Source organism: Cannabis sativa, chromosome 1 (genome assembly GCF_029168945.1).
Source record: "Cannabis sativa cultivar Pink pepper isolate KNU-18-1 chromosome 1, ASM2916894v1, whole genome shotgun sequence".
NCBI classification, from domain to species: domain Eukaryota; kingdom Viridiplantae; phylum Streptophyta; class Magnoliopsida; order Rosales; family Cannabaceae; genus Cannabis; species Cannabis sativa.
Genome location: NC_083601.1, coordinates 16,418,018 through 16,490,106, shown reverse-complemented (window position 1 = coordinate 16,490,106; position 72,089 = coordinate 16,418,018). Strand labels below are relative to the sequence as shown.

The 72,089-nt window shown below is 37.8% G+C and overlaps 4 protein-coding genes across 4 annotated transcripts; 3 read left to right on the top strand and 1 right to left on the bottom strand.

Moving 5' to 3' along the window:
* The first annotated feature begins 21,473 nt into the window (after positions 1-21,473).
* On the top strand, positions 21,474-23,423 carry LOC115706840 (uncharacterized). The gene has a single exon (XM_030634589.2). It carries the CDS (start codon positions 21,730-21,732, stop codon positions 23,206-23,208), a length of 1,479 nt encoding a protein of 492 aa, XP_030490449.2. The 5' UTR covers positions 21,474-21,729; the 3' UTR covers positions 23,209-23,423.
* An 858-nt stretch (positions 23,424-24,281) lies between these two features.
* Positions 24,282-26,804, top strand: LOC115705874 (thioredoxin-like 2, chloroplastic). Its single transcript, XM_030633321.2, has 4 exons — positions 24,282-24,863; positions 25,454-25,633; positions 25,971-26,135; positions 26,399-26,804. Exons 1-4 carry the CDS (start codon positions 24,660-24,662, stop codon positions 26,534-26,536), a joined length of 687 nt encoding a protein of 228 aa, XP_030489181.2. The 5' UTR covers positions 24,282-24,659; the 3' UTR covers positions 26,537-26,804.
* A 1,609-nt stretch (positions 26,805-28,413) lies between these two features.
* Positions 28,414-29,673, bottom strand: LOC115705713 (cytidine deaminase 1). The gene has a single exon (XM_030633126.2). The coding sequence runs from the start codon at positions 29,504-29,506 to the stop codon at positions 28,568-28,570; it is 939 nt and encodes a 312-aa protein (XP_030488986.2). The 5' UTR covers positions 29,507-29,673; the 3' UTR covers positions 28,414-28,567.
* Positions 29,674-42,830: 13,157 nt separating this feature from the next.
* On the top strand, positions 42,831-43,967 carry LOC133039470 (uncharacterized). Its single transcript, XM_061118401.1, has one exon. It carries the CDS (start codon positions 42,831-42,833, stop codon positions 43,965-43,967), a length of 1,137 nt encoding a protein of 378 aa, XP_060974384.1.
* The last annotated feature ends 28,122 nt before the right edge of the window (positions 43,968-72,089 follow it).

Below are 72,089 nucleotides of genomic sequence, written 5' to 3'. Positions count from 1 at the left end.
CCCTCTCTCTCCTTCTTCTTTATTTTTGAGCCTTATAGTGAAAGAGTACATGCCCACCCATAGCAAGTCAAGTATTCAATCATAGTGTGTAAGACTGTGAAGAATCCAACACTTGAAGGAGAATCAAGCTCAGATCTTGATAATACTCTACGACAGAAAGGAACAAGGGTTAGAGATCTGAGTGGAAGGAGACATATTATTCCGCTGCAACCAATGTAAGGTTTCCTTAACTTTATATTGTTGGAATTTATTTTACCAGGATCATAGATCTACTCACAAGTATGTTGTTTAACACCCTAAATATGAACTTTCTAAAACGATAATTAAACACATATAAAGTTAAGAAAACCTTACATTGGTTGCAGCGGAATAATGTCTCCTTCCACTCAGATCTCTAACCCTTGTATCCTTTTTGTCGCAGAGTATTATCAAGATCTGAGCTCGAATGTCCTTCTCTTTGTGTGTGATCTTTCACAGTCTTCCAATCTATGATTGAGGTACCACTTGTTGTGTGTGGGCACTACTCTATCACTAGAGGGTTCGAAATTGTGAAGAGGAAAAGAGAGAGAGGTAGGGTCGGCTATAGAGAGAAAAGGTGGAAGGCTCAGTTTTTCTGAAAAGGCAATATTAAGAAAACTTGTTGAAAACTTGTTGTTTTGACTGAGCCATCACTTTCTATTTATAGGCAACTACTAGGTTTAGGTTAGTAATTATTTGGCATTAAAATAATGAAAATATTAATTGGAAAAAGCTAACCAAGTGGCCGGCCATAGGTGTTAATGGGCCTTACTTGGATTTTGCAATTTTCACAATTTTTATTTCTATTTTCTCAAAAACGCCAATTTTCCAATTCTAACCATTTAAATGCCAAACTAATTATTTAATAACTAAAATAGATTATTAAATAATATTGTCATTTAATATAATTATTAATTAGACATATAGAGTCTATTAATTAATAAATAAACCTAGAATCTCTTTTCTTTACAATTTCACCCTTGCTTAGTGAAAATTCACAAATTAGACAAAGTCTAACTTTAGAATTATAATTGATTAATTGTAAATCAATTATTGAGTCTTACAAGCAGTATGGTCTCAACTAGAATGAGGACCATGGATCTATATGCTGAGCTTCCAATAAGTGAACCGAATTTACTAAGTAAATCCCTACTTATTAATTCCTCGTTGAATCCACTCTTAGAACTTGGAATTGCACTCTCAGACTTATATAGAGGATTCTATATGTTTCACGATATAGATATGCTATCTCATTTAACCATTGTTATAATCTTAATGTGATCAAAGATCCTCTATATAGATGATTTACATCGAGATGAGATAAATTTACCATTTCCACTCCTCAATGTATTTGGCCCCTTAAAACACTTAGCTACCTGTAAATGATGTTTGAGTGATCTAAGAAATAGTCACTGAAATAAGAGCTCATCCATTTACTTCTATTTAACTAAGCTCGAAGGGAATCATCACTTGACTTCTATACACCAGTAGAAGCTATAGATTCCATATTTATGTTCAACGCTCTCACTCAATCATACTATCATGTTTCCAAAATATACGTATCACCCTGACCCAAAAGTAAGCTTAACTAATAAATCAAAGAACATGAATAGCACTCCTGAGTTGAGCCTAAGCATATCAGGATTTAGATTCTTCTAATCTAAGATCAACTACTGATATTGTCTTGGAAAGATACAACGGTAAGTTTATAATATCTTAACTAAGTTCAATATCGGTCCAGTCTAATGTATACTCCATACATTCGAAACCAGTATACTCTACCAATATCCTGAAAAGAACATAACACTTACTCCAAGTGTAAGTACACATCATCGCTGATTATCACATCAGTGTAAATCCAAAACACTGATGAAACAGGGACTTAGTCTTTTGAATCATATAATCACAACCACATTCCAATGTGTTGACAATACTGTAATTGTGAATAAATATATGTTCTGGACTTAACAGATTTTGTGCATATATATAATAAACATATTAAACCATAAGCATGTAAAATTCATGCAAACATAAATCACTTCAAATTTCTTAAATTGATAACTAATCAGATTGTAATGGATTTTATTTAGGGCACAAAACCCAACATATATGTGTTTAATTCCATTATTTTAGAGAATTCATATTTAGAGTGTTAATCAACATGCATGTTAGTAAATCTAGATCCTGATAAAATATTTCCAATAAGGAGACTATCCATAAAAGCAAGAAGTATTACCTCGGGGAGCCCCTTTCTTCAACCACGGCGACTTTCCGAGTGGTTACATTTTTTAAATAATAGATGCAAGCGATGTAGTCACGGTCCTCTTCATCCTCGGGCACTGGAACTTGCTGCCATGTAGGGTACTTGGAGTCCTTATAGCCATGGTGCATTGATCTTTGCCGAGAAGGCTGCAGGACTTAAAGTTATTATCATGAAGCACGAAATCAGATGCTCGCAAGCCAAAACTCTATCACAGGATTAGGGCTTAGTAATTATGAGTGTAGTACAAATTCAATAAATTACTCAAATATGAGCAAGGTGAGACAAAACAAACACATTACAAAATTAAAGTTAAATATTCAACAAACAAATAAAATTAAAGTTTATGTTTTTTTAATAAAAAGTTAAGGTTAATTAAAGTTAATTACATTTACTTTAATATTAATTTATGTTTATTTTGCTAGAAAAAAAACCGCAATTTTTTATTTAATAGTATCACCAAATTATTAAGTATCCACTATTATGTAAAATTATATATGAGAAAGGAAGATATAAATTCAAATAAGAACAAATTTGTGTCTAAACAATTAATCCGGTGCTTAAAAATGACAAATATTAATACTATTTAATATTTTAATAAAAAAAGTACTATTCTCCAAAATTTTCAATAGGTTGCCTATTTTATACAAAAGTCTTACCCTTGAAACATTCTCAACCATTAGATCTAACTTTTTGCTTTTTTAAAAATAATTAATGGTTGAAAATACATAGAGGAATCACACACCACAAAATAAAGTGAAGTATTACATAATTAGCCTTTTATATATGGTTAGATTTCGATATTCATTATTCAATTTGATTTCCTAATTAATTGTTAAAATATTCTGACAATTAATATGACACAGATACTGTTGGAGTATCTCACCTATAAATATAGGGTCTCGGTCCTCAAGCTCTTCACTCATTCTGTGAAAACAATAAAATTCCATCTAAAGAGAATTGAGAGAGCGAGGAAGCCCGAATTCCCATACCAAAGCTATCGCAGGGATTGAAGCTTAAACATTAATGACTGGAGGTATTTCGGTCCTTTCATCGCATATACATTTTGATATGTCTGTAGTTATTCCGCATTACATATCATTTATATATGCTTTATTGTTCATATTATATTATAGTCTAACACGAGTCACTTGTACTTATAGTGGGAATGTTCGCTTGACCAGAAAATATTCAGGTTAAAGTATAAGAGCTCACTTTATGTGTGACTCTAAAGTCTTTTTTCATCACAGTTCCAAGTATTTATAAGAAAAATGAAGGTTAGAGGAGAGAAAGGACATCTCCTTCGGTCTCTAAGCACTACATATCTTCCGTGGTAAGAGTTTGGTGAGATAAGATTTGTCTCATGTGCGACTGACTGTGTAATGCACAACTGTCACTTTATTTGCTTAAGTATATGGGTTGTCAGAATAGTATGACTTCTTAATGATGTTATTCCTACGTTGAATTAGTCATCTATAGTAACTCACTTTAAAATTCGTGTTATGCAAATAGTTGAATTCTGGATGACCTTTGATCCAATAGATCATCGCCTCTCAGATGGCCAAAGAGCGATCTCTTAATTGCCTATCTTGACATTGCAAACCTGCTCCTTGACGAGTCTTACACTTTGCTAGTACAAATAAGAAGTTACTATGTAATGAGCGTTAATTTCTTCGTAAGTGGGGCCTCTTAGCCACATGGAGCCTCTTACACTTGCCACGTATTTTGGTAAGAAATAAGCTCAACAATAATAGTTTAGAATTTTTTTGAAGTAGATTCCTAAAGGGTTATTCTGGTTTACAATGCCGAAAAATATACGCGCATACAATAAAATATGTAGATGTTAAATTACTTAAAATTTTCTGAAAATTTACAAATAGTCTTAAATAACTATAATATACACGATTATAAAAAAAAAAAATAGACTAAATATTATGTTAAATATCTAATATATCTCATCAAAATTGAGTGAACTTGATTTCAATTGATAGTTCTACTACAATGTTAGTTAAATACTATAATATTTTAAATTATATTATTAATATTATAAATACAATTCTATAATAACTTTGCTATAAACATGAGTTGGACTTTTGACCCAACATGAATCTGACACTAGTCCGGAAGGCACGAGCATGACTAGGTACGCGAAAATACGAGCTTGGTCACGATACGTAAGTACGAATAGACTAGCTTGAAAGACACAATACGCAACAAGCCCGAAAAATACGATATAACATAATAAAAAATTCTAAAAATTATTATCAATAATAATTGATATGTATTTATCAATTATAAATAAGTTAAAATAATAAAATTTAAATATAATACTGAATACTATAATTGTATAATTAAAACTATTAAAACATGTAAAACTACAATTATATATCAATTTATTTGTAGAGTAGGATATAAAAATTTGAGTATTTATTAATAAATATTCAAATTCTAATAATGCTAATAATTTTTGTATATGATTATTTGTAAAATAAAATTACATAAGTATTAAATAATTTTATAATATATATAGTTTAATAATTGTAATATATATAAGTAAAACACGAATTCGAACTTGGATATGAAAACAGGATGTTCGGTTTAAAAAATACGACATTGTCAGAGCAAAACACGACGAAAAAATATTAGGTTTGCCCTTTAAAAATATTGATATAACACGACACGACCTATATTTTTTTATGACACCGAACGACATGACACAAATTTACAACACTAACAATTACTATGGATTAAAAAAAAACATTATTAAGGCAGACTTGGCTTAGATGTTTCCTTCTTTAATGAATTGGTTCCCTCTCAAAAAAAATATATATATCTATATTTATGGGTATGCTTTTAATGGGTATTACCCATGTATGGGTATTTTATTCTTAATCATTGGATCAAATATCTAATGGTTGATATTTATAATCATTAATTAAATATTAAAAAATTAATATTTCCTATTTTGTTATTCTCTATATTCCTAAAATGGATAAAACTATAAATAGAAATAAAAATTTTATACATGAAATTGTTATTTAAAAAATAAAACACACTAAAAAAACTAACAAATTATTTATTTTTTTAAATAAAAATCATTTCAAAGATTAAAAAGAAAAAAATGTGTATATTTATCTTTTTATTAAAATTTCTTCAAACTAGAATTCTAAATTACATTATTGAGAACCAAAAAAAAAAATTAAGCTTTAAGCTGTAATACATATAAAATGTATAAAAAAATTTCTAAACCTAAAATCTTTAATTTCATAATAATTAACAATAATTTATATCTTTTTATTTTTTAAAAAATACTTGAGCTTACCAAAACCTATAAGAACAAAACCAATGAAGAAAATTTTAACAAAAAAAAATGAACGAAGAAAAAAAGTGTCATAAACATTATTGAATAATGGCAATTGCCAACACAAGAATTTCAGCACAAAAAATTATACTTGACCCCAAGACAAGATTATCATCTTCCAATCCTAAGAATACAAATAATGAACAACACCTCATTAGTTATTCTAGGAGAATGATGCATGGTAATGTCAAAAAAATCATTAGATGATAATAATATTTCTCTAACAATGATACCCTAAGTAAGAACTAAGAAGTATTGTAGCGTTTTATTTTTAAGAGCATGAATAATATTAAGACAATTGGATTCCACAATGAAGCTCTTATTCTCCTAATAAAAAAAATACATTAATATACATGTAAATGATTCTTAGTTTTACAATAATAAATTATTAATAAACTTACAATTTCATAAAATTATAAAGTAGTAATTTAATTAATTTTTTAAAAATAATTTATAATTTTTTCAAAGTATTAGTTGTAATTATTATTTTTAATTTTATAAAAAATAAATATAATTTTTTTTTTTTAAAAATAATTATTAGAAACTTGCCATAAAATGTTATTAGATTGTTACCTTAGTAGTTTTTTTTAGTTCCCAAGTATTACCCATTTAGAAGTGTTCCATATATGTATATATATATATATATATACTTATTAGTTATTACCATTACATTACACAGCCATAATTAACCTATTAGTAATCATATGTTGATTTAAAACATATTAAAATATTACATTTAGTGATGCTACTAGTATAACTATGTATCAATATGAGAATAGATATAAATTAAATATATAATATACACAGTAGCATATCCTGCCTCATATTTTTGGATGGATTTCAATAATAGAGCATTCATATAATGTTGAACACTTTAAAATTTCAAATACCTAATTTAAACCATCTCCAATACTATACCTAAAATGTGTACTAAATATAACATTTGTACTAAGTTTTATCCCACTTTTTAAAAGAATATTAGTCTGTTAAAATATTGTAAGAGCATCTCTAATAAAAAAAATATAAATAAATGTAAATAAATGATAAAAATGTAAAATATAATTTATTTGGTTATGTTGCTCCTAAAATCGCCCAATATACGTGGACCAGTCAGGAAGGGACACGTGGATCAAATTACTTGAGAAGAACTGCTAAGTCTTTGTGTGACACCAGGAAGCGTTATTCACATGGGTCCCGGAAGATGCACCCGGAGTACAAGGTACTCCCGGAAGCGAGCATAGCTCAAAGGCACTCCGGGATGTGTCAGGTCTCTCCCGAGACATCAAGTCGCATTTAATGCTGCATGGGAGGAAGCGTGTTGGGACTGTACACGCAATAAAGTCTGACGGCACATCCCCCAAACAGCAGCGCTACAGTAATGATCACTTAAGTCTAGCGACGGCTACTCTGCGAAGAGTCACGTCAATCATAAGACAAAAAGGACATTCTCCATAAAAACCCTACAGCACCTAGGGATTTGACCATGCATCACCCATGGTATATTCATCGGAAATGCCCAACTTTATGGATACTTACAGACACATGTGTAAGTACAATTCTAGGGATTGCCCCACTAAAACACTATAAATACCCCCTCAAAGCTCATTTAATGGGGTCGGAGAATCTTGGCTGCTTAAGAGCAAACAGAGAAAAAACTCACCAAGAACATTCTTTGTATAACAGAGAGAAACATTCTCCCAAGTGTAAGATCTGTATTAAAGACATCCATAAATATCAGTGGCTCGTGGACTAAGGCTCATTAACGCCCCAACCACGTAAAAAGTCTTCATCTCGCTTTCTTACAGCTCATTATTATATTAATATTTTATTAGTTGCCGAAAACCTCGGTCAACATTTTGGTGCTTTCATTGAGAGCTGAGGAAAGCTGCTTCACAACAAGCATTTAACTTCACAACAATGGTGGAGACAAGAGCTACACGTCACCCTCGCCCTCTAGAAGACGCTCAAGATCCCAATGAAGAGGATGTAGCCTCAAGGGCAGCAGAGGAGTCCGAGGAAGAAGTTCCAGATGAAAACCACGAGGAACACCTCGACGAATACGCTTACGATGACGGAAGCTACCAAGAGCTGGTGCTCCTCAGACAGAAAGCCATCGATCACGAAGCCGAGATCGAAGCTCAGAAGGTGCAAAATCAAAAGATGCATGAGGTGATGCTAGCCATGCAAAAAGCCATGGAGGCAGCTGGCATTCACGTGCATCCCAAGGCAATAGCCGCTGGACTCGATGGGGAGCCAGCTACGTCTTCGCCCAATTCCCAGCAGCCAAGGCCTAGGGAACCTAGCCCTATAAGGCACCCTGCTGAGGAAAACCCGACAAAAAACCCTACTTCTGCCCCTGGTCGAAAGAAAAAGGCGCAGGATCCGCGTAAGGTCCGCTCAGATTTCCCTAAAGGGAAAGGTCCGCAGAGGGGCAAGCCCCAAAGAGGGAGTCTTGGCCCTCAGGATCGAGGGGACCGAAAGAGCGTTTCCGTGCACCAGGAACCGGGGGGTAGAGGAAGAAGAGGACAGAGATGTCCACCCATTGATTTGAGAAATCAAATCAACGGGAATCAAGGTGACCTTCGGGATCACCTTGACCAAAAAAGATACAGACCCGAAGTCTCCTCGGGTACTGTAAACGAAGGGATTATGGCAGAGCTTGCCATCCTTCGAAAAGATATTGCCCGAGTCTCCCGGAGGCAAAAGGGAGATGACTCCGACTCGGACAGTGAGGACCGGGAGCCCTGCGCCAAGCATATCCTGGAGGCGGAGCTCCCTAAAAACTTCAAAATGCCCGAAATGGCGGCATATACTGGGAACTCCGACCCCAGTGATCACCTGTCACGATTCAACCGAGTCATGACAGTCATGCGGGTCAGCAATGACGCCAAGTGCCTATGCTTCCCCCTCACTCTGAGCGGTTCGGCGGAGGAGTGGTTCAAGAAACTAGAACCAGGATCGGTGGGATGTTGGAACAAACTCCAAACCAATTTCCGGAGACAATTTGTCGCCGCCAGAAAGGTCAATTTGGAAGTTAGTGCCTTGACTAACATCAAGCAACTACCCACCGAGACTTTGAAAAATTACATCAAGAGGTTCCGAGAGGAAGCCTCGAAGACCAAGAAGGTTGACGACGGACAACAGCTTGCGCTTCTCCAAGCAGGAATCCGTACTGGGACTCCCTTCTGGAACGAATTACAGCAAGAAGGCGCTGCTAGCCTTCAAGACTTCCAGAAGCGAGTCCAAAAATATATTAACCTCGAAGAAGCCCAGATCGTGGCTTACGGAGGCTATTATCCAACCGGAATAGCAGGATACATGCCAGGAGTATCGCCCTCGGGTACTGTCCCGACCGCGACCCCTCCGGTTAGTGGCATACAGTTTTCTGCCACTCCCGGGTACAACCAAGGGCAAGCTCTGCCCCCGGCATCTTCCCATTACGGCAATCCGTCCGGGGTGAATGGACGGGCTCCTTCACAGGCTGCCCCAACCGCTAGCTTAACAGGCCCTACTCAAGGGTCTAGAAGCAAGAGGTCTTCCAAGGGCAGCACCCGAACGGGAGAGAAGCGCCAAAAGAAGGGGTACGCACCCCAATACACCCAGTACACAGAGCTCACGGACTCTCAGGAACGTGTCTATTTTGCCACAAGGCAGAATACGCATTACCGGAGACCCCAGCCATTGTACAGGGACAGCTCCCGGAGAGATCCGAGCAAGAGGTGCGAATATCATAACGACATTGGCCACAGCACCAACGAGTGTAAAAATCTCAAAGATGAGATTGAGAATCTGATCCGGTTGGGCCACCTCTATGAGTGGATCAAGAATAGGTTACCCCACCTTAACCCGGGGCAGGTGGCCGGGGGCATGCCTTCGGGAACACCAGGGGGTACGGCAGAGTATTGCCTCCACCGCTCCCGCAGTGACACCCGGCATATACCGGACTACCGCCTCGGCCTAATGGACGGGTAGCCATGATCTCCGGAGGTCCCCATATCGGAGGAAACACTCGAAAGGAGCGAAAGAGATATGCCGAGGCCGCAAGGCACAGTGAAGTGTGGGAGGTCACTCAACTCCCAGCACAAAGGCCTCGGCTAATGGACCAGCCCATAACGTTCACGGAAGAAGACGCAAAGACGGTGCGTTTTCCTCATCACGACCCGCTGGTCATAGAGACCCCCATTGCAAATAAAGTGGTGGCCAGGGTCCTGATTGATAATGGAAGCTCCGTGAACTTGCTCTTCAAAGAGGCCTTCACTGCGATAGGATTGACCGACCGGGACCTCTCTCCTAGCGGATCGCAGCTCACAGGGTTTAACGGGACAACTCTAATCCCGATGGGAAAAGTCAGGCTCCCAGTTACCCTGTGCCCGGACACTCCACAGAGCACGTTTAAGTATTGCACCTTCGTGGTGGTAGACTGTCCAACAGCCTACAACGCAATCTTAGGCCGACCGGCCCTCGTCGACTTTGGGGCAATAACTTCTATCCGACACCTATGCCTAAAATTTCCTACCCAGGAAGCCGGAGTCGGAACGGTGAGGGGAAACCAAGGAGAGGCCAGGCAATGTTACAACGTTGCCACCCACTTGCCTGTGCTCATGGTCCGGGGGCCCCCTGAAGTAGAGAAGGCTGAAGAAGACGAGTTGGATCCTCGTATAGGATCCGAAAGGGTCGTAGAACCAATGGAGGACGTCGAAGAGATACCAGTGTGCGACGACGACTCCACCAAAGTACTCCGGATAGGGAGAGCCCTAGATCCGGAGGAAAAGGATAAAATAATAAAAACACTGAAGGGCGCCATTGATGTTTTTGCATGGTGCCAAGAGGACATGACCGGCATCAGCCCTCATGTCATCACCCATGTCCTCAACGTCAACCCGGACATGCCTCCTATACAACAAAAGAGACGCCCGCTCGACTCGGCGAAAGCCGAGGCCTTAGAGAAAGAGGTGGATAAACTTTTGTCCAACACCATGATCCGCGACGTATACTATCCGGAATGGCTAGCCAATCCGGTCCTGGTGCCCAAGCCGAACGGGACTTGGCGGGTTTGCATAGATTTCACAGATCTAAACAAAGCCTGCCCAAAGGACTGCTTTCCGCTGCCCAGGATTGACCAGATGGTGGACGCCACCTCCGGATTTAAACTGCTATCTTTCATGGATGCCTATGCTGGGTACAATCAAATAAAGATGCATACGGCGGACGAGAGTGCACTAGCTTCGGGGACCGATAAGTGGGGTATACTGTTACCTAGTCATGCCTTTCGGACTGAAAAACGCCGGAGCAACCTATCAAAGAATGGTTAACCGGATGTTTAAAAGCCTCCTGGGACGAAACATGGAAGTATATGTAGACGACATGCTCGTCAAATCCAAAGCATGCAATAGCCATGCAGACGACTTAGAAGAATGTTTCGAAGTCGTCCGGAGATACGGCATGAAGCTCAATCCGAAGAAGTGTACCTTCGGAGTCAAGTCGGGAAAATTCCTGGGCTTCATAGTCAGCCAAAGGGGGATCGAGGCGAACCCGGAGAAAATCCAAGCTCTCTTGGACATGCCGTCCCCCAAGAAACATAAGGACGTGCAAAGTTTGACCGGAAAGGTGGCCGCGTTGAGCCGTTTTATCTCACGATCCACGGACAAGTGCATACCCTTCTTCAATATACTGAAGAAATGCCAAAAGTTCGAATGGACGGACGAATGCGAAGAGGCATTCAAAAGGTTAAAAGACCATATGGCCAAACCTCCTATCCTATCAAAGCCCGTCCTTGGAGAAGACCTGTTCCTTTACTTGGCCGTCTCCGAACATGCGGTCAGTGCTGCATTGGTCCGGGAGGAAGAAAAGATCCAGCATCCCGTGTACTATGTTAGTAAACGCATGATAGGGGCCGAGACAAGGTACCCGGTCATTGAAAAGCTAGTATTCTGCCTCCTGATGGCATCGCGGAAGTTGAGACCATACTTCCAAGCCCATCCGATCAGAATTCTGACCAATCATCCACTCCGGCAAGTTCTTCAGAAACCTGAAGCCTCCGGAAGACTCCTCAAATGGGCAATGGAACTGAGTCAATTTGACTTGCATTACGTGCCCCGGATTTCAGTAAAAGGCCAAGCCTTGGCGGACTTCATCACCGAATGCAATGAAGCCGAGGCGACAGCCAATACTCCGGAGCCGCCCATCCCCACTTGGAGAGTATTTGTGGATGGAGCCTCAAATGAAAACGGTTCGGGAGCCGGAGTGGCTATGATATCACCCACTGGGTTGCGGCTCCAGGCAGCACTCCGATTCAACTTCACAGCTTCGAATAATGAAGCCGAGTATGAGGCCCTGATAGCAGGACTAAAACTGGCAAAAGCTGTAGGAGCCAAGAGGGTGGAAATCTACAGTGATTCCCAGCTGGTCGTAAACCAAGTATCCGGAGAATACCAAACCCGCGGCGAAAGGATGGCCGCGTATGTAACAATAGTCCGAGAACTGCTCCACGAGTTCACGGACTATAAAATAGAAAGGATCCCCCGAGAAAAAAACGCTCATGCGGACTGTCTGGCTAAGTTAGCCTCAGATAGTGAGATCGAAGAGCTGGGGGTAGTACCCGTGGAACGCTTGGCAGAGCCAAGCATCAAAATAAAAGAGACCACACAAACGGTTGGGCAAGAACCCAGCTGGATGGTCCCCATCATAAAATACATAACCACAGGTGAGTTGCCCCAAGAGAGGGCACTGTCTCGAAAGATTCCGCATCGGGCTCATCGTTATGTAATGATGGATCAAATTCTCTACCGGAGAGGACTCAGCATGCCTTATTTAAGGTGTGTATCGGACCCTGAAGCTAGACAAATCATGCTGGAGGTCCACGAAGGGTTCTGTGGAGATCATACGGGAGGACCTAGCCTCTCAAAGAAAATATTGAGGCAGGGATACTTCTGGCCAACAATGAAAAAAAGATTGTATAGACTATGTCCAAAAGTGTGACTCGTGCCAAAGGTACGCGAACATACCGAGAGCTCCTCCAAATGAGATCACGCTGATGACAAGCCCCTGGCCCTTCGCGGTCTGGGGCATAGATCTCATCGGGTCTCTACCTACGGGAAAAGGAGGAGTAAAGTATGCAATAGTAGCAGTAGACTACTTCACCAAATGGACAGAGGCTGAGCCTATGAAGACAATAACCGCTAAGAAGGCGTTGGACTTTGTTGTCAAAAACATAGTGTGTCGATACGGCTTACCTCACAAAATAGTCTCAGACAATGGAAAGCAATTTGATTGCGAGGAATTTACTGACTTCTGCAACCGACACGGAATAGTGAAAAGCTTCTCCGCGGTAGCCCGGCCTCAAACAAACGGCCAGGCGGAGGCAGTCAATAAAATCCTAAAGGTCACCTTGAAAAAGAAGCTGCTGGCTTGTAAAAATAACTGGCCTGAAGAATTGCCAAGGGTATTGTGGGCCTACCGGACGACCCCCAGAACCACAACCGGTCACTCGCCGTTCTCAATGGCATACGGTTGTGAAGCAATGGTCCCGGTGGAAACATTATTCCCATCCCACAGGAGAACGACTTATGATCCGGCCACCAATCGTGCCCCGCTCCAAGAAGCTCGGATCAAGTCGAAGAACTCCGGGATGAGTCCCAAATACGGATGGCCGCTTATCAAAAGAAGGTGACCAAGTATTTTAACTCCAAGGTTAAAAACAGAAAATTCGCTATCGGTGACATGGTCCTAAGAAGGGTCTTCCCAGCCACCCAAGAACCCGGAGTGGGGGTACTTGGACCAAATTGGGAAGGACCATATGAAATCGAGGACGAAATCGGCTCTGGCACTTACAAACTGAAAAGAATGGACGGAACTACTGTCCCAAGAGCCTGGAACGCCGATCACCTCAGAAAATACTACCGATAGCGAATTAAACTTAGCTTTTGTTCAAAGTGGTTTGTACCGTCCAAATGTATGCCTCCTCTATATTAAATAAAACTGAGTGCCTTAAAAACAAAGTTTCTATGCCACTCAGGGGGGTACTAGGGTATACCGCACGGACAAACAAAAACAAGCTAAGTAAAATATCCTGACCCAAAGGGCAGGTCAAGCTAAGTAAAACATCCTGACCCAAAGGGCAGGTTAAGCTAAGTAAAATATCCTGACCCAAAGGGCAGGTCAAAAACATGCGCAAAAATAAAAGGCGTAAGTATGAAATCCTGAGCCAAAGGACAGGTTAAAATATATAAAGTGTGGAAAAAGATCGCACATATATATAAATAAAAAAAATATCCTAACCCGAAGGTTAGGTCATACACATATAAATGGCCCGGGGACAGGCCTTAAATTGTCTCCCCTTTAAATAAAGGCTGCCGCCTGAACTGTTCTAAGGCAGCAGCGAGTATGTACAAAGGAAAAAAAAGAGAGTTATGAAAAGAACGGGTATAATCTGGGTCAATAATAGGGCGGCCTGGGGCCAGCCTCGCGGCGAAGACGAGGTCCGATCCGTGCCTCGAAGCTCGCGCATCAAGTCTCTTCTTCTTCTCCCGAAATTTGGCAATCATGTCCTCGGGTTTGGGATAGAAAGAAAGCTTGATACTCTGATCGTTGGTGGCCCAAGCCATGTAGACACCATCATCAAAGCGCTTCGGGCACCGGGCACAGGAGACGGGAGAAAGGAGCTCGGCCCTCTTGGCCTTCCTAATAGACTGATCTTTATAGTCCCGAAGCTCCTTCAACTCCGCAGCCAGAGCGGCCTTGGATTCAATATCCGACTGGTGAATCTCCTCTAGAGACCTCACCTTGGCGGCCATTTCGTCCAAAGCCTCCCTGGCCTCCCGAAGGTCCCGCCTAGCCTTCTCGGCAGCCTCGGTTTGAGCCCTTAACTCCTCCTGATGATGGGCCTCCATCCTGCCTCTCCGCTGGGCCTCGGCCTGGATCATGTCCTCCGCCTGAGCCTCCCTCCGGATGGCCTCCTCCTCCCTGGCCTTGGCCCTCTCTTCCTTAGCCTTGGCCGCCGCTTCCTGGCGCTCGGCGGCCTCCTGGTAGATCTGCCTCTCCGCAGTAAGGTCTTGGAGGACCTTCTTGACGTCGTTCATGTCCCCAAAATCGGACAGAGCGAAGCCATGGCTTATGATGTTCTTGGAGAGGCGACCAGCCTCAGCCGCAAGCTGAACCATAACGGGATGTAAGGAAAAATTTCTCAAAGGAAGAAAACAAAATACAAACACCAAAAAGGAAACGCAAAAAGTTGCGAAGTACTTACCACTGTGAGAGAATGGCTGAGGTCCTGGACTTGGAAGATGGAGTTCAGGGAAGCGCAAGTGGCGAACCGCTTGGGCGCACAGCGTGTAAGCTGAGAGGCGAACTCACCGGTCATTTCCGCGGCGAAGGGAGCCAGAGTGGGCCCTAGGAGGGGACGGAACCAGTCTGCCAAAGGATCCAGGTTGAGGTTCCACGGATCATGATAGTCCGGATGGTTAATGCTCGCCTCAACCTCCGCTCGCAGAATCCTCCTAAGGGCCTCCACATCGGCATATCCCCGGGAGTACTCGTCCATAGCGTAGTTGTGTTTGGCTATGCGAAGCTCCTGCCTTGCCTCATCCCCCGGAATCGGGGTAAGCTCAATGCGAGGAGGAGCAGGATTTTCCTCCATCGGAGACACCCCGCCGTCCAGGCCATGAGCGGGAGTGTCGGCCCTCCGAGGCCTCTTCGGCTCGTCTTGGGCAATCATCTTGCCCTTACGCTTGCGGATCAGAGCCACTCGTACTCCTCCTCGTCCTCCTCTGCTACCACTGGAAGGGCTTGAGGGTCTCCAGCACCCTCGGCGGCTTCCTCCGAGAAGTCCCACCCTTTCCCCTGGCCTTCTCCCGGAAGCACCTCCTCGTCATCCACCAAGTCGATGGTTTCGGGAGGAGCACCGGAGGAAACCTTCAAGGAAGGGGCCGGGGGAGAGGGGGTGAAGGCCGGAGGAGCCACCGGAGTATGGACCCCAGCCAGCCGTTCCAGGATGGCATCCATGGAGGTACCTGTTCCAATAAAGCAAGCAAGTGTTAAAAGTCCGTGAGAAACTACTTACAAAAAGGCGCAGTAAATAAACTACTCCTACCCGGACTCCCTAGTTCGGCCCTAGCAAAGTCCCGAACTTTAATGCTGGCAGCATCGTCTCCAAGATAACTGTCCGAGGGCCGAAACCAGCTGGACGCGATGTAAGCCGACGGACCTAAGGGAATAAGTTCCGGAGGGCCGGGGCCCATCCGGGACCGACCTAGGTAATCTCCTAAGTTTGTAAAATAAAACTCCTTCAAATGATCCCCCCACCGGGTCGACGGCATCTTAAACCTACGGAGACGCTCGTCGAACCCTATGGGCCTACGACTGGTATATTCATCAACTGAAGGGACATATTGAATTATCAAAGGAGACTTACCACCAGCACCAGAAGTGCTAGCACCGGGAGCGCCCGAGTTTGGTTCGGGGACTGAAGGCTGAGGCCGGGAAGTCTGGTTCTCGGAAGAACCTTCAAGACGAAGGGGTCCCCCGGCGGAAGGACCTCCAATCTCTTCTTGAAGAATCTTGTCAAAAAATTTTGCCTCGGACTTCCCGCCGATGGCTTGGCTCCTCCGCACCACCGGGCTCCCCACGCGAAGCCCTCTCCCAGAGGCAGCCTGGGCACTGGAATACGCCTTCTCCTGGGCCTTCCGGTAGAGATAATCTTGGTACTTCTTCTCTGCCGTAGCAATAAGCTCATCCCGGAAGGCCTTCTCCGCGACTGGCGCCCTCACGTTAGGGCAGATAACCTTGGAAAGGTTGGAGTCATCCACGGATTGGTGAGAAAGGATAAGTTTGGCCTTTCTACAATTCTCCGTGGTGACCAGGCCCCCGACGTCAAGATCGGCATGGTCGTAAGAGGCGAAGGCTTGGGCCCTTCGAAGGAACGCCTGAGTGGTGAGCGTCCGCTGGTAAGGTGGGATCCGCACCCACTCCGTGAGAAGCTCCGGATGGTCCACGGCCCTAAAACCGGAGGAGAAGAAAAATCGGTGGCGGTACTCCTTAACGTGAGTCTGCCTATTGTACGGAACCACCCCTTCGTTAGCAGGGTGGATCCGGAACCCGTAAAAACCATCCTTAAGTTTGTCCCCTTTCTTGGGGACGGATACAAGTTCGTAAAAATATAAAATCTCCGCCGGGCTGGGAGACCCCCAGCCGCGTGCGGCATAAAAAATAAATAAGCCTGAGAGCAGGCGGTATGCTTGAGGAATAAGTTGGTATGGCGCAAGGCCGACAAATACAAGAAAATCAACAAAATAGTCCTGGAGCGGGAGCATTGCACCAGCCATCAGATGGGTCTGACTCCAAGCCCCGAAGCCATCGTAGTTGAGGTTGGGTGTCTCCGAGTCACGGGGAGGCCGGTGGAAGGTCCCTGAGGTAGAGGGTTTGATTCCAGCCACGTTAATGATGTTCTCCAGCTGGTGAGGGCAGGTCAGGGTCGATCGAAGCTCGGCCGCCTCCCAGCCAGTGGCGCGGGACTTGTACCCTTCCTGGGCAACAGGTCCCAGAGAAACCTCCTCCAGGGTGGCAATACTCTTCCCCTTCTTCTTCGAGGACTTCGAGCCAGAAGCAGACATGTTATGCTCTGAGAAAAACGAAAAGAAAAAGCCCAGCAGTTAGGCCCCGTATCAAACCCTAAAACCAGAAAAAAGGGAGTGGGGGTCCCCTAACCGCTGGAAAGAGGCCCCCTCCGGACACGTGTCACCTGGGAAACTCGAAAGAGAATCCCTGAACAAGTGTCGGGTGCAGTAAAATCACAGTAAAAGTGGTTTTGCAAAAAGGAAAAGAAAAGTCTTCCTATGCCCTAAGCAAATGCTAAACGAAGGATACACGACCTTCTTCAAACAAAACTGTATGCCTACAACTAATACAGTAAAACGTAAGAGCAGAACTCAAAGAGCTCAAACACTCACACTCCAGAAATCTCTGAGTACGAACCCAGAAAACAAACAAAATAAATGTAAGCGTGCTAAAGGTTCAAAGATGCGAAAAACTTACAGTTGATTGTTGAACTGGGGGTACTGGGTATGGTTGAGCGAGAGTTGAGAAGCACTGGCGAAATCGAACACTGGAAGATTACAGAAAATGTTCAAGTGTTAAGACGGTTTGTGCTACTTTGAGGAAATTTTCTCTCTGAGAAATTCAAGCAAAAATGGTAAGGAATGGAAAGTAACCGAAATGAAGGAAAGGTGGTGGCTTTTATAGGCAAAAATGCATGAGGAACAGGCGTCTTCACCTACCAATCGTACGGTAGGGGAAACGCACGATTCGAATTCCCAACCGATCAACGGGCCAGATCAATCCGCCATTAAGGCGGTGCAAACGTTTGAGTATCCGCCTGACACCATCAATGCGCCGCATCAATCATGGGGCGCGAAACGAATCGACCTCTGCAAAAGTGAATCACTGCATTTAATGCCGTTATTAGACACACCTTCACGCGCCCCACGTCGTATCGTAAGACCGAGGAGGCGGCTGGAAACATTCCTACGAACAAACGTATTGTCGCATTAAATAACATCATTTAATGTGCCCCCCACGCGCTCGAGACTCGAGCTGGGGAAACGAGGAGTCAACTGGAGACACTTGGACAAGCCTTGGTTTATTTTTACTAAGTAAACAAGGCTTGGGGGGTAAATGTTGCTCCTAAAATCGCCCAATATACGTGGACCAGTCAGGAAGGGACACGTGGATCAAATTACTTGAGAAGAACTGCTAAGTCTTTGTGTGACACCAGGAAGCGTTATTCACATGGGTCCCGGAAGATGCACCCGGAGTACAAGGTACTCCCGGAAGCGAGCATAGCTCAAAGGCACTCCGGGATGTGTCAGGTCTCTCCCGAGACATCAAGTCGCATTTAATGCTGCATGGGAGGAAGCGTGTTGGGACTGTACACGCAATAAAGTCTGACGGCACATCCCCCAAACAGCAGCGCTACAGTAATGATCATTTAAGTCTAGCGACGGCTACTCTGCGAAGAGTCACGTCAATCATAAGACAAAAAGGACATTCTCCATAAAAACCCTACAGCACCTAGGGATTTGACCATGCATCACCCATGGTATATTCATCGGAAATGCCCAACTTTATGGATACTTACAGACACATGTGTAAGTACAATTCTAGGGATTGCCCCACTAAAACACTATAAATACCCCCTCAAAGCTCATTTAATGGGGTCGGAGAATCTTGGCTGCTTAAGAGCAAACAGAGAAAAAACTCACCAAGAACATTCTTTGTATAACAGAGAGAAACATTCTCCCAAGTGTAAGATCTGTATTAAAGACATCCATAAATATCAGTGGCTCGTGGACTAAGGCTCATTAACGCCCCAACCACGTAAAAAGTCTTCATCTCGCTTTCTTACAGCTCATTATTATATTAATATTTTATTAGTTGCCGAAAACCTCGGTCAACAGGTTAAAAGTCTATACTCTAATGGTTTGTTAAAATATGATATAAAAATCTCATATAATTATAATTAAAAGTAATTCAAATTTGCATCACAATATAACATGATGTAAAATTTACATTACAATTATGCTTTTATATATTATATATTATTTGTTATAATATAATATAAATTAGAATATTTAAATGTGACGTATTATATATTAATATGAGATTAATATAGGCTAATTAGTAATTTTTTTCCCTGAACTTTGATATGTACCAAATCGTGCCCCCTGAATTTTTTTGGCCGTTAAAAATTCCCCCCGAACTATTGAGATTGTTAAATTTAAGGACTTTTGTCTAATTTCATTCAATTTTACTGTTTTAGTAATTGTTTATGTACTAAAACATACTCCCCAGACTTTGATATCTACCAAATCATGCCCTCAAACTTTGATATGTACTAAATCATGCCCCTTGAACTTTCATCCATGTTATAATTTTTCTACTAAAATTAGACAAAAGTCCTTAAATCTAACAATCTCAATAGTTCAGGGGGAATTTTTAACGACCAAAAAAAATTCAGGAGGCATGATTTGGTACATGTCAAAGTTCAGGTGGAAAAATTACTAATTAGCCTAATATATATTATGTATTGGAGGTTTTATTATATCACATATAGTATAATAATACACATAAAAGTTGTAACACATGAGGAGTTACAAATCTAAAAATAGATTGTAACTTAAGGATCACATGTAATTAAGTAAGTTATTATATATGGAAGTTATGGAATCAATGGGATAAGTTTCTTGCTATTAGAAACTATTACAATACTCAATTATATCATTTAAATGAGTATTGGGACGTTGGGGAAATATTTAACTTGGAGAGGAGTTACAAAAACTAAATTTTGAGTTTTCTGGAAACAGTTTTTTAATGGTTATTTTTATGTTGTTTTATGGTTATTTTATGAACACTTGGAGCCAATTTTTGAAAACATCCATAAACGTACATGAATTGATTGAGCATGTTTTCAGCTCTCTTGTCCAACGTTTTTATTCTATTAAACACCAATTAATATGCTGGTAACAACCATGTGGTGAAAGACTTTGATTTTCATATGTGATCCTCAAAACACTATAAATAGAGGTCTTGTGTTCACTTTGGGAGTGAACAATTTTCTATCAAGAGAGCACATTGCTAAAAACACTATAGGCTTGATAAATCCAGAAAACTATTTCTATTTTTTTTCTTTTCCCTAAGTGCTTGTGGTAGGGGAAATAAGTTTTTGGACAAAGGTGTAAGACCTTGTTCAAGTTTTGTGATTCTCCTATTATACACTTGTGGTGTATGTGGTGTTGAGATTGCTCTCACATCTCTTTTATATTTATGCTATTTATATATTGTGTTTTATGTGTAGCTTATTGCTTTGAGTTGTAATTCTTCTCCTCTCTCCATATTCTCTATTTTATGTGTATATTTTGTTTAGTGTTGTAATATTATTTAATCTATATTTTTGTCCTTTGTATTATTTGTCATAGAGTTGTAATCTTGTTGATTTGATATTTCTATTGGAGAACAACAATTTTTCAACATTATATTTATAATTATCTCATTTTTAATATTTTATTATTAAATTTTCACTAGTATACTCCTTGTATTATTATTATTATTATTTAATTATTAAATTTTATATTTAACTTTACATTATTATTTTATACTTTTAAATAAATTATTAACTAAATATTAAATAATATAGGGAAATTCTATAATGTACCCCCTTAAAAAAGATGCATTGATACATCTCTATATGTTTTAGTATCCGAAATAATTTTTTACTCAATTTTTTTCTTATAGTCATGTAAATTATAGTTATTTAAGATATCTTGCAAAATTTTAAGAAATTCAAAAAAGTTTAAAACGTTGAAAACTGCGTTCAAATAGTGTGTTGCACGCGTGACTATTTTATTTTATACGAGTGTAAAATAGACTGTTTGAACATTATTTTCCATATTGTAAATTATTCCGAATTTTTTAAAATTTTGTAAGATATCTTAAATAACTATAACGTATATGAATATGAAAAAAAAAATAGACTAAATTTTCTTTTCTATATGTCGAAACAAGTAAAAGGTGTATCAGTGTATCCATTTTAAGAGAGTGCATTATAGAATTATCTAATAACATATTAAAATTTACATTAAATTAATGTTAAAATTATTACAAAATTATTATTTTTTTTACAAAATATAACTCAATTTTTACATTTACATTACTTTTGTGCTAAATATTGGAGATGTCTTCTATATGTTGCCATGGTGTAGAGTACTACAGCTTAGCAAATCATGCTTGTCCACGCCAAGACGTTGGTCCCCTTCTTAATTATTACATGCGGACGGTTTCAGATATGTAAAATGAGCTCCACAATACTACCGTAACGAAGCAATTTCTTCAATTAATCCTGACCGTCCATCCAGATTTGCAGCCAAAACAACTCGTCCCCTCTGTCTACCAAACTCTTACTTTGATTGACTTCCTCCATTGCTGTTCCTCAAATCCATCTTCATCTTCCACTAAACTCTTCCATTCCACTTCAAACATCAAACCCAGCATTTTCTCACATTTGTGATCCAAACCCATAACTCAAAACCCCAACTTTCATAGTATGGGTTCTGATTCACCCTCCATTTTAGCCCCAATTAAACCACTTCAGACCCAAGAAGATGACCCACCAAACCCAACGGAGGCTCTTCTCTCTTTCAGCACAGATTCTCCTTCTTCCAAGGATCCTTCTCGTAAATTCACGACTACGACCATTGTTTTCATCTCCCTACTCCTCGTCACCTGCGTTGCCCTTGCCGTCGCCGGAGCTTTCGCATTCCTCTACTTCTCGGCTCCAAACACGACGATCCGAACGAAGTCCGCTGCGGATTCTGAAAAATTGGCTCGCCCTCTCAAGAAACTCGATCATCCGGTGGTTCTGCTCATCTCCTCAGATGGGTTTCGATTCGGATACCAATTCAAGACCCCAACTCCAAATATAGGCCGCCTCATTGCTAATGGGACTGAAGCCGAATTGGGTTTGATTCCGGTTTTTCCAACTCTAACTTTTCCTAATCATTACTCTATTGTCACTGGTCTTTACCCTGCTTATCATGGTATAATCAATAACCATTTTGCGGATCCAAATAGCGGGGACTACTTCACCATGGCCAGCCACGAGCCCAAGTGGTGGTTAGGCGAGCCGTTGTGGGAGACTGTGGCCAATCACGGTTTAAAGGCTGCTCTCTACTTCTGGCCTGGTTCTGAGGTAATTAAAGGTTCTTGGACTTGCCCAAAAAAGTTTTGTCAACAATATAATGGTTCTGTTCCATTTGAGGAACGAGTTGATACTATTTCGAATTATTTTGATCTTCCCACTAGTGAAATTCCTGTATTTATGACCCTTTATTTTGAGGATCCTGATCATCAGGGTCATCAAGTTGGGCCTGATGATCCTCTGATCACTGAAGCTGTTTCTAAAATTGATAGCTTGATTGGAAAGTTGATTACTGGTCTAGAGAAAAGAGGTGTTTTTGAAGATGTTAATATAATCTTAGTTGGTGATCATGGAATGGTTGGAACATGTGATAAAAAATTGCTATTTCTCGATGATTTGGCTCCTTGGATTGAAATCCCTGGGGATTGGGTGCAGTCATACACTCCATTACTTGCAATTCGTCCACCTCAAGGCGTTGATCCATCTGATGTAGTCAAGAAAATGAATGAAGGGTTGAAATCTGGGAGGGTAGGGAATGGTGAGCATTTAAGAGTTTATCTTAAGGAGGAGCTTCCCAGTAGGCTTCATTATGTTGCTAGTGATCGAATTCCACCTATAATTGGATTACTCGATGAAGGGTTTAAGGTAGAACAAAAGAGAACCAACGAGAAAGAGTGTGGTGGAGCTCATGGTTATGACAATGCTATATTTTCCATGAGAACCATATTTGTTGGCCATGGTCCTCGGTTTCCAAGAGGGAAGAAGATTCCATCTTTCGAAAATGTTCAGATTTACAACTTGGTGACTTCAATTCTCAACATACACGGTGCTCCCAATAATGGGTCTGTATCGTTTCCCAATTCTGTTCTTTTGCCTACTCCATAAAATGTATCTTCATTGATGTTCTTCGTGAAGTAATCGAAGTAGTGAAAATGACAATGATAATGCCATTGCAGATAGGTAAATCTGTCATTATGGTATTGGGAACCCATGCCTTTTATCAGTGTATCATGATTATCATCGATATAGATACATCACTGGTAATGTATAATGTAATATGTGCTCAAGTAAATGCCAAAGAAATTTTTGCTTGTTAAAAATCTCGTGAAGCAGGACTAGTAGTGCTGTTTCTAGTAACTTTACATCACTTATTTTATTTATGACAACTGTTTATTATTAAATCGACATGTTTTGTGCTTTAATTTTCTTCATCTAGGCTCTAATTGTAAGGTCAAACCTCAAATGTTCTACAACTAGATCATGCATTGTACTCGTGTGTATGATTCTTCCCCTTACAAAAGTTATCCCCTTTCCCACGTTTTGGGAGAAAGGGCTTTCATAGCAGCTTTCACTTTTTTCTAAATATGTCCTTTCATTTGATTACTTTTACTATAAATAGACATAAATAGACATCTGAAAATTCTTACTGAAATGAAATAAATTGTTATACATAAAATAAATTCCTTCCATTGTCTATGGAACTCCATTTATCTTAATCTCTTTCATTTCAAATTCTAATAAAAAATTTGTGAGTAAATGAATAACCTCCATCTCAGAATAATATTATTCTGAATATAAGTTTACGAGAATTAATGTATACTTAAAAATGTACTGAAGCTTCGTACTACACTTAGTATCAAATAACATTCAAGTTTTGTTTTTCTTACCATGAAAGGTGCTTAAATAAATATATTGGAACCAGTTTTTTTTTTCTTATTAGGTGTTGATTATCATATTAAAAAAAAAGTTGATGCATGTATAATAAGATTTTCTTAGGAACCATTTCAGTGCCTTAATTGATTGAAGAGGAAGAAAACAACAAAAGCTTGAAAAGAAGGAAAGAATATTTAAAATTTGTATCAATTCTAAAAAAGTATGTTATTACATCCATTAATAGAAAAATATTGTAAAACAAACAGAAATATTATTAAAAAAGTTAGTTCAGTCACTAAAAAGTTTGATGGGAGAGAACAAGGCCGTACTTTGGTTCGGTAACCGGTAAAGGTTGCCACAAACTAAAAAAGATCAGCTAAAAAAAACCATTATATATATAACCAAAAAAAAAAAAAACACCCTCCATATTCTTCCATCCGTACGATCTGGTTCCAGGTTGATTGGCTCACAGTCACACTAGCGAGGCCACGAGAAACTACTGCTCCTCCTGGACCTCCTCTCTCCTCCTACGGCCTTCGTTTTTCATGGCCTCTCGCATGTGCTTCTGTTGACCCTTTTTTCCTACCTTACTTTCCTCATCTTTATAATATATATACATTTATATAAAGATCTTTACACAAGAACACACCATATCTGTTCTTTTCGATTTTTTATCTTTCTAAATGGCAGATGTTTTTCGAGTAGCACCACCACACCATTCACTTCGTTTCTCTTCCTCTGTTATCACCTCCTTCGCATCCTCCTTGAATTCCCTCCAACCGGGTCTCATTCCAATTTCCTACTCGGATAAGAGAGCTTATCCTCTTTCCTCTTCCTCTGTTACGCGCCTCGCTTTCAGACGTAGGGGCTCCTTGTCCTCGTTCAAGGTAATCCTTTTAGATTCCCCCCATCTACGAATTTCGCCTTATTTGCTTTGAATTTGATTTGGGCTTCGGTTAAATTCAGGTGAATTTACGACGACCCTTTTGCTTGTTAGGGTATTTGGTTAAATTCAGGTGAATTTTGATTTGGGTATTTACTTTTATTTGGAAAAAGAGAAATAAGAAAGGCTTTGAATTTTTCTGGAAAGGGGTAACGTTACACATTATTGTTTCGTATTGAATGATAACTACTGCTCATGCTCATGCTCATGATGAATGATAGATGTGATATTTTTGGTCAATTTTCCTTTTTGATGTACTATTTATAATTTGATTTGAGCTGACTTTGGTTTCTTTGATATTTTTGTCTCCATGTTGTTAATCTGATTAAAGAGTGTGTTTGCCTGTTAAGTTGGAAAGTGTCAAATGCTCATGTTGGTTTAGCATATACATAATTCCTCAGCTTCAGTTCACTTTGTTTTAGTGTTAATGGATATCTTTTGTTTTCGAAAAATCATTGGAAGAATGGTTTCGGTTTACTTTTGAATTATTGTGTCAAACTTTCCTGATGTGGTGCTATTGTTTGCTTTGTGCAGGTGCAGGCTGCTGTTGCTGAAACGGAGCAGCCAAAATGGTGGGAAAGGAATGCACCAAATATGGTTGACATTCATTCTACACAAGAATTCTTGAGTACTTTAGGTGAAGCTGGAGATAGATTAGTTATTGTAGAATTCTATGGAACTTGGTGTGCTTCTTGCAGGGCCTTATTCCCCAAGGTAACTACTTTTTGTTACTTAAAGTACTCTCTATAATTATCAATCTACCACTCCAGAAGTTTCCAGTTCTAAAAACTAACTTAAAGAGTTCTATGAAAAATCATATTCAGGGTATACTTTTTAGATAGATTCTTGATAAGTGGCCTCCGCACTTGTGAATCATTCGATATATTTTTTTAAGGCAGTAAGCCATGTCTTGTATTTGTATGTAATATCTGGAACTATTTCACTTCAGTGAAGAGTTCTACGATTCAACTCTTTTCCAATGTACCTTTGTTTATGGATGTGTTAATCTGTTCTGAGATGTATATATTTTTTTTGATTGCTTACATATCAGCTCTGTAGAACAGCTGAAGACCACCCTGAGATTTTATTCCTTAAAGTCAATTTTGATGAGAACAAACCTATGTGCAAAAGTTTGAATGTGAAGGTCCTTCCTTATTTCCACTTTTATCGTGGAGCTGATGGACAGTTGGAATCCTTTTCGTGCTCTCTTGCTAAGGTAAGTAACTTCAACCTTTTGTTTTTCTTCGTCTCATCATGGACATGTATACAATCAGCATCTTCCTCCTATGTAAAACGAGTTATTCTCTCTTAAAAGGTGACATTGAAGAACTTCTTACTCCATTAGCACACTAGCATATTCTAAACTTCATAATTTTTCCCATAGTTTGGACCAAAGGGTTTTTTCATTTATTTTTTAATCTCTCAAGAAGCTACACAATTTATATTTTGACATCTGATTCTTCTCAAAATCTTATGCAGTTCCAAAAAATAAAGGACGCTATTGCAACACATAACACAGCTCGTTGCAGCATCGGACCACCTAAAGGTGTTGGAGATATTCTACTGCCTGCAGTAGTAGCTCCTAAGGACAAGTCAACAGAATCACCTTCAGCATAGTGCGTTTCAATTCAAACACAACCATTGTACTAAAATGTCTATTCTTGCTAAAATTCAGCAAACAAACCCCAAAGTGAACTTGCATAGTTAGCTATCTAGTACCTTCAGTACATGTGAATTTCTCTGTGTAGAAGAATGTTTTGTCTGCATTCTTTGCTAATTTTTTTCTTACTTTTATATCTTTATAATGTGTAGTTAAAACTCTTGAACAAGAAAATCACATATTCCTGTTATATATTAAATTAAATAATGTGTTTTTTTGGGCTCATCTCATTCTTTTTGTTTTCTTATAATAATGTCCCAAAATGAATCTGAATCTGTATAAACTGCATGCAATAGTCAATTTCTAATTGGCCTAGTGGAATAAGAATTAAAAGGATTATTTATTATTATTATTATTATTTTTGAGTAAAATTCCACTTGCTGATTTTTCTCATGGTCAGGTGTTGGAACTAGTAATAAATATAATAAAATTTTGGACTCCTGCTACATACTACAAACAGAGTTCTCTTATCATATTCATGTCGTTTTTATGAACTAATGAACTACTTTAACTGTTGTAATTCCTTTTCTTGATGTCGTTTTTGTTTTTGTTTAGGTTGCTTGTATGTTGGTTTATATAGTCAATTATTCTTTGCCTCCCCTGCAAAAATTGGTCTCTATATACAGACCATATTCTAATACATAATATTGTTATAGCTATATGAAGAACCCCTTTCGATAAGTACTGTTATTGAAGTTGTTCTTTATTTTTAAGAGAACAATCAAAGTACTGTTATATGATGTAACTAAAATTAATAACAAAAGGTTTAAGAAACACAATCATTATTCATACACTCAAACATCACCCAATGATGAGAGAGAAGATTAATTAATATTCGATATGGCTGATTGAAATTTGATTATTCGAATACCACACACGTGGATATAATATCCAAAATTAATATCTAAGTATGCAAAATTGTATGTGTGTGGTACAAATAGCCACTAAACTATATTACTCTAATCGAAATAATGGTCTTTAGATCAAATGTTGTATACAGTCAAATATCACACATCGAAATGTATTACTATATATGAATGAAGCTTCCTACCTGCAATATTCTATTATACTTGTGCATTCAGCTACTTTTGATGTGTAATAGACTAATAGCCACGAAACTAAGTGGTGGAAGGAACTTATACAATAATATTATATGTTAAAAACTGACTGTGGATAGCTGGATTTTTGTGATTATTGCTTGCTCTTAGGGCCACATTCAATCTCTTTCATTAAATACTAATCCAATACTCAATAATGTTAATTTATTTTCCTTTTTGTTAACACTTGATAACCCCAAAAGTTCATTTGATGGAGACACATGTGAAATAATCTCTGGTTTATGAGTCAACTAAGAACAGAGCAAGTAGAGTAACTTTGGCTAGCACCTTTTTAGTTTTCACCTTAAAATTTCATCATAGATATTGTAGTTGTAGTGGCTTAAAAAGAAAGTGGCAGGAGTCTACTATTGTTTTGTAGGCAATTCTTTATGTACAAGTGCTGAAATTTATGAATAAAAACGTTGAAAGTGAAAATAAAGATGACGCAATATAAGAACACCAGTACCACTCAATTTGGCAATTATGAGTGGTCCAAAGCCCAACCCAATGAAATTCAATAATACGACTTAAACCAGTGATTGTACTTGTATGTCACAGTATTGTAAAGTAAACCAATAAATCAATTTAAAGAATAGTTTTGGGATATCACTGTTTTTTCATCTTTACAATAATCTAAGGCTTCATGAGGTTATTTTTTCTGTTCTAATGAAATGAATAATCAACCCAATTCATAATAATAATAAAAAAGAGAAGATTCGGATAACTGTAGCTTAATGTACACAGAAAGATCGATCATCTTCATTCATTTCATTTCATTGACTTTACTCAATCCAAATTCAATCCTTTTTCCATAATAACAATAAACCAAAATGGTTAGAAAAGGACTACAAAAGTTTATGATAGAATACACATTTAGTCATTTCACTCTCATCAACAAGAACAAGCCTTTTTACTGCAATGAAAAACCCGAAACTCGGAGTCTGGACATATTGACTGTAAGAGAAGTCTTGCCGTTTGTTCTTGTCTGATCAAAGCATCTTCCTTCTCTACCAAAAGGACACCCACAATTTTGTCGTACCCACCACCACCACCGGCGATATAAGCAACCAGAGCCGCCTGGACCGGTCCCAAGCTCGGATTATAGGCAGCTGATTCCATATAAGACCCTTTGTATATCTTTCCATTAGAGTCTAAAATCGCCACCCCAGAAGGGCAGCCACTGTACGGCGCGTGAGAATTGTTCGCAGCTTCTAAAGCCGCCAGTTTCAGTAGACCCACCTGGCCATTTTCGTCGCAGGAGGAGCCATTGGACAAGCTCTGGTGGGTTCCGCTCGAGAACGAAAACCCATTCCGGTGTGGCTCCAATACCAACGGCGTGTCCTTATCCAGTAGGTCGTCCGGTCCAAATCGCTGCGGTAAGAGATTCAGAAGCGGGTTGAACTTGTCCAATTCGGGCCGATCGGTTCCTTCGTCTTCGTCTCCGGTCTCCGCCGACGTGATCAGGATCTTGATATCCGGGGCTCCGCGGATTTCTTGGAGGAATTGGCGGCAATGGCCACAAGGAGCGGAGGAAACGGCGATGTAATCGAGACGGGTTTCGCCGTTGATGGAGAGATTTGTGACGAGGAATTGCTCGGCGTGAACAGAGTGGTGTAGAGGTAGACCCGGGAACTCGAGGTTGACGCCGATGAATACCCGTCCCGATGAGCCGTAACCGACTGCGCCGACGTGGAACTTGGAGATGGGGGGTCGGGCCAGGGTCTGGGCTGGCTTGACGAGGGAGGGGAGGAGTTGTAGGACTGTGAGGCCCGACTTGGTAGCCATGGCTTCGGCCTCGGATGCTTGGATTACGAATCTGGGTGGATCCATTGGTACCCGAATTCTGTGTTTTTGGATCAAAGAGAGAGAAACAGAGGAAATGAGTATTCCCGGAAATTAGGAAGAGGAGAGGGAGGAGGACAATGTGAAGTTGTTCACTAATTTATAGGCCAGCCCAAACAGATTAGATATTTTATTATTATTAATTAAATAGAAAAGCATAGAGTTTTGTATGGAGTCACTAGTTTCATTTTATTATCCAAACAAACTTATTATTACAGTAGAACCTCTATCCAAGAATACACTTAGGACCAAATAAATTATATTCCAATTGGGAGGTTATAACTAAATAGAGTTACACTAGAAAAAAAAAATAAAAAACCAAAAAATATCAATGTAACAATAATAACAATAGATAATCATTAATACTGTATCATAATAGAAATATTTTAGAGTAAATATCATTTCATAGATGTATTATAATTTAAAATAAAATTATTAATTTTACATAAATAAATTTACAAAATACATGTATATATTTTATTAAGATGTAATTATTCTTATATAGAGGTATACTTTGTTAATACGGGACTTAGAAAATGTATAACTAATTACAATTTAGAGGTTATTCTTATTTATAACTGGCCCAAATCAGGACTTGATTTTTTTAAAACAAATTAGAGGTTATTCTTGAATAGAGTATTCTTAAATAGAGGTTCTACTGTATTAATAAATAATAATTGGATTAATGTTGCTATTCACGTTTGTGGATATTTTAGGTGGTCTTTGAATTAGGTGAGGTTATGGGTATTTGAAAGGCTCTTAGTTAAATTAAAGATAAAAGATAAATGACGATCCTTGAGATAGATTTTTTTAGTAGCAGTTGAGGTCATTTAATCATTTAATAACGATCTCTCCTTTTGGTTTAATTATTGATAATTTAGTGATTGTTTATCAATATGCTAACAGTGTTTTGCTCATAAGTTTGTTAGAGCTTCTTATTCTTTTCCTTATCAAATTTTGAGTGGGAGTACTCTTCCTATTAAATTTATGTCTATGTTGTTAGACAATTTATCTTCTTGAATTTATTTCCTTAAAAAAAAAACTTTTGTTATTTATTACTAATATCACCTACAATTTTAAAAAACTTATAATACTCCTATTAGTTTCTCTACTCTATTCTCCTTTAAAATGCATTTATTAAAATTTCACCTTTATCTATTTTACCTCACATAAACTTTTACCTTATATCATACAACAAATTCTTTATTTTTCTTCTTTATTTTATTTAAATAACATATTTATAAATAGAATATTAATTTTTTTAAAGAATCACTATTCATCTAGTTAAATGTGGAGAAAGTTTTAACTCAAAAACTTATAAAGTAAAATAAAACATAAAATTTTAAATAAAGTCTTATTGGTGCCTAGTACTCTGCTCGTTGTCATAAATATATCGCTAACTAATCGTAAAACGTCACCAACTGATACCCAATAACAATGCTCTTGCAACTCATAGTCATTCCTTCTCTTATCTTATATTCTTATTACCAAAAGCAAAATAGACTAGAAAAGATTACTTTATTACACATCTCTTAATTCATCCATCTTCAGTCTATCATACGATTCATACCAAACAAAAAATTAGTCGTGAATGTAGAATGGAAAATAAAAAATATTGCCTCGTCAACAAGGATGGAACATAGAATTGTTGAGATGAGAAACCCACAAAATTATAATTAAAATAATTATTTTTAAAATATCTCATTAAAACTACAAGAAGGATTAATTTTGATAAATTTAACCACAACAAACACATAATTTATCCAAGTATTAAAACTCATTTGTCATTTTTAATATTTAAAAATAGAAAGAAATGACGTCTAATTCCGAATAGACTAACTAGCTAGTTCTTTTTTTTTTTTGGTGGTGTGATACTATATAAGGTTGACATGTACTATATATATTGTTACTGGTCTTGTGTTATTGTTGAGCAAAGTGTTTAAATTAATCTGGGTTTGTAACATAAATAGCTCAAATAGTAATATTTCCATTAACAATGAATGACATGTAGAGTATTTATTTAAATTTTAAATTATATATTTATTTATGCATCACCAAAATTTCATACATAATTTAGATTATGAACATTATTTTTTTATAATTCTTTTTTTTTTTGGGAGGCACTAAATTATGAATCGACATGTAAACATCACACATTAATATAAGTAGTACCCCACATTATTAAAGCCTCATATTATAGTTATGCTACCAAATTTCTATTGAGTAGTAAAATATATATGAAGACTAAAAAAAAACAGAGTGAGATAAATCTAAATAAAGGTTGAATAAAGCAATGATCATACGTGGTATTTAAACACACGTTTATGGCTGGTAATTAATTAATACAAAGTAAAATTTTGGTGCATGATAAGTCAAGTTATGATAAAATACAGAAGAGGTTGTTGATTGAAAGTGAAGTGTTTTTCTCATTATAAATTGAGATGTGGTGGCATTAAGGTGCTAATAATAGAGCTTAGAAGGCATTAAATTATATATTTTGAAGCAAAGAAATTAAAATGACTTTCTGTCTCTTTTGTAGCCATTAAAATAACAGTAATAATAAAATAGCATGTATGAGTCAATTCAACTTTGATTCCAATCTCTCCATCATATCTCCATGTGAGTAAAATGCAACCAAAATGAGGTATCATTCACTTTCACATGTAATATATAATATTCACAAGATAAGGGTAGTGTGCTATTCATACTAATTTAGGAATATGCATATCATTTACATATTATTATTAAAAGAATATGTCATCCAAATTTCAAAGTTGGTTCTCTTTCTAGGAAATTTAGATTAATCTTTTGAAATCACTGCAACCACAACAAACAAATAAATTCAATTAGTGGAGACTTAAGGAAGCTTTCAGAGTAATTTAAACTGTGTGATGGGGATTAAAATAAGAAATGAATATATCTTTATATATTTATATATATAAAGATAATACTAACCATTAATTTTGATAATCTCGATTGACAAAATAAAATAACATAATTATTATGGTATATTCATACTTCCAAGCTCTCATTAACTCATGTAGTTACTCAAAAAAGAAAAAAAAAAAGAATAATAAACTTCAGGGCGGGGATTTAAGCCTGAAAACTTAAATCCTACAGTAATAAACAAGCTCATCGATTGTATTATTTTCAGAATTCTTTCGAGTTAGCTTTCTTTGTTTGGGTCACGGTAAGTACCTTGGTATTTATAATTTATTACGTCGTTTTTTTCTCCCGTGTGTGAGATGTTGGGAAACCGACTGTGAGACTCTCTTTCTCTCCTTGTGTGATTTCTTGCGTTGTTACTGGGGGTTTGCCATTGTTTATGGATATGGAGGATAACGAGATAGTACAGAATGAGGATAGCAACCTGGAAGAATTGCGTTTACAGTTCATTGAGGATGCTACTATGGAGCTTGAGGCGGATTTCGAAATAAACAATGAAGTTGCTAAAACAGGGGTGTTGGCTAAGCTTTGTGGTTCTCGCCCTCTGTCTAGAGGAAGAATCAAACAAATTCTTACTGGTGTTTGGTCTTTGAGAGGAAAGTGGAGAATGAAATCGTTAGAAAGGGGCCTCTGGGGTTTCTTTTTTGATCTTCTGGAGGACAAAGAGGAGATTCTTAAACGTCGACCTTGGATTATCGCAGGTCAACTATTGAATATTCGTGAATGGCCCCTCGACGGAGCTTAGCAGAGGGTGCCTCTTAACAAGGCAGTTTTTTGGGTGGAAATTCATGAATTACAAACACCCTATCTTGTCTTTCAGAACTCAAGGGTTATTGGAGCTAAAGTGGGTGAGTTCTTGGAGCGGATGGCGTCGACAATAGAATCATAGCTCGTAGGGGCTTTCTAAAGCTCAAGGTCGATATATTCATCGATCAACGACTTCCGGCGGGTTTTTACTTGAGCATTACGAGAGGGAGGAAGGAATGGATTCAATTCAAGTATAGGAAAGTGCCCAAGTTGTGTTTCAACTGTGGATATTTGGGACATGACAGTAGTAATTGTTCAAGAGATCGTGCCTTTGCTTTCCCTCCCATTGGGAAAGCCGTGCCTCTCTATGGGCCATGGATTAAAGCTACAGTGCCTATTCGAAGTTGTTTTGATACCAAAGGTCCTCTTCTTCTCCGGGAAAGGGCTGAGACGTCGGAGGCGAATCGGGCAGCAGGGAATATTCAGGCGAATGGTACGGTGACCCCTGAGGCGCTTGGTACTGAGGCGTGTGCGGAGGCCACTACCTCGTCTGCAGAGGTCGTACGTACGGTGAGTACGAGCAAAACCGTTATGGGAATTTCAAAAGGAACCACTGGGGCATCGACACCTGGTAAGACAGCTGGGAATCCTAGGGTGTTTGAGGAGATCCATCCTATGAATCTTTTGGGCAAAAATCCAGATGACGATAATGTCTTGGTCTGTATGATGGCCCACGTTGGTCCAGATGCGGCCCAAGTCGTGGAAAGGCCCCATCATGAAATATGCAAATCGCGCACCCCACACCTTCATCCTGAACCCGTATTTATTGATGGGCCCATTAATAATGTGGAGGAGATTACTAATAAGTTACATGGGCCTCTTCTTGAGGAAGGGGTGAGCCTTCTTGACAATAGTGATAAATGGTTTCATTCTAAAGACTCATCTGCTTTGTTGGGCTCTGTCTCAAAGAAAAGAAAGGCTTTGGGTAATGTGACCCCAATTATCCATCTGAAGCCGAATGTATCATCTTCCTCATCAGAGATAGTGGTTGTAAAGCCCGCTTAGTTAATTTGGAAATTAGCAGTGTTTATGATTAATTATGAAAATTATTTATAGCTATTTAAATAATTTATTATACTGTTATTTATGGAATTCAGAAATGCATGTTTATGTCATTCAGTAGTTTTCATATTTTGCATTTCCGGTGCCCGATATTTTGGAACTCGGCGTTTGGCTCAGTAGAAATCACAACTTAGTATGTTAGTAGTTTGGGACGAGTTTTTAGACATTGGCAATGTCGGGAATGGCCGGAAATTTAGAATTTCCCAAAAATACCCCTTTAGTATGATTTATGTGGTTTTAGTGTGGAGGGCAAATTGATCTTTTTGCCCCATTAGTGTTTTGTCTTTTGTGAAATTATTATTGAAAAATAAATGTTATTTGTTTAATTAGTGGCTGAAATAAAATGATATAAGTAGCTTTTATTCATTCTCTTCATTTTACAAAAAAAATACTATGTTTAAAAAATAGAAATTGGAAAAGCTCTCTTTCTCTCTTTCCCTCTCCTTTTCGGCTGGGTTGTGCAGCAAGGAAAAAGGGATTTTTCCTTGTGAATCTTGTAGTTTTCAGCAAGTGTTGGGTGATCTTTGAAGAGGTATTCCTTTGTCTAATCTTCTTATCTTGTTTCTTGAAGTTTTTGAAGTAAAATGATAGGTTGCATGTAGTTTTGGATGGCTGTTGTTTATTTGTTGTTTGCAGAAGCTTAATTAGGTCTAAAATGATTGGTTTATCTAGGTTTTAATGCATGCTTACTATCAAGTTTAAAGTTATGATTTTTCTAAGCTAAAACTATGATTTTTGAAAGAAATTGTTTAATCTGTTGCTGGGTGTTGCTGGATGTTTTTAATTGTTTTCAGAGGCTTAGATATGCTTGTTTAAGTAGATTGAAGCTAGTTTGATTGCATGTTAGGTGGTTTTGCTCAAGTTGGAGTTTAGAACTCAAAGCTTGAGCTTTAATGGCAAATTTCGTATCTGTGATTTCTGGGTTATTTTAATGCTTTGAAAATGTTCTTTGGGGTATTTAGAACAGGTCTGGAAGGTTTGGTATGAATTGGGTTTGATTTGATTGAGTTAGGAATTTTTGAAAAATTCCTGCGAGGAACCGGAATTCCGGTTGTGCAACCGGAATTCTGGATGAGGGTCCAGTAATTCCCAGAACCGGAATTCCGGTTGCAGAACCGGTCTGCCGGTTGGGGAATTTTCAGAACCCGTGTTTTTCCTCGTTTTTATGTTTTAGGGGGTATTGCCATGCTTTTTATCGATAGGGAAACTTTTAGTTCCTAGTTTAAGTCCCCGGGAAGTGATTTAGCGTGTCACTTATAGTGTTGTGATTTTTATGGTTTAGGAGCCTGTAATCCGCCGCTCAGCTAAAGTTCCAGTCAGGTTGACCGGCACACCTGAATTCGAAATCCAGGTAAGATTAGTATAACAGTATGCATATGTAGATTACATGTTTAGCGTGCATGTAGGAAGCCTGTTAGATTACATTAGTTATGTATGTTGGCTTCGAACCATCCAACCCTGTCACGCTCTGCATGACAGCCGGAGTATGACCAGCAGCCGGAGTATGACCGGTTCGACCGATCAGGCTGACACTTGGTTGGTGGTTCCGTACTATTGACGTATCCCGTCGGTACAGGCTGGAGTATGACCAGCAGCCGGAGTATGACCGGTTCGACCGATCAGGAGGATATAGTAACACGTCGGTACAGGCTGGAGTATGACCAGCAGCCGGAGTATGACCGGTTCGACCGATCAGGTTGTTACGTGTCAATAGTACCGTCCCTATGAACGTTCAGAACTCAGTACCATGTTGGACATGGCAGTAGTGGCTCAGTACCGTGTTGGACACGGCAGTAGCGGGACTCAGTATCGTGTTGGACACGGCAGTTAGGGTTATGATCAGGGGTATGGGCGTCTGATCATAACCGAGATTATGTATGAGTATTATTATGCTTTTCTTACTTAGGCCTGGAGCGTACGATCATCGGGACAGCGAGGCTGATTTTTGTAACTGGTCGCTAGGCGACATTTATTTTGTGTATCAGTTAAACAGTTAAATCTTTTTGTAAATGATTTTATAATCGGGATCCCGAGTCTTTTGTAATATTATTTTACAAGTTTAATTAAAAAGCAAAGATTTTAATTAATCACGTTTTTCCATAAACCTCGTTGATTAGCAACGAGCTGCACAGCATGTTTAAAAATCACGTAGTACGCCTATGTTGGTTAGGGTGTTACAATTTGGTATCAGAGCCGCCAGGTTGTCTTCCGAAGATCGTCACGACATGTACAATCATCATCAGCAGTTAGCTCGTTTCACGGTTTAGTAAGCCTTTATTGCTTTAGTAGTTTATTTTATTCAGATATGAAAAAGAAAAGCCTGTTAGGAAGCATGTTAGTAGCCTGATAGTAGAATAGGCGCATGTTTCGTTTTTAATTTCCAAATTAAGCGGCATTATTAAGCTCTCCTTGAATACGACCTGATATGCCAACTCTTGGTTTCGCAGGCGGTTCTAGTTAGATGGACGCCAGGCGGACTACCAGGAGTCAGGGCAACTCCGTAGGGTCGAACCAAGGACAGGGAGCTCAGTTTCCCCCACCTGTTAGGGGCCGAGGTAGAGGTCCCCGAGGCAGGGCTCGTGGGCGGGGTGATGAGAACCCGCCACAGGCTGCCCAGGCTCCCCCAGCCGATCAGGGAGCCCGGAATTGGGAGTTGCGGTTTTCGGAAATGCAAGCCCGGATTGAAGAGCAAGACCTTGAGATTCAGAGGTTGAGACAGCAGGGTGCTCCTGCAGTTCCAGTGCCCATAGTTCCAGTGGCACCTGCCCCTGCTGCCCAGGCCGAGATAGTGGTGGCGGCCAATAGATTGGAACCTCTGTACGAGCGGTTCCGGAAGCAAGCACCTCCGGTTTTCCTGGGAGGTCCGGACGTGATGAAAGCCGAGCAGTGGCTGACGGTGATTACCAAGATTTTGAACTTCATGGGTGTCACCGGTAACGATAGAGTGGTGTGTGCCACTTTCCAGTTCCAGGAGGACGCTCTGGTCTGGTGGGACATGGTGTCTCAGATCCATGACGTCACCACCATGACCTGGGAAAGGTTCCTGGAACTCTTCAACGCAAAGTACTACAACGAGGCGGTCAGAAGCGCCAAGAGGAAAGAGTTCGCTCACCTGACCCAGCGTGAGAATATGAGCGTCACTGAGTATACTACTCAGTTTGATCTTGGCGAGGTTAGCCTCGGGAATTGTGCCGACCGACTTCAGCAAGAGGGAGAAGTATCTGGACGGGTTGAATGCCAAGATCAGGCATGACTTGATGATTACCACAGACGATAGCACCACCTATGCTCAGATGGTGGAGAAGGCACTGCGAGCTGAGGGCGCAGTTGGGTGTATGTCGGAGTCAGCTAGTACTCTGGTGAGTGGCGGGGCTCCTACCCCTCCTGCATCAGGCTTTAGCAGGGGGAGTAGTGGTTCGGCCATTGACCAGAGGAAGAGAGCACCCACTACTTCCGGTGGCTCGAGTCAGAACAAGAGGTTCCGGGGGAACCAGAACAGAGGGAGTCGTCCTGGTGGTACTGAGACCCGATTCTCCTATCCCGAGTGCCCTAGCTGCAAGAGGCACCATCGGGGTGAGTGCAAAGGTCAGGGATGCTTTCACTGTGGCATGCCCGGACACTTCAAGAGGGATTGTCCCCAGCTCCGATCAGAGGCACCGAGAGCTCCAGCGATACCCACTCCAGCCAGGGTGTTCGCTATCACTCAGGCTGATGCAGATGCCAGCCCATCAGTTGTCACAGGTCAGCTTTCTATTAACAACTCGCTATATTCAGTGCTGTTTGATTCTGGGGCTACACATTCTTATGTGGCGGCCAGAGTCTTTAGTAAATTGAGTAGACCGTATGATAGATATGAATCAGGGTTTGGAACCCTATTACCTGGCGGAGAATTGGTTATCTCCAATAGGTGGATTAGGTCTATGCCGATCAGGATAGATGGTAGAGAGTTAAGTACTGATGTGATAGAGATGAGTTTAGTCGAATTCGATGTTATTTTAGGAATGGATTTCCTATCTAAATATTCGGCGAGCATTGATTGTAAAAGGAAGATGGTGATCTTTCAACCGGAAAGTGAAGAACCATTTGTGTTTGTTGGTTCAGTTCAGGGATCTCAGATCCCGGTGATCTCGGCTATGTCAGCTAGAGAATTGTTGCACGGCGGTTGCTTACGGTTTCTGGCCGTGGTGGTGGACACCACTCGGCCAGATACCATTTGGCCAGAGGACATCAAAGTGGTTCGGGAATTTTTGGATGTTTTTCCCGAAGAACTTCCAAGGTTACCACCTCAGCGGGAGATTGACTTCGTGATAGACTTGGCACCAGGGGTGGAACCGGTTTCCAAAGCCCCGTATAGAATGGCTCCAGCTGAACTTAAGAAAATAAAGATTCAGCTCCAAGGGTTGCTTGACATAGGGTTCATTCGGCCCAGTGTGTCACCCTGGGGAGCCCCGATTTTATTCGTCAAGAAGAAAGATGGATCTATGAGGATGTGCATCGACTACAGAGAATTGAACAAGCTGACGGTGAAGAATAAATATCCATTACCTAGGATAGATGATTTGTTCGATCAGCTTCAGGGAAAGACGGTCTTTTCTAAGATTGATCTCCGTTCGAGTTATCATCAGTTGAGAATCCGAGAGGAGGACATTCCGAAGACGGCTTTCCGCACTAGGTATGGACATTATGAATTTCTGGTTATGTCATTCGGACTAACCAATGCTCCTGCAGCATTTATGGACCTGATGAATAGAGTATTCAAGGATTTCCTCGATATCTGTGTGATTGTGTTTATCGACGACATCCTCGTGTACTCTCAATCAGAAGAGGAGCACGAGTTACATCTTCAGATGGTACTGCAACGGCTTCGGGAACATAAGCTTTATGCCAAGTTCAAGAAATGTGAGTTTTGGTTATCTCAGGTGTCCTTCCTAGGGCACATTGTGAGCAAGGATGGGATCAAGGTGGATCCCGGGAAGATTGAATCCGTCAGGGATTGGCCGAGACCGAAGACAGTGACAGAGATCAGAAGCTTCTTGGGTTTAGCTGGGTACTACCGTAGGTTCGTCGAAGGGTTCTCTAAAATTTCAATGCCCCTAACCGAACTTACAAAGAAGAATCAGCGTTTTATCTGGTCAGACAAGTGCGAGGCTAGTTTCCAGGAGCTAAAACAGAGGTTGATTACCGCTCCAGTGCTAGCTTTGCCTTCAGACAAGGAGAAGTTCGTAGTTTATTGTGACGCATCCAAACGGGGTTTGGGGTGTGTATTGATGCAAGCCGATCGGGTTATTGCTTATGCCTCCCGTCAGTTAAAGGATTATGAACAGCGATACCCGACTCATGATCTAGAGTTGGCCGCAGTGGTTTTTGCACTGAAGATATGGCGGCATTACCTTTACGGGGAAAAGTGTGAAATCTGTACCGACCATAAAAGTCTCAAGTATTTCTTTACTCAGAAGGATTTGAATATGAGACAGAGGCGTTGGTTGGAATTAGTGAAAGATTACGATTGTGAGATCCTCTATCATCCCGGAAAGGCCAATGTAGTGGCCGATGCCCTGAGCAGAAAGGGTCCCGGGCAAGTAGCTAGTATGGTTCAGATCTCACCTCAGTTAGCAGAGGATATGGTTAGATCCAGCATTGAGTTTGTGGTAGGTCAGCTTCACAACTTAACGCTGCAATCTGACCTGTTGGAAAGAATAAAAGTCGCTCAGATGACGGATCCAGAGTTAATGAAGATCCGACATGAGGTGTTGGCTGGTCAAGCCAAGGACTTTTCAGTGTCAGACAGTGGGATGCTTTTGTATAAAGCCAGGGTTTGTGTTCCGAATAGTGTGGAACTTAAAAATAAGATCTTTGAGGAGGCTCATTCTACCCCGTATTCTCTGCATCCCGGCACCACTAAGATGTACCAAGATTTGAAACCGTACTTCTGGTGGAGCGGTATGAAGAAGAATTTGGTAGAATTCGTATCGAGATGCCTCACTTGTCAGCAGATTAAGGCTGAACATCAGAGACCAGCAGGGTTGTTGCAGCCTCTAACCCTACCAGAATGGAAATGGGAAGATATTGCGATGGATTTTGTGGTCGGGTTACCTAGGACCACGGGTTTATTTGATTCCATCTGGGTAGTGGTGGATCGATTTACAAAATCTGCTCATTTTCTGCCGGTTAGAACAACATTTACAGTGGATCAGTTGGCAGAGTTGTATGTCAGAGAGATAGTGAGACTTCACGGGGTACCGAAGTTTATAGTTTCGGACAGGGATCCGAAGTTCACCTCCAAATTTTGGCAAAGTTTGCAAAGAGCAATGGGTACAAAGTTGAAATTTAGTACAACATTCCATCCTCAGACAGATGGTCAGTCCGAAAGGACAATTCAGATATTGGAGGACATGTTGAGAGCCTGTGTTATGGACTTTGAAGGCTCATGGAATAAGTATCTACCGTTGATAGAATTTTCTTACAACAACAGTTACCAGAGTACGATAGGGATGGCTCCCTATGAACTGTTATACGGTAGGAAATGTAGATCTCCTATCCACTGGGATGAGACAGGGGAGAGGAAATACCTAGGTCCAGAGTCAGTGCAGCGGACCAATGAGGCAATAGAGAAGATAAAAGCTAGAATGCTTGCCTCACAGAGCAGATAGAAGAGTTATGCAGATTCGAAACGCAGAGATGTTGAGTTCCAAGTAGGGGACCATGTGTTTTTACGGGTGTCTCCGATGAAGCGGATTAAACGTTTCGGGAAAAGAGGCAAGTTATGCCCTAGATTTACAGGACCTTTCGAGATTCTCGAGAAGATAGGTCAAGTGGCATATCGGTTAGCATTGCCTCCACTTTATCGCCAGTTCACAACGTATTCCATGTCTCGATGTTGAGAAAATACGTTTCAGATCCCTCTCATATACTCAGTTATGAGAGTCTTGAGCTACAGCCAGACATGACTTATGAGGAACAGCCAGTGCAGATCCTGGATAGAAAGGATAAAGTCCTTCGGAATAAGACCATAGCATTGGTCAAAGTTCTCTGGAGAAACAGCAAGGTGGAGGAAGCCACCTGGGAGCTAGAGTCAGATATGAGAGCTCAATATCCAGAGTTATTCAGGTTAGATTTCGAGGACGAAATCCTTTTAAGGGGGGGATAATTGTAAAGCCCGCTTAGTTAATTTGGAAATTAGCAGTGTTTATGATTAATTATGAAAATTATTTATAGCTATTTAAATAATTTATTATACTGTTATCTATGGAATTCAGAAATGCATGTTTATGTCATTCAGTAGTTTTCATATTTTACATTTCCGGTGCCCGGTATTTTGGAACTCGGCGTTTGGCTCAGTAGAAATCACAACTTAGTATGTTAGTAGTTTGGGACGAGTTTTTAGACATTTGGAATGTCGGGAATGGCCGGGAATTTAGAATTTCCCAAAAATACCCCTTTAGTATGATTTATGTGGTTTTAGTGTGGAGGGGCAAAATGGTCTTTTTGCCCCATTAGTGTTTTGTCTTTTGTGAAATTATTATTGAAAAATAAATGTTATTTGTTTAATTAGTGGCTGAAATAAAATGATATAAGTAGCTTTTATTCATTCTCTTCATTTTACAAAAAAAATACTAAGTTTAAAAAATAGAAATTGGAAAAGCTCTCTTTCTCTCTTTCCCTCTCCTTTTCGGCTGGGTTGTGCAGCAAGGAAAAAGGGATTTTTCCTTGTGAATCTTGTAGTTTTCAGTAAGTGTTGGGTGATCTTTGAAGAGATATTCCTTTGTCTAATCTTCTTATCTTGTTTCTTGAAGTTTTTGAAGTAAAATGATAGGTTGCATGTAGTTTTGGATGGCTGTTGTTGTTGTGTTTATTTGTTGTTTGCAGAAGCTTAATTAGGTCTAAAATGATTGGTTTATCTAGGTTTTAATACATGCTTACTATCAAGTTTAAAATTATGATTTTTCTAAGCTAAAACTATGATTTTTGAAAGAAATTGTTTAATCTGTTGCTGGGTGTTGCTGGATGTTTTTAATTGTTTTCAGAGGCTTAGATATGCTTGTTTAAGTAGATTCAAGCTAGTTTGATTGCATGTTAGGTGGTTTTGCTCAAGTTGGAGTTTAGAACTCAAAGCTTGAGCTTTAATGGCAAATTTCGTATCTGTGATTTCTGGGTTATTTTAATGCTTTGAAAATGTTCTTTGGGGTATTTAGAACAGATCTGGAAGGTTTGGTATGAATTGGGTTTGATTTGATTGAGTTAGGAATGCTCCGTTCAATCCTGGAAAATCGTCGCCTAAGAAACAGTCTTCAAGTTCGAGTAAGAAGAAGGGTCGCAGAGGTTCTCTCAAAAACAAAGCCATTGTTACTAAAGATCCTCCTGAGATAGTTACCAATGAACCAGGTACCAACTCTAATTGTACACTCTTTGAGAATGAAAATCAACTTTTTGATGTTAGAATTGAGCAAAATTTTCAATTGGGCGAGGAGGCGGCCCTTACCATGTCCCCCCACCCCCAATGAGGGCCCTATCCTGGAATTGCCGCGGTCTTGCTAGACCGGCGGCAATCCAAGCTCTCAAGGCTTGGGTAAAGATGTTAAGGCTTGATTGTTTGTTCTTGATGGAGACTAAAATAGGTGTTTCTCAAATGGTTAACATTTGTAGAGGGTTACAATTTGATTATGGCAAGTATATCCCTTCTCGTGGTATGGCGGGGGGTCTCTGTTTTTTATGGAATAAAGATGCAGGCATTGAGGTAACTGAGATTCTAGATTCCGGATTCCTTTGTAAGGTGGAAGATAAAGCGGTAAGGCATGTGTGGAGTCTTTTAGCAGTTTATGGCACGCCTTATGAAGAGAAAAAATCGGATTTCTGGGATTTTATGACTTGTAAGATTAATTCCCAGTCGGGGCCTTGGGCTCTCATAGGCGATCTAAATGTCATTCTAAACAATGAAGACAAATCAGGTGGTAGTGCTTTTATGCGTCGACATGGCGCAATTCTTCAGAATTTCCTTTTTTCAACAGGAGGTGTCAATTTGGGTTACAGTGGATGTAGGTATACATGGCAGAACAAAAGGAGTAATGGCCATCTGGTCAAGGAGCGTCTTGACAGGGTAATTGTGGACACGGATTGGTTAACTGCTTGTCCTTCGGGGGGTGTTCGCAATTTTCCTATCACCTGTTCTGGCCATAGTCCTATTTTGCTCGATTCCTGTGTGACTAAACCCAAAGGCTTTCGGCCTTTCAGATTTTTCGAAGCTTGGTTTAATGATCCGTCTAGTTGGGATGTGATTAAAGAAGCTTGGAGTAGGGATGTTTCCAGTGAAGAATTAAGCTATTTGGGGAAGAAGATCAACAGAACTCAAAGTGCTCTCAGATGGTGGAGTAAACATGTTTATGGAGATTGTGATATGCGTATAAAGAATCTTGAATTGGAGCTCCAAGCTCTTCAATCCAAAGAAGCCCATGAAGTTGATTCAGTGGCCGAGGCTACAATTTTAAATAATCTGGGAGAATTGTGGAAACGCAAGGAATCTCTGTGGAAACAAAGGTCTCGGGAAACTTGGTTGGCTAAGGGTGATAGAAATTCTTCGTTTTTCCATGCCTCTACGGACGGTGGTTCGGAGAAAGAGGAACCATATATGGAACCTTAAAGATCCCGGTGGCAATATTGTCTCGAATGAGAAAGATATCGGTATCATCCTTAATGATTATTTTAAAGATCTCTTTGAGTCCAATGGTCCTTCGTCTTTCGAGGATCTTGATTCTTTGATTTCTAATTCCGTATCCTATGACGAGAACCTGAAGCTCATTGCTGTCCCTGATATGGAGGAAATAAAAGATTCTGTATTCCAAATGCATCCTTTAAAAGCCCCGGGACCGGACGACCTCTCGGGTTGTTTCTTTAGAAAATGCTGGAACATTGTGGGAGAAGATGTGGTTCATTGTATTCAACAATTCTTCATTACTGGTGTGTTGGAATCGGGACTTAACCATACTCATATCTGTCTTATTCCTAAGGGCATTAACCCCGATACTGTTGACAGATTCCAGCCGATTGCTTTGTGTAATTTCACTTACAAGGTAATAGCTAGAATCTTAGCCCAGAGGATGAGGCATGTTCTTCAGCACATCATTGCTCCTTTCCAATCGGCCTTTCTCCCGGGAAGGTGGATAGTGGAGTCCTCCATTCTTACTCAAGAAATTGTAAGTGTGATCAAAAAGAAAAAAGGATTAGGGGGATTAATGGCCCTAAAAATGGACATGAACAAAGCGTATGACCGTCTCGAATGGGGCTTTCTTAAGGAGGTGATGCTTCGGTTTGGGTTCGATCCTCATTTTGTCAAGATTATTATGTGCTGTGTTTCCACCGTGTCTTATTCCATCCTTCTAAATGGTCGGCCTCTCAAAAAATTCTTGCCCGGAAGAGGTATCCGCCAAGGAGATCCTCTATCTCCCTACCTCTTTCTCTTGTGCAATGAGATCTTTTCAAGGATGTTATCCTTTGAACAAGAAAAGGGTCTCCTTCATGGTATTCGTGTTGCTAGAAACGTCCCGGAGATCTCCCGTTTAATGTTTGCGGATGATACCATTATTTTTACTAGAGCTAATCTTAATGAAGTGGAGGTGCTAAACAGTTGTATCAAGAAGTTTGAAGATTGGTCTGGTCAAAAATGCAGTAAACAAAAGTCGGGAATTCTTTTTTCTAGTAATTGCTCTCGGTCTATGCGAGAAGGCATTGAGAGGAATCTGAATATTGGGGCCATCCGTGAAGAAGAGAAACATCTAGGTAACCCCTTTATGTTCAGTCGAAGCAAACGTAAAGATTTTAACTTTCTCAAGACCAAGCTCCATGATAGATTGGAGGGATGGAGACTTAAAACTCTTTCCAAAATGGGGAGATCGGTTTATGTGAACTCGGTCGCTCTTGCCTTACCTTCGTACACCATGTCCACCTTTCAACTCCCTGTTTCTTCTTGTAGAGAGCTTGATTCCATTGTCAGAAGATTTTGGTGGACTGGTTCACCCGATCACAAGAATTTCTGGGCTGCTATTTCTTGGAGCTCTCTCTGCCAACCGAAACAAAGAGGTGGTTTGGGTTTTCGTCGTTTCGAAGACATTAACCATGCTCTTCTTTCCAAACTCGCTTGGCAGTTGGCGAGTAAAATGGACAAACCTTGGTGCCACATTTTCAAAGGGAAATACTTTCCTAGGGAGACCTTTTGGAGCATCCGAGAGTAGAACAGTGATAGTTTTGTTTGGCGGGGTATCCTTAATGCCAGGAAGACTATTGCTGAAGGGGCTTGCACTATTATTACCTCGGGGGAGGAGATTGATATTTGGTGGCAACCTTGGATACCTTGGTTGAGTTACGAACAATTTCGGGAATTGATGGAAAGCGTTAGAACCAAGGCGCCTAGTCTAAAATGTGTTGCTGATTTGATGTACCGTAGAAACAAATGTTGGAACACTGATTATCTGCATTTTCTCTTTGGGATTGACATGGGAGACCGAATTGCTAAGATTCAAATTGCCAAGAGTGATGAGGGTGATATGCTTATTTGGAAAGATTCGACTGCTGGTGCCTTTAGTGTGAAAGGAGCTTACTGGGCTGATCAAGAGGCTAGATTTGGGAAAAGAAACCCCATCTGGAAATGGATTTGGGATTCGAAAATTCATCCAAGAGTGAGCATGATGCTTTGGCGAACCCGTCTAAAGATTCTTCCTACTGCTGACAAGTTCAGCTCCTTTAATGTTTGCCCTGTGTGCACCTCGGTCCCTGAAAGTGCTATTCATCTGTTTGCTCGATGTCCCTTTGCGACTGCAATTTGGTTTTCTGGCCCTCTGCTGGTTAGAGTTGATTCAATACCCGAGGATTGTATCAACATGTTTTTAAGCAACCTTTGTTCTTCTTTGTCTCCTACCTTCAGAAAGAGGATGCTAGTCTATGCGGGTGTTATTATGGATTGTATTTGGAAGCAAAGGAATCACATCTTTCACTCCAAGGGACCTTTACAGAGTATTGATATGGTTCGGCTGGAAGTTGGGAGGAGATTTTGTGAATTGGATCCTGTTAAAGTTTGTTTGGATCAACCGCCCCTTGGGATTCCCAGTTCGGTGCATGTCCCTCAATTATCTACCAAACTTTGTCTCCTGGTGGATGGCTCTTTTCTTGAAGGGAATTAAGGCTGTGCTATGGTGTCGTTATCGAGTTGCTCCTCCGAGTGGTGGACCGGTGTCTCATCTGGCTCTTGCAAGACGACCTTGGAAGCGGAGATGATGGCAGTCATCCATGGATTGCAATGGGCTATTCAAAATCGTTTGGATGATTTAACTATCGTCTCCGACTCCAAAACTCTGGTGGATGCTATTCGGGTGAGGAAAGCTCCAGAGTGGATTTCGTTTGCTTCCTTTAATGTTATTTTGAATTTACTTTCTGCCTTTTCTTGCTGTAAGTTTGTTTTTGTTAAAAGAGACATTATCGGTTATGTCAACCGTTTGGCAAAGTCCACACGCCGCGATATGGGTGTTTGGTAGGCTGTTAAAGGGGAGGGATTGCCCCCTGTGAATCCCAAACTTTTCTGGTTTTAATCTATGAACTGAGGTTCTTTCAAAAAAAAAAAAAAAAAAAAAAAACTTCAGGGCGAATACTTTATATTTATAGTATATATTTTTTATCTATGGGAGCTTTTTTTATTAATGTCTTTGTCACAATTAATATCAAAATATTTTAAAAATTAATTAAAAATTGAAAAATTAGATAAATAAAATTTAAAAGATAAAAAATCGATCTAATGTTCTCTCAAATTATTTAATTCATGTACATGACAAGAACTTATCCAGCAAATTACAAATAAAAATAAAGAAACAGAAATGAAAGGATGAAAAACTTTAAAATCGATCCAATCTCCTCCTTGTTTCAAGAAGTCTCCTCCTTGTTCCAAGCATCAAAAAGTATGTGTTCTCAGTAAGAGTGTAAATGGATCGGGTCAGTTCTGATCCGGCTATGATCCGACCCGATCCAAATCATGTAATGATCCACCTCGCCTCACCCAATTCGTTAGATGAGATACCCGAATCGGATTAGATTCGACCCGACTTATTCAAATCGAATTTGATCCAACCCGACTTATCTTTTTTTCCCCAGGTCTGGGTCCCTGGTGCGGCTTCGGGTCCGGGTCCGTGTCTCGAGTCTGGATTTGGGTCTTGGGTCTGGGTTTTAGTTCGAGTCTGGGTCCAAGTCCAGAGTCATGGGTCCCCAGTCCCAGTTTGGGTTCGGGTCTAGGTTCAAGTCCAAGTCCCGGGTCCGGTCTTGGTCCCGGGTTCAGGTCTGGGTCTGGGTCTTGAGTTTGGGTCCAAGTCACAGGTCCGAGTTTAGGTTCAGGTCTTGGGTCCCAGATCTAGGTCCAAGTCCGAGTCTCGGGTCTTAGGTCCAAGTTTAGGTCCGGGTCTGAGGTTCAAGTCCGGGTCTTGAATTAAGTTTTTTTTAATATATTAAAACTGGATCGGATCAGATCCGATAAAAAAAATTAGGCGGGGGCAGAGCGAATCAAATTTGAGATCCAATAAGTATTTGAATATTTTAGATTAGAAATGATCTATCATATTGGAGCTCCGACCCGATCCAACTAAATGGATATTCTTTTTGACATGCCTAGTTCTCAGTTAAAACTATTTTTAAAATTTATTGTTTTTTCCAAAGAGAATGATAAAAATAGTCTTAATTAAACTTTTCTCCTGATACACATTTCTAACGCACTTGTATGCTCGCACCAAACCTTACATGACTGCATACAACTCCTTCAGAATCAACAATTTTTAGTTTTCCTCACCTTTTCTTCTATATTTTTGCAAAATTTTCGATCAGAGTTGTATCAAATCCATCCAAATTTGAAAACAGATCAAAATAATATATAAAATTACACAAACAAACCTAAACACCTAAGACTCAACCTAAAAGGACACTCTAAATTAAGTTTAAAACTCACTTATCAAAACGACTTTTAATTTAGTGACGCATAACTAATTCTCAATATTCTCTCTCAAGCGACAAGATGACACCACACTTGGAAGCTTGTCTCAAAATCTAAAAAAAATGCTTTATAGAGTCCCTTAATTAGCACATCAACTAATTATTCAAATGTAAGAACATATAGAATATCAACACAACTATTTTCCCCATTGCTAGGAACAAAGCACACCTCTATATAAATTGTCTAAATAAAATATAAAATGTAATATATTTCATTTAACCTCAATACAAAATTGGCAAAAATATTATACAAAAATACATCTTGCTCTAACCATTCAGCCGCACGAACTACCTTCTTCAACAACGACAGCTTCCAGCAACCAAATTAGTAGGCCAACCAAAAAGAAACCAAGCCAGACGGAGAAAACTATAAATTTCGGCAACCTCACCTGAGAATAAGACCGTAAAAAATCCAAACACATATAATTTTAGATTTATACAAAATTAGATAGAAGGACTGGTTTAAACTAAAATTCTACCCTGAATTACGATTAGAATCACAAAAAACTAATTCTACTAATATCAGTTTTCAGATTCATAAAATGTAGATCTGTCTGAAATAGATATAGAGTTTTTGATCAATCCAAATAAAGTATAAACTGAAAAAAATATATCAATACACTAACTAATGTTTCTCCCATTGAATTAACATTATTTTATAGATTTTCAATAGTAGATTTATTCATATCAAATCACGAATAGCATAAAAATTTCAAATTCATCTAGAGCCAGTACATAGAATCATTGTTCTAGTTTTTAAATTTCTGCGTAGTTGTATTGTAGTTGCATTAACATTTTACTAACGCTCTGAGACTAAACATATCAATAATTACAAACTAATGACGATACAATAGTTTTTATGATATTTGCAGGTGTTTCATATCGATAATCTAACACAAAGCTATTTAAAAAAAATTATAACACGGTTAATTTTATTAATATATTCATTTGGTTGTTATAAAATTGGTTTACAGAATTCTAACAATTATTTCTCCACATAATAATATTAAGGTACAATTGATTGTGGATCAATGATAAAAAATCACTGACAAATTTTTTCATGATGATGACCATTCAAATTTTTTTATTTCTAATTGCAATTAAATTGTATATTAGTTGAATAATAGTTGTGCTATTATTATATTAAAAACACATGGCTCAGAATTGACAATACACGACTCGTACAAAGAAAATTCGACTGTGGTAAATTTTGTTTGTATTACATATGGGCAATATTAGTTGTTTTAAGATTTAATATTAGCTGCCTCACATTAAATATAATTGTTGCATTACAGTTTCATGATAGTTATCCCATAGTTGACTTATAATGCTTAAATTTTCAAACTGATAGAAAAAAAACGTAATTTTATTTCTTATATTTTGCAATAGACATTTTGATCAATGAACGAATTATGTAAATTACGAAGCTACGGGCTAATACATTTCAATAGAATATAAATATGAAGAACTCGTATACAAGGTGAAACAAGTACTGGAATGCAACCAAAAAAAAATACTCAACTGTAACTGAAATACCAAGAGAAAGAAAGATACCAATTATTGAGGAGAAATGATTATTCAAGCCTATTCATCTACATACAACTAAAATTGAAAGAGCCTTACTTCAAAAGGTATCCATTGTGTGTGAACATAGTCAACAACACAACAACAACTAACAACACCTCCTTCTTTGTAATGAGCAACTCATTAATTGTATAACAGTTGTTTTAAGATAGTATGTCATATCCAAAGTATTAACAGAAACATAAAGCATTATCAACATCATATTTGACACATTAATGTGAAGTTTTAAAACTTTTCTTATTACATTAACTATTCTGTTGAATCTTCAAAAGTTTCTTATTACTAAAATAGCGTAATTTTTAAGGCCCTAGATAAGTGTTACCATGGAAAATCGAACTCTAAAGAATAACCAAATGTGGAACCTTATGCAAAGCATTCCAGCCGACTACACCACACACTCAGTGGTATAATTAATCAATCATTTATAAAATAAAAAATAATCAGGTCTTTTGTAAAAAAGAAAAATTAAAAAAAAAACTTATAATCCTTAGAGATATTTAAAAATAGATAAATAGGATTTTGTCTCCTAAAGAAATTAGTAATACAAAAAGTTAGGGTAAAACGATAAAGAAACTAGAAAGAAATATTCGGACTCTCATTAACTTGGTTCTTCCCTTTCTTAACTTTAGGGAAGGAAATATTTTTAGCAACATTAACTTTCGATATCTTCTTAATAGGGCGACGATCACTTTTTTTGGTAAGCAGAGTAAAGTTTGAATCATCATCTTCAACAACGAGCCATTTACTTTTAGATTTGTTGGCAAGAGATTTAACACCAATTTTTGAAGATTTTTAAATAATGGTGATGAGGAAAATAAAGACCGAGTAATTGCCATTCACAGAACAAAAAAAAAAAAAAGAAGAAGAAAATGGAAAAAACATGGCCATTTGATGGAGGAAGACAGTTGAGGAAGATGAACGAACTCAATTTTATTTTTGGATCAAAAATAATTTTGATTGTGGGAGAAGTTTTTTAACAAAAAGCTACAATAAAAACTGAAATAAAACTGAAAAAATAAATAGTGTGTAAAGTTAGTATAATGACATCATATATGTGTAAAAAGTATTAGTGCAAATAAAACAAAATGAAAAGTAAAAATAAAGGTGTAGTCGTGTAAAAGTAAAAGTATAGGAGTAATATTTTTAGATTTTATATTTTTCATCAAAATATTCTTAGAAAGTATTCTTAAAATAATAACATAAAAAGGTAGACTTAAAAGAGTTTCACAGCCACAAAAAACATGTTGGAAAATTTATTTCTATTTTTCATTTTCTTTCCACAACCACTAACCCAAAATCATGATAAAAATTAGAACATATAACTTTTTAACTCTCACAGACAACAGTACATGGAACATATACTTTTCCAATTTAGATGACATTGAATCACACCACCTCACTTTGGAATCTTATGTGTAGTTGATGCAAGCTTGCAAGCATATATTATAATTAATATAACCATCATTGCAATTACTATTAAATAAATATTTTATAAATAATTATTACTAGCTAGTAGTGTTAAATGTTAGCTTTAATTAGTACAAAAACAATCCAATCAGATGTACTATTGTTTTCTTTATTAAAATCTATAGAACAATTCTTTGTCCACAAACCATGGTGTTGCTTCTTTGAAGGCTCACATATCTAACCAACTTAGACAATAGTGACAAGTGACAACACACATTTTGTTGTTACATTTGTAGTACATCCAAATTTGTGACACAAACAAAATCTTTGATTATTATTTTTTGCTTCTTGTTTTTATATGTTCATAAATTCCAGCTCTCGTATCATTATTTTCCAAATTGGTAAGCTGTGTGTATTATTAGTTTTGGTGATATTGCAGATTATGTCAGATTGATTGACTATTAATTAAATTTGATTTGGTCAATAATTAAGATATATGTAGCATGGTTCCGTGTAGCAAAACAAAGGCTTTTACGTACATCAAAGGTAAACTATAAGCAAATTTATTAAAGTAGTTTACAAGAATGAATAATTAATTTGGTAATGATAACTCGAAAATTTACATGAATAAGATTGATACATGTGCAATGAATCTGATGTTACTGTTAGAATTATTATAATGGACTAATATAATTTTAGGTTTAATTTCATAATACACAATCATTAATTATGTGCCTAATGTTACTCATGACCATAATAGGATGGTTAACAACTTAAATATGTGTTAGAGGCACATGAGAGCACCCTTAATACTATAGTTGGCCCATTAAATTATAGTATACCATAAAAGACCTCAAAAGCCCTATTAGTTAATAACCCCTTAGGGTTATAAGGGTAATAACATGTGTATATATATGTGTGTTATGTGTGGTAAGAGGTAATTAGAGTTTGTATGGTAAAGGCAAAGGGGTTAGCTCCACAAGTGCTCTCTCTAGTTTTTGCTCAAGGATTGGTGGTGATTCTCATTGAAGACATTGAAGGATAATGACTCACATGAATGGTATGGGAGGTATGTGTTTTATTGTATTTGATGCTCTAAATAAATACTAGATCTTGGTTTTGATGATTATGAGTAATCGTTATTTTAACAATTGGTATCAAGAGCCAAAGTTATTGATTTTAGGGCTCAATTTTTTTCCATAAACCCATTTTCTCAAATCTGAAATTTGTGGTGATTTTTCGGATTAATGTGTTTAAGGTTGTGTGAATATGAATATTATCCTCTAAATGTGTTCATATATGCCTTGAAAACAATCTTTTATAATTTTTTATTGAGACATATATGAGATTTAACAATGGAAACCCATTTTGGATTCATCATTTTATGATGTATTATTTTGTGTTTGTGAGTAAATGGGTATTAGAAAATGATAGAGGATTAAGAATGGGACAAAACGCCTCAAACGGCGTCGAATTTGGTGATCGGATGTGGGAGATATGGCCGGATCACGAACCGGGTCGCGCCGATCCGGATTTCAGACCCACGGACCCGACTGAACAAATTTGGGCGACAGGGACGACTGTAAACGACATGTCGTTTGCCTCTGTCGAGAAAAACGACATGTCGTTCGCCCTTAAGATTCAGCCCCAACCGATAAAACGACGTGTCGTTTTTTGACCCTTTTGGCTGTCGTTCACAAAAAACGACATGTCGTTTTATTAAAACGACATGTCGTACGTATAACGACTCAACCCCCTTCAGCGCGAACGACAGGTCGTTTTGATCCCGTGTCTTGTCGTTCATCCACCAAACGACATGTCGTTTTTCCAAAACGACATGTCGTACGATCAGTAAAAAAAAAAGAGGAGGAAAATAGGCGCGTGGGGGCGCGTGCAAGGGTGTTTTTCGGGCCATTTTTCTACCATTTTCATGTTTTTTAATTCTCTATTATTTTTTTGGTATTCTCTATCATTAAGATTTTTTTTTTATATAAGTAATAAATTATCCTATCGATGATGGTTGCTTATTAAAGATGCTTAATACGGTGAAGAAAATTATTAAATATTATGAATCACAATTTATCTATCCTTTCGATAGTAAATTAATGTATTTTGATTATAATATTTAATAGATTGTTCTTACCTGTGTATGAGTTCCATCTTGTTAATTTGTCTGAGAACTCTAGCATGCATAATGATCATTTGTTATTTTATGATCATTTATTTATGAGAAAAGAGTACAAATGGCATGATTATGTTGTAACATGCATTTAATGGTTATTGCTCTTATTTCTCATTAGCTTTATAAGCAATCCAAGAACCTCTGTCATGCTGACGGTGAACGGAACTAACCACAAGCAGTGGGTAGAATCTCTCATGATGAATTTGACTCTTATGAGAGTGGATTTGGCCTTAAGAACTTATGCACCTCCGAAACCTACTAATGATACCATTGAAAAGGATAGAAAGCCCTATGAGGATTGGGAGCATTCCAATCGTTGTTGTTTGATGCTTATGAGATATCACATGGATGAGTCCATTCGTGATAGTATTTTCCAAACTGAGATTGCAAAAGTTTTTCTCAAAGCGATCAAGGAGAAGTACAAGAAATTCTCAAAGAGTAAGAAAAATGAATGTCTGACTTTGTTCCATCAGATTAATTCTGCTGATTCAGTTGACATTAGATCTCACATTGACAAACTGATGGGTTGTTACCAAAAGCTCAAGGGCATAAGATTGGATCTTGGTGAGGATTACAAGGTGTGGTTTGTGATGGAAACCATTCCCTCTCAATTTGATTCGATCAGATCAAGCTATAATGCTCAAAAGGAGCAATGGATCGTTGAGGAGATGACTGCCATTCTTGCTAAGGAAGATGAGGACTTGATAAGGGAAAAGCAATAAGCATCTCCATGGTAACGAACCCAAGCAATTCTCAGAAGAGAGAGTCCACTTCCAACAACTCTAGTGACCAAAAGTCCACTTAGAGAAGAAAGGCAGTAACAAATCGAAGAAGGCCAAATAGTTCGGAAGGGTACGTATATATGGAAGACGATACTAAAGTCAGGATAGAGTTTTTGGGACTGTTAGACTACAGTTAAATACAGGATATTTTCTTGGAATTGCATGTTGTTGCTTACTTGCCCTCTATTAGGAGGAACTTGTTTTCTGTATCTATTTTGGATAGACTAGGTTATAGTTTTCTTTTGGAATCGGAAATCTAATTTTGTATCGTGACTCTATGAGGGTTGGTAATGGAAGTTCATGTGGAACTTTATATATAAGCTTAATTTATATGATGTTGTTTCTGCTGCTTCTCCCTCTTGCCTTTCTTCTCCTTCTCTTAATGTTGTTGTTGGTTCCAAACGTGCAAGATTAGAATTGAAATCATCCATGCTTTGGCATAAACGTTTGGGCCATGTTTCTAGAGATAGAATGGAGAGATTGGTGAAAGATGGTGTACTTCAAGATCTCGATTTCTCTGAATTCACTGCCTGTGTTGATTGTAGAAAAGGGAAAGTTAACTAATAAGGTTAAAAAGAGTAAGTCAAATAAGTGCACAGATGTATTGGAGCTTATTCACACTGACTTTTGTGGGTCCTTTGTCCCACCTGCTATGGGCTGCTATAAATACTTCATTACCTTCATTGATGATTTTTTCCCGATATGGTCATATTGAGCTCATTCGTGAGAAGTCTGAATCTTTAAATGCCTTAAGATTTTCAAGACGAATGTTGAGCTTCAAAAGGGAAAGAAGATTAAAGTTGTCAATTCTGATAGAGGTGAAGAGTATTATGGGCGTTATGATGAAACTAGAAGGAACCCCAGGCCGTTTGCCAGATACTTGCACGAACGTGGCATTGATGCAAGATATATATAATGCCAGGTACACCCCAGCAGAATGAAATTGCTGAAAGAAGAAATCACACACTTTTTGATATGGTACGTTGTATGTTAATTCATTCTAGCTTACCAGAGTTTTTATGGGGTGAGGCATTAAGGACTGCTGCTTATATCTTGAATCAAGTGCCTAGCAAGTCGGTTCCAAAGACGCCATACGAGTTGTGGTCTGGCAAGAAATCGATTTTGCGTTATTTTTCACGTTTGGGGATGCAAAGCTGAGGTAAGGCCTTATAACCCTAAATCTAAGAAGCTGGATCAGAATACAATCAGTGGGAGTTTTGTAGGCTACACTATTGGTTCAAGAGGTTCTAAGTTCTATTGTCCCTCTCACACCACCAGGGTGATGGAATCAAACTGAGCTGTCTATTTTGAGGATGAATTTGGTTCAAATCAAAGGTCAGGAAATTGTATTCAGGGAAGAGTGTGTCTATGTCCCTGTACCTGTGGCTTCCGCTTCTAATCCTATTAATGACCCTGTGATTGAACAAGTTCCAATAGAAGCTCATGGTGAACCTTAAGATCCAGTACAAGATGAAAATCTTGATTTGGGGGGACGATGAGGTTGTGGTGAGAAGATTACAAAAAACCTGTAGGCCTGCTATTCCTGATGACTATCTTGTCTATATGCAGGAACATGAGTTTAATGTGGGAGATGATTCTGAGCCAGTCATTTACCAAGAAGCAGTGAATAGTCCTAAATCTGCATTGTGGGTGGATGCAATGAAAGAAGAATTGAGCTCTATGTCACAAAATAAAGTTTGGGAGTTGGTTGAACTACCCAAAGGTTGTAGACCCATCGGGTGCAAATGGGTGTATAAGATCAAACGTGACTTAAATGGGCAAGTAGAGAGGTGCAAGGCTCGACTTGTGGCTAAAGGCTATAGTCAGAGAGAGGACATTGATTTCAAAGAAACTTTTTCGCCTGTTTCCACCAAAGATTCGTTGCGAATCATTATGGCTATAATTGCCTATTTTGATCTAGAACTCAAATAAATGGATGTAATGACTGCCTTCTTGAATGGTGACCAATCTGAGGATGTACATGACTCAACCTGTAGGTTTTGAGAAGTCTGGCGAAGAACACATGGTTTGCAAACTCAAGAAGTAGATATATGGGCTTAAACAAGCATCAAGACAATGGTATCTCAAGTTTGATATGATTTTCAGTGGGAGAATGTGGTGGATCAATGTAAATACATGAAGGTCAGTGGGAGCAGTTTCATTTTCTTAGTATTGTATGTTGATGACATCCTGATTGCATCTAATAATTCTGACCTGTTGGCTGAGACAAAACAACTCTTATTAGATTTTTGACATGAAAGACCTTGGCGATGCTTCTTATGTGCTTGGGATTCAAATCCTTCAAGATAGGGCCAATGGTATTCTTCTTCTGTCTCAGAAAACTTATATTGATCAAATCTTGAAAAGATTCAACATGCATTCATGTTCTTCTGGGAAGGCACCGATAGTGAAGGGTGACAAGTTCTCAAATGCCCAATGTCCACACAATGATAAAGAGAGAGATGAAATAAAAGTTGTTCCTTATGCGTCACTGTTAGGTAGCCTTATGTATGTTCAAGTATGCACACGCCCTGATATTGATGTTGTTGTTAGCGTGTTGGGTAGGTACTTGAGTGATCCCGGACTTAGCCATTGGAAAGCGGCTAAGAAGGTCATGCGGTATCTTCAGGGTACCAAGGATAATATGTTGACTTATTGGCGAGCTGACACTCTGGATATAGTTGAGTTCAGTGACGCTGATCATGCGGGATGCGTGGACGATAAAAAGGTCCACTTCAGGCTACATTCGTATGATGGCTGGAGGAGCTGTATCGTGGAAAAGTGTCAAGCAGACACTCACAGCTTTATCCACGATAGAGGCATAGTATATGGCGTGTTATGAGGCTACTTGTCAGGCAATATGGTTGCAGAATTTCATTTCAGCACTAGATGTTGTAGCCTTTATCATGAGGCCGCTGAAATTATATTGTGATAATTCTGCAGCAGTGACTTTCTCTAAGAACACTAGAAGTACTTCTCGCTCAAAGCATATTGGCATAAAGTACTATTTTGTTAAAGAGAAAGTTACAAAGTCTCTTATTTCTATTGAATACACGCCTAGCACTAGCATGTTAGCAGACCCACTAACGAAAGGCTTACCCATATGTGTATTTTTGGAGCATGTTGCTCGAATGGGATTGTTGGAAGCCTAGCTTGTTAAGCTCAGTGGGAGTTTGTTATTTATGTATTGAACATGCTAGTATTTTGTACGGATTGCTTATGGCTTGTGTTTTAGAACATGCATTTGTTGGAAATTATTTTACCAGGATCTTAGATCTACTCACAAGTATGTTTATTAACATCCTAAATAAGAACTTTCTAAAACGATAAATTAAACACATATAAAGTTTAAGAAACCTTACATTGGGTGCAGCGGAATTAAATGACTCCTTCCGTTCAGATCTCTAACCCTTGAATCCTTTCTGTAGCAGAGTATTATCAAGATCTGAACCTGGATCTCTTTCTCTGAATCCTTGATGCTGAATCTCCTTTGCTGATGATCTTTCTTCACGATCTTCCTCACTATGATTGAGGTATTGCTTGATGTGTGTGGGCACTACTCTAATCACTAAGGTAATTTCGAAATTCAAAGGAAGAAGCAAGAGAGAGAGTGGCGGCTAGAGAAGAGAGAGTGGAGGCTCAGGTTTTTCTGGTTCAGAAAGTGTAATTTTCCTAAAGCCTTCACTATCTATTTATAGCATTCCACTAGGGTTATATTTGAATTATATGGCATTAAAATAATGAAAAAATCAACTTAAAATACCTATAAAGGTGGCCGGCCATGGCTTAGTGGACTGGGCCTTGCTTTTTGCAATTTTGCAATTTTAACACCTTTTGTATCTGATTTTCTCAAAAATGCCAATTTCCTAATTCAATCATTTAAATGCCAATTCTAACTATTTAATAACTATAAATAATTATTAAATAATATTGTCATTTATCATATTTATTAATTGAACCATACAAAGTATCATAATTAACAAATATGCCCCTATTAACTCTTTCTTTACAATTTCGCCCTTAGTGAAAATTTCACAAATAGACATAGTCTAATTCGTGAATTATAATTGATTAATCAAAACCAATTACATGAGTCTTACAAACAATATTATCTCAACTAGTGGGGGGACCATGGGTCTATATAACCGAGCTTCCAATAAGTAGATCAAGAATTTAGCACTAAAATTCACTAACTTATTAATTCTTCGTTGAATCCACGCATAGAACTTAGAATTGCACTCTCAGTATATAGAATGCTCTATATGTTCCACCATATAGACACATCATTAGTTATCCATTGTTATAATCCTAATGTGATCAATGATCCTCTATATGAATGATCTACACAGTAAAGGGATTAAATTACCGTAACACCCTACTATGTATTTTATCCTTAAAACACTTGACCCCGTATAAATGATATTTCAGCTTATGTGAAATGAGATCTCCACCATTTATTTTCGTTTGGTCAAGCCGAAGGAGATCATCCTTTGCTTACTATTCGCCAGATAGAAGCTATAGATTCCATGTTTATGCTAGCGCTCCCACTCAATTGCACTACCGTGTTCCCAAAAAGTATGTATCACCCTGACCTAAAAGTAGGCTTAACTAACAATTCAAGGAACACGAATAGCCTTTCAAGATTGAGCCTAATCATAACAGGATTAAGATCATTTGATCTAGGATCAACTTGGCGATATTGACTTGAATAGATTTTACGGTAAGTTTAATTAAATCTAAGTCAAAGTTCAATATCGGTCCCTTCCGATGCATACTCCATGCATCCAACCTGAGCTTTAGTTTAACCAATGTTCTGGAAAGAACATAGTATTTCTCCAAATACAAGTAAACTCTTGTTGTAGATTATCATATCAGTAAAGCCCTGTGTCTGATAAATCTAGGAAACTTTATTCACATAGTCATGGTTACTTTCCAATGTGATGACAGCACAATAAACATGATCAAGTATGTGAAAAGGGTTTAAGATGAATTTATAAATCAATTAGACAAGCAATTGATAAAGTGAGCCAAAACATACACAAATGAATGAAAAATACTTCTGTTTCTTTATTGATGTTGAATAAAATAGATTACATTGAAATGGAGTTTTATTTAGGGCATAAAACCTAACAAACTCCCACTTGCACTAATATAAAACTAATTAGTACATATCAATTAATCATAAATTCCGACGGTGCTTTTCAAAGGCTGTCACGACCAAGACTTTGGTAAATGGATCAGCCAGGTTGTCCTCTGTGTCAACTTTCTCAACTAGTACATCCCCTCTTGCCACGTATTCTCTGATAATGTGATACTTCTTTCAATGTGTTTGCTTCTCTTGTGGCTTCGAGGTTCTTTACTGTTTGCTATTGCTCCATTGTTATCACAGAGTAGTACCAGAGGCTTTTCCATTCCAGGAACAACTCCTATGCTGGTGAAGAACTTTCTTAGCCAGACAAGTTCTTTAGCAGCTTCGAGCCGCCGCTATGTATTCAGCTTCCATAGTTGAGTCCGATATCGAGGTTTGTTTAGCACTTCTCCAAACCACTGCTCCACCCCCAAGAGTAAACACCATCCCAGATGTAGATTTCCTGTCTTCAAGACTTGCCTAGAAATCTGAATCAGTGTAGCCTATGGGATTTAAAGCACCACCCTTGTAGACTAACACAAGATTCCTTGTACTCTTTAAGTATTTCAGAATATACTTAACTGCATTCCAATGTTCTTGTCCTGGATTAGACTGATACCTGCTCACGATTCCAACAGCATAACAGATGTCAGGTCTAGTGCATAACATTGCATACATTAGACTTCCAACTGCAGAGGCATAGGGAATATTGGCCATGTCCTCTATCTCTTGAGGATCAGTCGGTGACTGTTCCTTAGATAGACGAATACCATATCTAGAGGGCATGTTTGCCCCATTGGCATTGTTCATGAAGAATCTCTCTAAGACTTTGTCTATGTAGGCTGTTTGAGAGAGAGCAAGAGATCTGTTCTTCCGGTTTCTGATAATCTGAATACCAAGAACATAGGCTGCTTCACCCAAATCTTTCATTTCGAATTGAGTGTTGAGCCATTCCTTAATGTGAGTCATTTTCTTGACATTGTTTCCAATGATCAAAATGTCATCAACATAAAGGACCAGGAATACTACTATTTGGTCTTCCTTGAGTTGGTAAACACAAGGTTCATCTTCATTCTGAAGAAAGCCGTAGGTCTTGATGATTTCATCAAACCTCTTGTTCCATGAGCGTGAAGCTTGCTTAAGTCCATAGATAGACCTGTTTAACTTGCAAACTTTCTTTTCCTGCCCAGGAAGAACATAACCTTCTGGTTGCTCCATATAGATGGTTTCTTCAAGTACCCCATTAAGGAAGGCAGTCTTGACATCCATTTGCCGCATTTCATAATCGAAAGCGGCGGCTATGGAGAGAAGAATTCGGATGGATTTGAGCATGGCAACAGGACTAAAAGTTTCCTCATAGTCCACGCCTTCTCTTTGGGTATAACCCTTGGCTACAAGTCTAGCTTTAAAAGTTTCGACTTCGCCTCCAGCTCCTCTTTTCTTCTTGTAAACCCACTTGCATCCTATCGGATGATAGTCGTCAGGTGTGTCTACATATTCCCAGACTTTGTTCTTTTTCATGGAATCCATTTCTGAATCCATGCCGGCTGACCATCGTTTCCGTTGCGGACTAGCCATTGCCTGTTTATAGGTTAATGGATCGTCATCAATACCGTCACCTATGACCATATTGATTTCACCATCCAAGCCATAACGAGCAGGTTTTGTTGAAACCCTCCCACTACGACGAGGTACGGTTGTCTTCTGAACAGAAACTTTAGTAGTAGATTTCTCAGTTTGTTCAACTGAGGGAGTGGGATCGCCTTCTTCACGAGTGGAAGAGGACGGAACATTGGAAGGACTTATATCTGATAGCAATTCCTCTAGAACAACTTTACTTTTCGGTTTGTAGTCTTTAATATAGTTCTCTTAAAGGAAAGTAGCATTTGTAGAAACAAACACTTTATTATCCTTGTGACTATAAAATAGTCCACCCCTAGTCTCTTTAGAATTTCCGACAAACATGCATACTTCGGTACGTGATTCAAGTTTGCCTTCTTTCTTTCTTAAGACATGAACAGGGCACCCCCAAATTCTGTAATGGCGTAAACTAGGTGTTCGACCATTCCAAAGTTCGACGGGTGTCTTAGGGACTGCTTTAGATGGAACAACATTTAGAATGTCATTTGCCATCTGTATAGCATATCCCCAGAAGGACGTAGACAGAGTTGAATAACTCAGCATAGACCTAACCATTTCCAAAAGAGTGCGATTTCTTCTTTCTGCAACTCCATTTTGTTGTGGAGTGGCAGGGCGATGTATTGGGATTCAATTCCAAGTTCAATTAAATGATCTTTGAACTGCATATCCATATATTCTCCACCCCTATCAGTTCGCAAGATCTTTAATGATTTACCTAATTGGTTTTGGGCCAAAGCATGAAACTCCTGAAACTTTTCAAACGTTTCAGATTTCTTTTGCATTAGGTAAAGAAAACTATATCTAGAGAAATCGTCAATGAAAGTGACAAAATACTCATAACCACCTCGGGCTTTGACATTCAAAGGTCCGCAGACATCGGAATGCACTAACCCTAGAGGGATTTTGGCACGCTCTCCCTTTGCAGAGAAAGAACGTTTAGTCATTTTTCCTTCTAGGCAGGACTCGCATACTGGCAGTTCACCTAAGACGACATTTTTCAATGGACCATCTTTGGTGAGCCTATTGAGTCTATCAAAGCCTACATGACCTAAACTTAAATGCCATAGATAAGTTTGATCATTATTATCAATCTCTTTTCTTTTTAGGTTTCTAGGTCTAGCTACACTGAAAAGTTCACTATTTAGTGAGATTTGAGTACTCGGTCTTAAAACATAAAGCCCTTGTTCCATTATAGCAACACATATTTGAAATCCATTACGAGAAATTGAACAATTTGTACTCGAAAAATTCAATATATAAGATTGTGTTTGCAAACATGAGACACTAATCAAGTTTCTACTAAAGTTTGGAATAAATAAAACATTTTCTAAAATTAAAAATCTTTGTTGAAACTTGATGCGGGCTTTTCCTCTAGCTTTAACCGATACTAACTCACCATTGCCAACTTTAAGCTGTAACTCTCCTGGAAGCATATTTTCCCAAGTTTCAAGCAACTGCATTGAAGAACATACATGGTTAGTAGACCCAGAATCAACAATCCAGATGGATTTGTCGTTCTCTAAAACACATGATTCAAAGACAAAAGCATTACCTTCGTTTGAATTTTTTAGAAGCCTGGGACATCGTTCTTCATGACGACCCTTTCCATTACAATTCGAACATAGAAGATTATGTCTGATAATTGTACTTGAAGAAGCAGTTTTGCTAGATCCTTCATACCTAGTCCTTTTCCTTCGATTATTGATTGCAAACCCAGGGGGACCCATTGCAATCAAGTTCCGTTCATGGGCTCGTAATTCTGCTTCGAGCTTGTCCATGTCGGAGGAGTTAGAATTGTTGATCATGTAAGAGATAACAAATTCATTATACTCCGGAGGAAGACTATTAAGGATAAGTTGGACCCATTGTTCTCTTGATAAATCAATTCCTAGTAGATTTGCCTTTTGGAACTTCAGATTCATCATCAACAGGTGCGAGTTAATGCAACTACCAGGATGCATTTTCACACTATAGAGTTCTTTTGCTAAGATAGTAACTAAGAGAGGATCGGGGTGAGGGTTATTCATAATGACACTACAACACATCAATAAAACAGAAGTAAGGTTTTGGCTCATAAATTCATACACAATTTAGAAAATAACAAGTAATGACATATGTTATAGAAATACTAAATCTAACATAGTTTATTTTCCAAGGTATTTCAACAAACTGATACAGTGTCCCGTTTAGGCGAGAGTCAAAGCATCATCCATTGAATAGAGTTGTCAGCTCATCTAAAATGATAACCATTCTAGCAACCTTTTATTCGATCAAGATTGGAATTCAGCGTTGTCCCGTTTAGGCGAGAGTCAAGGCAATTCTATCTTATGAGCTTCCACCATTGTTTCATAACTTGCAAGTCAAGTATGGTCGCCACCATTAGGGTGATCTATACCATACAAAACACTTACAAATTACTTATCATGCGAGGTTAAACGGTGCGAAATTGCTAATGAACGTTCCTCCATTAGGGAGGATTACTCACTAAAACAAACGCGGTGTAAAACCCACAATGGAGATCGAATGTCTCTTGATTATAAGCTCATTATTTAAAAAATATTATATGTATTTTGTATAATCATTTAATTTGATATTATAATAATGAAAAATTACAAACTAAAGTTGGTTTAAATAAAAAAATCAACTTTAATTAATTTTCAATTATTATTTAAATTTGAAAAATAAATTCAAATAAATATCGAACAAGTTCCATAATATAATAATGAAAAATTACAAATCAAAATTGATTTAAATAAAAAATCAACTTTAATTAATTTTCAATTATTAATTAAATTCAAAAAAAAATTTGAATATAAAATGGAACATATTTGAAAATATCTTGTTTAAGTTGTTTTAGAAGAATCTAAAAAATCAACTTAAATATCTTTCAAATCAGATTTAATTAAATTTGAAATTAAGTTGTAACGACTTAATTTGAAGATATTCCATTTTAAGTTAATATTTGAAAAGATATTAACCTAAAAAATATCTAAAGAATCTTAATAACCAATGCCTAAAATTCCTCAACTTAATTTTGAAAGTTTGAATTCAAAAGATATTCAGATTTAAGTTGGTTAGTTGTAGATAACTAAGTATCAACTTAAATGGGAATATTTAATGAAAAATTTAAATTAAGCTTCAGAAAGAATCTAGATGGTTATAGTCTATATTTAATTAAATACAAGAAAATACATATAGTTTAGCTTAGAATATAAAATTCTTTAAACTATGATTTTCTAAATTAATTTCAAAATAAATGAAATTAATTATGTTGCTAATCAATTTTAATTAGGTTAAACTAGTGTAATTAACCTAGTACAGTCATTCAAATCAGGCAAATGGGCCTTCACAATTGGGGTGGTTCATGTGAGGGGGTGCTGGGTTCAGTATGTCGTACCCACTTCTATGGCTCCTAACTCTCACACAAGGCCCAAAAGAGAGGAATTTACCTTAATAAGAACAATTGTTATTAATTGAATAGGCCCAAAAACTAAATGAGCTTAAATAAATTCTATCAAGAACTATGATAATTTATTTTAGCAACATTAACCTATATGTATCTATAATAAAATTAAACACATAGGCTCACACAGGCACACTTTGGATGGGTCCTATCATGTTGCTAGGTCATACACAGATGAAAGAAGATTGTAAATATACCTGTTACAAATTATTATCTTGACCAAGGGAGCCATCAGATCATTAGATCTCGCAAAAAGTAACCATGGCTATTTGCAATCAAGTAATAATAGGTTTTGAAAACTTACAAACAACTTAAAACACATACTCCTGCAACAAGGTTAGTTGGATAGTTGGATGTAGGATTTATTTAATTTCGAAAATAATTAATTAAATAATAAAAAAAAAATTTCGAAAATTTAAAAAAAATTTGAAAAATTCGAAATTTAAAAAAAAATTTAAATTTAAAATTAAACCTACAATTTTTGAAAAATTAGGTTTCAACCAACCTAAATATCATTTCAAAAATTTACTAACTACTTTTAAATTTTAAATGTTATTTTATAAATAAAAATTAAATAAAAAATTAGAAAAGATAAATAAATATCTTTTTCAAATTTTAAATGTAATTTAAATAAATAAAATAACAAAATTTAAAAAAAATTAGCAAAATATCTTATATCATTTAAAAATTACATGATTATAAATATCTTATTTTAAATTTAAAATAAGATAAGATTTAATCAAATTTTAAAATAAGATAGATTTTTAAGCAAGAAGATAGATACTAATGTTGGGTTTTATGCCCTAAATAAAACTCATTTCAATATAATCAGATTTACTTATTAATATAGATCAGAAATAACATTTAATGTTGCATAGTTCACATGATTTATTTCATGATTATATGTACATAATGTATAAATTCATCTGAAACCCTTTTCACATACTTGATCCTGTTTATTGTGCCGTCAACACATTGGAAAGTAAACATGACTATGTGAATAAAGTTTCCTAGATTTATCAGACATAGGGTTTTACTGATATGATAATCTACAACAGAGTTTACTTGCATTTGGAGAAGTGCTATGTTCTTTCCAGAACATTGGTTAAAGTAAAGCTCAGGTTGGATGCATGGAGTATGCATCGGAAGGGACCGATATTGAACTTTGACTTAGATTTATTAAACTTACCGTAATATCTATTCAAGTCAATATCGCCTAGTTGATCCTAGATCAAATGATCTTAATCCTGTTATGATTAGGCTCAATCTTGAAAGGCTATTCGTGTTCCTTGAATTGTTAGTTAAGCCTACCTTTTGGTCAGGGTGATACGTATTTTTTGGGAACACGGTAGTGCAATTGAGTGGGAGCGCTATCATAAACATGGAATCTATAGCTTCTATCTGGCGAATAGTAAGCAAAGGATGATCTCCTTCGAGCTTGACCAAACGAACATAAATGGTGGAGTACTCATTTCACATAAGCTGAAATATCATTTATACGGGGTCAAGTGTTTTAAGGAATAAATACATTGTAGGGTGTAACGGTAATTTAATCCCTTTTACAGTGTAGATCATTCATATAGAGGATCATTGATCACATAGGATTATAACAATGGATAACTAATGATGTGTCTATATGGTGGAACATATAGAGCATTCTATATAACTGAGAGTGCAATTCTAAGTTCTATGCGTGGATTCAACGAAGAATTAATAAGTTAGTGAATTTTAGTGCTAAATTCTTGATCTACTTATTGGAAGCTCGGTTAATTTATAAATATTAAATTAAAATTTATATTTAGAATTTTTCATTCTAAATTGGAAATTTTAATTAAATAAATATATATTTAAAATAAATAGAATAAATAAAGAGAATCAAAGAAAATACAACTCACTTTAAATAATGAGCTTGATTATTATTAAGATATTCGATCTCCATTGTGGGTTTTACACCGCGTTTGTTTTAGTGAGTAATCCTCCCTAATGGAGGAACGTTCATTAGCAATTTCGCACCGTTTAACCTCGCATGATAAGTAGTTTGTAAGTGTTTTGTATGGTATGGATCACCCTAATGGTGGCGACCATACTTGACTTGCAAATTATGAAACAATGGTGGAAGCTCATAAGATAGAATTGCCTTGACTCTCGCCTAAACGGGACAACGCTGAATTCCAATCTTGATCGAATAAAAGGTTGCTAGAATGGTTATCATTTTAGATGAGCTGACAACTCTATTCAATGGATGATGCTTTGACTCTCGCCTAAACGGGACACTGTATCAGTTATTTGAAAAACCTTGGAAATTATTTAGGATTGTATGTTTTAGTATTTTCACTAGTCATTCCTACTTGCTATATGTTTATAATTTCTGAATTGTGTATGAATTTATATTGAACCATGTTATTTTCTGTTACTAAATTGTAGTTTAATTTCGAATCTTCATTGTTGGTCTGACATGTTTATTTTTCTAATGAGATAAATCCCTAATAGATTTTCACCATTAGACATACATAATAGTGTTAGATCTCGAAAGATAAATATTGTATATGCAACATCTAGCTGTTCATCAATTGATGACACCTTAGACTAGTATTTTTACAATATGAAACAAGAAGATTACATAAATAAGATTACTTTGTCTTTCGCTAATCGAAGCATCGTTGGATTCTTATTTATAAACGAAATTATCCTAATTCCTCTTAGCTTATTCATTTCGAATTAGCTCCATAATATATCATTGGATGAATGGTCTATAAATCATTTCATGTCATTATATTTTCTCTTAAGAAATTAAATGACGCTTATGATTATAATCCCGAAATTCTATTCCCAATTGATATAAATCCTCAATCTTAGAAATCTCCTACTTGTATGGGCAAATCTGACTTAGAGTTTAAATAGTAGTGGTGGTCCAAGAAAGAATTACTCATTATATTTGGTTGAATTTAAGTCTTTGACTTTAATTTTAGAATCCAAACAGAAATTTTCTTATATTTCTAATTCCAGATACAATACAGTTACACTTTCTCAAGTGTTTAATATCCATCTTTTATTAATGGATTCAAACTGTATGGAATATGAGTTAGGTATTCTGTGACCAGGATCCACTTGCACTATTCTTTTATAAACCTATGTCATCATAGACACTACCACATTTTTTTTTATCTTTGGCATTTGTATCTTGTTCATAGTGGTTTTGACAAGATCAATCTCTGCAAAGAGTTAATATGCCTATATCCACTGAAAGTAGTTCATCTCATTCGCAGATGGATGTACATTCAGGGGTGGATATGAGTTTTTCGTTGTATTCTTAAAACGATAACTCTAGATTATACCTTTTAGCAAAGAAATTTGAAATGTTTGAAAAATTTCATTAATTTCTAGCAATGGTTAAAACCATTAAGGTAAGTGGTTAAAGATCTTGCGAACTGATAGGGGTGGAGAAATAGTTAGTAGATATGCAGTTCAAAGATCATTAAATTGATTTTTGAATTATATCCAAACTTACCTCCCCAGAAATTTCGAGTTGCATATTGATGATTAGTTAGTAGTCGTTGCCTAATTCCTTCTATGGTAATACAATTTCAGAATGATGTAATGGTTGTATACTTAATGTAAATCATTACTAGATTCATGGATGACCTAATCAAAATCTTAAGAAAAGCTAGAACCATTAACCATGGTTTGTTAGCTATTCTAAGTGATTAGGGGTGGACCATCCCATTGTCAATAGATAAGAAAGTGTTTGTTCAAACAAATACTACTTTTCCAAGATAATGACTAAGTCTGAAAACAAGTAGAAAATAAAGGAGATATTTTTCTTGATTCCAAAAGTGTTCTATCATCTTATATAACATATGATGATCCCACTGCCTCTGTTGTCTTGTCACAACCGAAGAGATCAATACCATTTAAGTTTTCTTAGACATAATTCACGGTGCCTTGTCGTAGTGGGAGAGTTTCTAGGAACTCACCTTCTTATGACTTGGGAGACACTAGTGATTAAAATCCATTGTGAGTTTAAACAAGTAATGGATTGTCAAGATAAGAAACTAAGAAGAAAAGCCAATAGAACTATGGTTTAATCCATTCACATGGAATAACCTAAAGTTTTCTATTACAAGGACATAAAAGGAAATTTTGTTTATAAGTTCATTCAATGGACTTAACAAACTTCATGTTCCTAGTATTATAGGTTTGAGTTTATCTAAACCTATGGCTTATGGTATACCTGGTAATTACTTACTCTAATGCAAGCAACTTACTTTAGTAAGATGCTGAAGCATTTTCTTTCTAATGGCAATCTATAGAAGCTTCACAACTTCTTAGGTATATATTTTATTTATCTAAGGAAAAGTCTTAACTATTCCAGAAAAGATAAAGCCATGAAAGAATTTCTTATATCAACAGTGAGAGGTCTTAGATATGCTTTTGTATGCCTTAGACCAGACACCTGCTGTTGAGTGGGAGTAATGAGTAGGTATCAGATTAATCCAGGAGAAGAACATTGGAAGACAATCAAGTAAATCTTAAGATTAAGAAGAGGAACTATATGTTAGTCTATAAGGGTGTGTTTAAAACTCTTAGACTACACCATATCAGATTTCAAAATTTGCCTTTGTGCTAGTAAATCTTTCTGATAAGATGGTGGTTACTCTAGGGGTGGAATAGTGATTTTGGAGAAGTGTAAAAACCTATCTGAAGTCTCTAGCTCTACCAGAGAGAGACTGAATGTTAAAGCTGCAGGAAAGGTACTTATTCAGTCTAAGGAAAGTTCTATACATTTTTGGCATCATTCCAAATTTCCTTAAACTACTAGTGTTAATTTCCTGATTAACCAAAAGTAGTTGCCAAAGATATAGAATCCAGTACCCTAAGAGAGTAGACATATAGAGAGGAATTTCACATTATCAATGATTTTGTGATTAAGGAAGAGTAATGGTGGAGAAAAGGTTGTGGTTAATTCAACCTTTCAGGTCCTATTACGGGGAGTTTACTACTACTACACTTGATTTGTATATCAAGGTGTTGAGATTATTTGAAACGCACTTTTTGTTTTATATTAGTGCAAGTGGGAGTTTGTTGGGTTTTATGCCCTAAATAAAACTCATTTCAATATAATCGTATTTACTTATTAATATAGATCGAAATAACATTTAATGTTGCATGGTTCACATGATTTATTTCATGATTATATGTACATAATGTATAAATTCATCTGAAACCCTTTTCACATACTTGATCCTGTTTATTGTGCCGTCAACACATTGGAAAGTAAACATGACTATGTGAATAAAGTTTCCTAGATTTATCAGACATAGGGTTTTACTGATATGATAATCTACAACAGAGTTTACTTGCATTTGGAGAAGTGCTATGTTCTTTCCAGAACATTGGTTAAAGTAAAGCTCAGGTTGGATGCATGGAGTATGCATCGAAAGGGACCGATATTGAACTTTGACTTAGATTTATTAAACTTACCGTAATATCTATTCAAGTCAATATCGCCTAGTTGATCCTAGATCAAATGATCTTAATCCTGTTATGATTAGGCTCAATCTTGAAAGGCTATTCGTGTTCCTTGAATTGTTAGTTAAGCCTACCTTTTGGTCAGGGTGATACGTATTTTTTGGGAACACGGTAGTGCAATTGAGTGGGAGCGCTATCATAAACATGGAATCTATAGCTTCTATCTGGCGAATAGTAAGCAAAGGATGATCTCCTTCGAGCTTGACCAAACGAACATAAATGGTGGAGTACTCATTTCACATAAGCTGAAATATCATTTATACGGGGTCAAGTGTTTTAAGGAATAAATACATTGTAGGGTGTAACGGTAATTTAATCCCTTTTACAGTGTAGATCATTCATATAGAGGATCATTGATCACATAGGATTATAACAATGGATAACTAATGATGTGTCTATATGGTGGAACATATAGAGCATTCTATATAACTGAGAGTGCAATTCTAAGTTCTATGCGTGGATTCAACGAAGAATTAATAAGTTAGTGAATTTTAGTGCTAAATTCTTGATCTACTTATTGGAAGCTCGGTTATATAGACCCATGGTCCCCCCACTAGTTGAGATAATATTGCTTGTAAGACTCATGTAATTGGTTCTGATTAATCAATTATAATTATCAAATTAGACTATGTCTATTTGTGAATTTTTCACTAAGTAAGGGCGAAATTGTAAAGAAAGAGTTTATAGGGGCATATTTGTTAATTATAATACTTTGTATGGTTCAATTAATAAATATGATAAATGACAATATTATTTAATAATTATTTATAGTTATTAAATAGTTAGAATTGGCATTTAAATGTTTGAATTAGGAAATTGGCATTTTTGAGAAAATCAGATACATAAGGTGTTAAAATTGCAAAATTGCAAAGCCCAAGGCCCAATCCACTAAGTGTATGGCCGGCCACCTATGTAGCTATTTTAAATTGATTTTTTCATTATTTTAATGCCATATAATTCAAATCTAACCCTAGTGGAATGCTATAAATAGATAGTGAAGGCTTCAGGAAAATAACACTTTTCTTCAGACTTTCTGAATCAGAAAAAACTGAGCCTTCTCTCTCCCTATCTTTAGCTGACCACTCTCTCTCTTCTTCCTTAGAATTTCGAAATCCTTAGTGTATGAGTAGTGCCCACACACATCAAGTGATACCTCAATCATAGTGAGGAAGATCGTGAAGAAAGATCATCAGCAAAGGAGTTTCAGCATCAAAGATTCAGAGAAAGAGATCCAGGTTCAGATATTGATAATGCTCTGCTACAGAAAGGAATCAAGGGCTAGATATCTGAACGGAAGGAGTCATATTATTCCGCTGCACCCAATGTAAGGTTTCTTTAACTTTATATGTGTTTATTTCATCGTTTTAGAAAGTTCATATTTAGGATGTTAATAAACATACTTGTGAGTAGATCTAAGATCCTGGTAAAATAAATTCCAACAACTAATTCTATTCAAATTCAAATTACACTAATATCTTGAATTAAATTTAAAAAATGTTAAATTAATTCAAAATGATAATTAGAATTGAATTAGGAATAGTAATAGTATAAATACAAAACTATACCAAAAATCGGAAGTTAATTCCATGAAAAAGCATGAAAAATCGAAGAAAAATGAAAAAATTGTGAACTGTACGGACAGATTTGCGATCGCACCCCCGATTTTTTCAAATCTTAAAAAATTCATAACTAATTCAAATAAAATCGAAATTGAGTTCTGTAAAAGGCTAACTTGCTTAATTTTTTCCATACTATCCAATAAAAATAATTTCAGAAACAGAATCGCAATGATTTTTCACGAAAAAATTACAAACATCAATCAATCATCAAATAACACTCAATACAACATGATACCATCCAAAAATCATACAAACAATCGTTTTAAAGTCCAAATTTCTTGCAAGTAAATCAATTGCCATGGCTCTGAGGCCAGTTGTTGGAAATTATTTTACCAGGATCTTAAATCTACTCACAAGTATGTTTGTTAACATCCTAAATAAGAACTTTCTAAAACGATAAATTAAACA

Excerpts from the sequence above, each read along its gene's own strand:
- LOC115705874 (XM_030633321.2), top strand. The coding sequence starts at position 24,660 with ATGGCAGATGTTTTTCGAGTAGCACCACCACACCATTCACTTCGTTTC. Across the intron at positions 24,864-25,453 it reads GCTCCTTGTCCTCGTTCAAG|GTGCAGGCTGCTGTTGCTGA; the intron begins GTAATCCTTTTA and ends TGCTTTGTGCAG. Across the intron at positions 25,634-25,970 it reads GCAGGGCCTTATTCCCCAAG|CTCTGTAGAACAGCTGAAGA; the intron begins GTAACTACTTTT and ends CTTACATATCAG.
- LOC115706840 (XM_030634589.2), top strand. The coding sequence starts at position 21,730 with ATGGGTTCTGATTCACCCTCCATTTTAGCCCCAATTAAACCACTTCAG.
- LOC115705713 (XM_030633126.2), bottom strand. The coding sequence starts at position 29,506 with ATGGATCCACCCAGATTCGTAATCCAAGCATCCGAGGCCGAAGCCATG.
- LOC133039470 (XM_061118401.1), top strand. The coding sequence starts at position 42,831 with ATGAGGGCCCTATCCTGGAATTGCCGCGGTCTTGCTAGACCGGCGGCA.